A 72,089-nucleotide genomic window follows, 5' to 3' on the forward strand; every position below is an offset into this window, starting at 1 on the left:
GCAGTCTTGAGAATCACTAAGTGTGTGTGAAGTGGGTGGGCGCTTCATATCTTACTGAGGTGAGTCTTAGGATAACCCTTGGTATGGAATATAATTCTTAAATGGGTTCTAAGTAACTATGGTCATATCTTGTTGAAAATAGAATATATCTTATATGTGATCTTTGACTTGTATTATGTCTATTCAACTCTTAGGATGAACGTTTCTATCAAAATAGCATGAAAGCATATGTTAATGTAAATGTCTCTTTTTGCATGGTTTTCTTGCATGTTCACCATACTTAGTACAATTAATGTGCTAATTCAATATGTTTTCTTTATTTCTATAAGTGTAGGTGGCAGGTGAGGATTTTATTAGAAGTTGAAGCTTGGGAAATAGATTCTCTCTAGACGCTTAGTATGTCCTCTTATGTTCGAGGATACAGTTTATGTTTCTAGATATTTCTTATTAAAGACTTTGTAATATACTATAATTTCTTTTCAAATTGATATAAGAGATGTGACTCCATGATATCATATGTGTCTATGATGGCTTGTGACAAGAATTAGTTATTTCTGATGTTTTTATAAATTTTTTTGAATATTATGGTGAAAAGTTTTAATTTTGTACTACTTTTCATATATATGCAATGAAAGGTGTCTTAGGGCTTGTATAAGACCTCCTAGAGGTCGAGTACGCTGCTTGACAACTTGGGGGTTCCTCGGGTCAGTATAAACTTTGTATTAGAGAATAAGGTTATGAAGTAGTCTTTAGGATTCTAAGTCTCATAAAATCCATGTCTAGTATATCCTTGTTCATTGGTGATGAGTCCCGACACATCTATAAGCAAGAGGCTATTAAACAATAGAAGTTTCACTTTCTTCATTACTGTTGTGTTGTGCCATAGAGTTGAGGTTATAAGTGTATTTTCCTAACATATTCTCTTGTGTTTATAGGATATGAATATCAGAAGGACGTCCACAAGAAGAGTTGATGATGAAATGGTGAATGAGGGAGTTTCTCCCCAAGTTTTTCAAGTTCCTCAAGGTGAAAAAGTCCCTATAGATAATCAAGAGAATGAGATTCTGGCGATTCCCCCGGACATGACAAATTAGGAGGTTATAGAAGCTCTTATTACCCTAGCCCGATCCATACGACTCAAGGAAATAGAAAGGTGGGGCCTAGGATGAATTCTCTTTAGAGTACCATCACCTCAATGTTGAGGGACATTATGAGAATGAATTCTTCTACTTTTTTTTTGGATCTAAGGTAGGAGAGGATCCATAAGCATTCTTGGACTAGGTTTATAAGATAGTCAATGATATGGGGGTGACTTCTAGGGAGAAGGCGGAGTTTTCTTTATACCAATCAAAAGAGGTTGCTAAAGTGTGGTTCACACAATTGAAGGACAATAAGACGGTTGAATCGGGTCCCATAGAATAGGAAGAGTTTAAAAAACCATTCTTGGAGAGGTACTTTTCCGTGAGAAAAGAGAAGTTAGGTTGAGCAGTTCATAAACCTTTGGCAAGGTAATATGAGTGTAGAGGAGTATTCTTTGAAGTTTACCTTGTTGTCAAAATATGTTGTATCTATGATGTCTAACCCTAGAGATGATATGAGTATGTTCTTTACGGGTGTATCTGACCTTGTGAAGGAAGAGTGTCATACGACAATTCTCCATGGGACATGACTCTATCTATACTCATTGTGTACGCTCAATCTATTGAGGAGTCTAATCTTGGAGGAGCGGTAAAGATTCTAAGATGGGAAGAACCAATGATCAAGGTACGCCTAGTTTAAGAAGAGGGCTCCAATAAAAATGTTCCTATGCTCCTAAGGCCAACTATGAGAGAGGTGGTGGTTCTCAACTTGATAAAACTATGTGCTAAAATTGTGTGAATAAACACTACGGGCTGTGTCTAGCCGGTACTAGTGGCTGACATGGATGTGAAAAGAATGAACATATGTTGAGAGATTGTCCTACTGACACTTCTAAGGAAAGAGAGGCCAAGAAAGATCTTAGTGAAGGTACCATTCCTATTCCTCCAAATTATGGTCGTTTCTATTGCCTCCAAGCTAGAAAGGATGAAAATCCGGATGAAGGTGCCGGTAAGTTTAGTGCTCTCTTTGAATTGTGAAAGGTTCCTTCTAAGTGGGGAGTGTGGTGAATAATAGTTGGTTTGATGGGTCTGATATCTTCATTTCTATTATATTCAAGGTTGAGAGTCAGAACTTTCTAATAGCATGTTGCATGCGTTTGGAAGTCCTTGTGAAAATGAGTTCATTGATTTTCTTACATTGTACATATTCATGATTTTATGTATATATGGTAAATTTATGTTAAATGATGTTGACTCTCATGTTGATGCACATCTATAATAAATTGCCTAAATGTTGCATGAGTAAACTAGTAAGCATGCTTAACAGTAAAGTTTTTGAAAATGTTGCATACTTGTATTTTATGTGAAATGGGCATAATGTGCTTAGAAAATGTGATGATCATGATGATATGTGGATACAGAAGTTCCTCTTAAATGAAACGAGAAATATGAAGCCTTAATGCATGATAAGTTTAGATTTTATTCCTACCTTCTTGTTGTGTTTAGTCTCTTGTTATGTGGGGTTGAATTTCCTCCTAGATATGTGTATTGTGTATGATGTACTATGGTTATGAAATGATAGACTTGAGTCTTTATCTCAAGAAAGTATAAAAAGTGTTTTGGTGTCATTCGAGGACAAATGTTTCCAAATGGAGGAAAGTGTTACAACCCTCAAAATGAACTAGGTTAAATTAAATCCAATCATGTGTTTTATTAGTTAATAAGGTTTTAAAATGATTAATAATAGATTTAGAAGTTAGTTTGATGAAGTTGGAAGTCAAATGTCAAAGAACGACCAAGACATTTAGAAGCTAGTCTTGTGTGTCTACTAGTGTGCCTTTGTATGTTTTACGTATTATTTGGTGTCCAAAATGATAAGAGTGGGATATAAAATCTAGATGAGCATGTTTAGGGTCGAAACTTCTGTGTGAAACTCCCAAAGGACCGCCCTAGGGGTCCTTAGGAGGACACAAATGTTAGCCATTAAACTGCAAAAAACAGTCCAATCCACAACCCAAACGACGGACAATTAGTCCGTCGATGCCCCATCAAAAGGGTCGTGACTCCACACTTATTTGTGGGAGATTAACCCCCAAATGCGGAGTCTCTATCACAAACCATGGACCAGCAGGACAGTCCGTTGGTCATGTGACGCTCCGTCAATTGACACCTGCAATGTTTGCAGGTGTCTCGGCCAAGTGAGGGGTGATTTAGGAAATTCACCCACGTCCGAATTAACTAGTAGACTGTTATTTTAGGTATTTTTGATTATTTTAAGTTATTTTATACCCCTAAAACCTAAATTAGGCTTCACTTTTCCAAATCAAAACCCCAAGTTCAAAATAAGTTCTCTCTATACTCAATTGAAGCTTCAAGTCAAGGTGAAGCTAAGATTGAAGTTCTTCACTAATTTCTCTATCAATTTCATGGGATTTATTCAATTGAGGTATGTTCTTTTCATCCTTTTCTCTACTTTCATTCAAGAATCCAATTCCAAAGGCTTTTCAAAGATCACCACAAACCTTGAAATCCTAGTTTTTAATTCTAAGCATGGGTTCTTGCATGAAAACGTTTGAATTGATGATTTATGAATTGATCAATGTTAATTGATGGTATTAAGATTAAAAAAACTCCATGAAACCATGTATTCCTTGAATTCCTATTTTTTCGAAAGTGGGTGAATTGATCATGGCTTAGTTATATTGAATTCATGTGTGGATAGTATTGGGCTATTGAATTCTGTATTGATCAATGTTAAAATTGTTTATAGCTTGACTTATAATGCTGATATCTATATTGAGTATTGATTATTGATGTATCATTGATATGGATGAATTGTTGTCCTAGTCTTGTGTACATTGTTATTGGTAAGACCTCTTGTTATGTGAATTTGTTTGAAAGGCTAAAGAATGGTGATTGTGGCTATTGGAAGTTGGTGAATTAACCTAATTGCTTTGTCTAATATAGAATTGATATTGATTTGTTATTTATTTGTATGATCCATTTATGGTGGCAGCGTTTAATTGTTATAATCTCTCTGAACATGACCTTGTCGACATTATTATATGAATTATGGTATAATCATGATATGGTATATATGAAGGTATAAAGTGAAGGTGCTCATGTATTTTCCATATGATCTTATATGGGTGTTATAATGATGTGATATAATTTTCTTCTTCTCTAGTTATTGATATATGATGATGAAGTACTATGAAGAGACTTTATAGAATGATGTGGTATCTTGTGTTGGTAGACTAGTTGTCCTTACTTGGTACTTGAATTGTATTGAAGGAGTGTATGAATGAAAGGCTAGGATAGGTAGACCTAAAGTTGATACCCTTCCTTGAATGATTAGAAAAGGTATTTTAGAACATACTTGAACCGGTTTACCTAAGCATGGTGCCCTTATTGATGAGTCTAGAACCCTAGTGAATGTGAAATCTTCAAAATAAAAAGAAGGTTAATGATAAGTCTTGGATCGGTAGGCCTAAGACACCCTCTCAAGAGGAGTTAATGAGATATAATGAACCTTGATCAGTAGACCCTTGTGGATCCCTTCTTAGTTGGGGTATTATGAGTTGGTAAGGCATAGGGATGGTACCTTCTCAAATACTCTTATAGGAATGAACTTACTCTATGAGAACCATGGCACAACAATGAGTGGATATGCTTCAGGTAGTAGCTTTTCTCTAGTAGAATACTAGAGTTACAAAGAAGCCTTTTGATATCCCCTAAACAATGTACCTATATGGTATGTCTCCTTAGTTCTACCTTTGGCAAGTAGAACACATTCCACGATTTGGGATCCTTAGAACATTGTATTTCATACCTAGATCGTATGGTCTATGTCGATCAATACCTATTCTCATCATATGGGATGTACACTCTAGTAGTGCATAGTAACTATAACGTGTGGGTAGTGGAATGGAATGCTATCTACACATGGCACTAGTAGGTCTTGAATATGGTAGAATGAGTTCCCTAGGTATTCCAACATCATTATGTGAATGTATCTTTATTGGTTGCTTTTCTCTTAAATGACCTTAATAAAAAAATGTTCAATTAGTAAAGGTAAGATGAATAGAAAGATTCTTATCTAGGGTAGCTTTGAGTATCCCTTAGATGGGTTTAGAGAGGTTGTATAGGAAGTGTCTTCATGTCTTACTCAAGTTAGTCATAGAGTAATCTTAGGTGGAGGTTATAAATGATGAAAAGGAAATATTCCTACTTTGGGTAGACTGGAGGATTACCTAGGTGTGTGTGAAGGGGTTGTATGAGCGGCCGCTTCATACCTTACTTAGGTAGGTCTAGGATAACCCTTGGTGGGGAGTCTAAATGCTTAAATGGGTTCTAAGTGACTATGGTCATATATTATTGAAAAGTCAATATGTCTAATATGAGATTGTTGACTAGTATTATGTCTATTTAACTCTTATGATGAAGGTTTCTATCAAAATAGCATGAAAGCGTATCTTAAATGTAACACTAGGGAAATTTCATAACTTAGACTAGAGCTTAATCTATTAAATAAAATTAAAATGATGTTTCCAGACCTATATTAATGTATAAGTTCATTTGGGAAAGTTTAGAGCCAAAACAACAAAGAAAGACGTTGACATCTGTAAACTAGCTAACTTGAAACTAGTTGATGTCCCTATGTTTGGTGAAGGTTTTGGGGTGTCAAATGAAGTCCAAAACTTGTAAAGATACGTTGTATTGGTAGTATTTAGTACAAAGAGTCCAAACGTTTGGTAACGACATTCCAAGGACCACACGAAGGGTCCATGGGGAGGATCCACACATGGGTGAGCAGGCTGCCTGGCAGCCTGTGAACAGGCAGATTAGGGGACAAAGTACGCGAAGCACAGCTCTCAAGAGATGTTCTGCCTAAAGAAGTGAGGGGTATCCTCACGACGTGAGGCTGACATGTACCTCACTTACTCAACCAAAAATTTTAGAAAAATGACGGGATGTGGCCCTGCGACGCGCAGCCACTTCTCGGAATCGTTAAAGTAGTATTTTTGGTAATTTAGCTTCGTAAAAAGACTCATTTAAGTGGAGGGTATTTTGGGTGTTTCATAGGACGACTATATGTGAATATTATGTCAGTTTTAGGCCACTTTTTGCACGTCTAAATCAGATTCAAACCAATTTTCCAACCCTCTTTTACCAAACTCCATTGAAGAACAAGAAGAGCTTAAGGAAGAAGACGAATACTTCAAGGTTTTCATTCAAATTTTCATGGATTCTTCATATATAAGGTATGGGTGTTTCACTCTTGGAATTCCTTTCCCCAAGAGGTCCTTTAAAATACAAGTTTTCAAAAATTCAAACACTAGGGTATTTACTCTACAAAACGGATTTTCTTTCTTACTCTCTATTTATGACTTCCGATGAAAAATGATGGTTATGTATGGTTGATTTCACACAAATTGGTGAGTATTTGATTAATACTGTTTGAATCTCATGTGATACATGATCTATCCGTATATAATTAGTCATGATTGAGTCGTATCTACTACTTGATTTCATGTAAACGTGGAATTTGGAACGAAGACTTAAAAGAACTCTTTAATGAACCTTTCCCTTATCCTACATTACAAATTGATCTTGTATATGAATTAAAGAGTTGGTATTGACTATGCTATTGAGTATTTCATTATTTTATTTTTATAAGTATTGAAAATTGAATGTAAGTCCTTAAATAAGTAGTTGAAAGTAAAAGGTAAGTCTTCTAAAGTTTTGATTTCTTTATGATGTTTATGTTAGCCTATGAATGATGATAATGTGTTAATGAAATATGTATGATGTTGTTATGCATATATTATGGGCTATGAACATGTTAATTGTGAGATCGTGATAAGAATAAGACAATGCAAGTTCTGATATTCTCTTGTATGCTTTACACAAGATGATTATTCTATGTTAATCTCACTCACGAAGGGTTGTGATGAATGGAAATTCTCATATAATCCTAAAGATCTCATGATCATGTTTATACAAAGAGTTAATCTCATATGACCTATGATAAGTTTATAATAAAATACAACTTAAAGGTTATTCAAACAAGGGACTTAAGTTAAGCATCGATGGACTAGATATGAGAGGTGTCCCTTCCCTAGTTGGAAAGTAGGTTCACAATGACTCTCATAAGATAGAGGCTACCATGTAATGTGGAACTATGGATCTCTAATAGATATCCTAGTTCTTAAACTATGTTGACACCATAAGATACTAACTAGTGGATCCACCTAGAAAGCTATCTAATGTTTGGTTTTACTTTGGCCGGCACACCACCTGATTTCGGTGTGATGTTTTATGACATCGGATTCCATGTTTAGCTCACATGGTCTATGTCGGTTAAGGCATATGTTACCTCATGTAAAATTAAAGACAAGTAAATGGACGTTAACTAGGATGACTTGAAGTGTCTACTTAGTATAGGTAGGGGTATGGGACTCTACCTAGACATTGCACAAGTTGATTCTAAGGAAAAATCTATGAGATTGTTCTTATTTAATATGATAACACGAAAGGTATGATGCTTATGATATATGATGTTACCCTTATATGATGTAGGCTATGTTGATGAACATGTTATATTGCTATATGAGATGATGAGTACTATGTTACAAGTTATATGAAGATAAGCTTTACTTATGGTCTCCTATCATAGCTACTTGGTTATGGGAGGTTATGGGGCTTCACATGACCATTGCACTTGTAGGTTGGGAATGGGATCATTGGTACGTGTTTTGTAAGTTATGTTTATATGATTTATTGGATATGAAATGTTAACATGACTCTATGATAATATGTATTTGATTATGATCATGTTTTATGTTGATGAAATCATTGAATGGTGCATGTTCTATGTTATGTGCATTGAATATATTCATATGACTTAGAATGCTTTCCAATGAAATGATAAATGATCATTTTTTATGAATGTCCTTAAATTTTATGTTCATATACTCATACTTAGTATATGTGGCGTATTAACACAATTACTTTATATTAGTACACATGTAGGGTCCGACCATTGAAGATTAAGAAGGTCGACTAAAGAAGCTTCGAAGTCTTTCTCCAAGTGTTTGTAGGTCCACATGTTCGGAGATGCGATCTTTTCATATTCTAGCTTACGAAGACTTCAGTAGATTTTAAGAATACTCGTATTCCCATTATGTTCTTTGGATTCTTTTGTATTAAGGCCTATAGTGTATATTGACTATTTATTGGATAAGTCCATATTCGTACTCTTTAGATGGTTTTATACATGTGAGACAAGTTTTAGTATATCGTATGCGATTATGAATATTAAATAGAAAAATTGTATAAAATAGCAAACTAATAACCTAAAATAAATGGAATAACTAGGGTTTGATTTGATTGTGCTCCATAGCAAACGTTTGCAAAAACGTGTGAGGCGCGTCTCTCCCAAATATTTCGCTCGCCACTCTCCTCTAATCTCTCGCTCGCTTCCTCACTTTTTATACAAACACAAGTATATAAAAATTATTTATAATTGTATAAAGCAAAGAAAATTGTATAAATACTTATATTTTTGTTCCCGTCTTCCAGATCTTGCTAGCCACTCTCCCAAATATTGCTCGCCACCCTCACCTTTCTCACTTATACAAACAGAAGCAAAATGTATAAATTGCATTTTTATTTGTATAAAGCGTGAGAAAATTGTATATACACATGCAAGTACATATATTTTCGTCCTGTAAACTTATAATTATATAATAAAAATACTACCCTGCATAGTTTCTTTTTCCTTTCTCTGTTTCTCGTTTTATTCAATTTTTAAATTGTATCTAATTTCTCTCTTTCTCATTTTATACATTTCGATTCAATTGTATATTCCTTTTCAAGTCTCTTTTATCTTTATTTCTTTCTTCATTTTATACAAATTCAAATTGTATATAATCGTTCTATACACTTATAATAATACAATTCGTTTTATACACTTCTTTTTTATACAGTTCTCTTCCCAAGTGTCTTTCTCTTTATTGTTTTATACACTTCGTTTTATATAATTTTCTTCAATTATATATGTATAGCGAATTATACAGTTTCTGTGTTTGCTATGGAGTGCACTTATGCAAACTTTGTTATAGCATACAAATATGAATTTTTTATTGCTATATGTGAAAGTTTCCCTATTAAATATGAAGTTAAGTATACTTAACATAGCATAAAAACTTTTCAATTTTTCCGCAAATTTTAACCAAAGACATGTTATGATGAAGCAAAGAGGCTTGTTTGAGTCCTCAGAGAGGACGCCGCCGCCGGTCGCATATAGGGTGTACTCTTAGGGCGTGACATTAATTTTAAATGTCCTTTTTGCATGATTTTCTTGCATGTTTACCATACATAGTACTTTCAATGTGCTAATTCTATAAGTTTTCGCCATTTTTTACAAGTGTAGGTGGCAAGTCAGGATTCTCTTAGATGTTGAAGATTGGGAAGTATATTCTCTAAAGAAGTTTGGTATGTCCTCATATGTTCAAAGGCAGTTTATATTTCTAGTTATATCTTATTAAAGACTTTGTAATAGAATATAGTTATTTTTCATATTGATGTAAGTGTTGTGACCCTATGATATTATATGTTTCTAAGATGGCTTTTGATGAGAGTTAGTTCTTTCTTATGTTTCTATAAAAGAGTTTGATTATTATGGTGAAAAGTTTTAATTCCGCAGTAACATTCATATGTATGCGATGAAAGATGTCTAAGGGCTTGTATAGGAACTCCGAGAGGTCGAGTATGTCATGTGACAACTTAGGTTGCTCTAGGGTTGTTTCATTATCCTTGATTACTTCTGAGTTGAGTAAGTTAGTAGTTATGAGTATCCGTGAGAACTCCTTGAGTTGAGTAAGTTTGAAAAGAGGTAAGTATTTTTTTCATTTTTATCAAGTTCTAACTCATGTTATGCTTTAAAATTTCCCCTACATGTTCGTACATTCCACGTACTGAACCATTTGGTCTGCATCTTCTCATGATGCAGACACATGTATTCAGGATCATCAAGAGGAGCTTCATTGATACATATGAGAGTTCGAGTTAGCTATGGTGAGACTCCTTGGTTCCGGAGGAATTCATTTACCTTTCAAATATATAAGTTGTTAGGATGTCGTCGGTCTTATCCCAACTTCCTTCATTGTCATTTAGAGGCTTCATAGATAGTCAGTATAGTTGAGGATTTTACATTAATTATTTTTTTATTAAATGTTTGAAAAGACTTAAGTTGTCTATTTTATGGAGAATGGAACATATTATATTATTCTCAGTTTTATTTTGAGTTAAAGTTTTGTGTTTTGGTTTCATTAATTTTATTTTGTTTTAAGTTTTTGCATGTTTAAGTTAATCCCTTGTAGTCAGTCAGGATAAGGATTCTCTTGGGGACCAACATTAGTTCTTGAGTGTCTTCCACGTGCAGGATCGTGTCAATATGAGTTGAGTTGTCACCTAAATAAGGATAAGACTATCTTACCCAATTCTTTAATAGTATAAGGGGGTTAAGTCATTCGAAGAAACATCATAGAGTCTCTAAAGCGTTTCAGCTCCATTAAGCAAGCATAAAGCAATAACTAGCCTATAGACTAAGGCCAACAACAAGCTTCGAACAACAACAATACAAAAACTGTGAGGTAAGACATTATCACCCCACAATAATAGGAATGCTTGAATGCCCAGAACTACATGAAATACACCTAAAACATGAATTCTAATAAATAAACATGATTAGACAATAAACCCATCCCAGTTTTAGCTATTCAACATTTTCATTTACAAGATCGATCTAAAGATCAGTAAGACGTAGCCTAGATCAATGAAAACTTTCACAATCTAAGTTTTCAATTTTGGACCTTTGCCCTTCCGAATGACTTTTGATTGCTCCATGTGACATGTTTAAAACCACAATATTAAAGTACATTTTGGTATAGTTGACATAACTTTAGTTTAGAACTACAAGATCAAAAGTCTTCTTTCTTTTCCTAAACTCCATTCCTATTCAAACTAGGACATATTTTTTGAAACGGAGGTCTTTCCGCTTATAATATAATATGATATGATATGATGTGTCATTGTTTTACTTGGCAACAATAAATGGAAGACTTCTGAAACTTGTCGGTCTAAATAATTCTTACATATATGTGTGGTTGAAAATCATTTCATTAAGGATACAAGGGGTATTTTGAAGTTTTTAGTAACATAACATTCTTTCTGGGACAAACTAAAAATAAAAAGGTGCATGTAAAGTTGAACGAAGGAAGTATAAAATAATTTGGAATGACACAAAAGAGAAAAAAGTTTCTTCAAGTTGTCTTATTTGTTTCATGATATTGATAATAGATGTCAAGCAACTAAAGCAAAGTAATATTATATCCTTTTCTAAGAGTTTACTCATATGATAATAGATGTCAAGCAACTAAAGCAGAAGTGATTTTATATCCTTTTCCAAGAGTTTACTCAAATGTGTTTTATCTAGGTCGAGGATTTATAATGTTAGTTAACAAATTTGTTTTGGTCCTGAAAATATGCTTTCTGTAGAATCATAAGGCATAATAAAAAAATATTTAGATACATAGATTATAAAAAACTTTGCACTCATTGCTATGACAAATACATTTATTGTATAGGAGATTTAGGAACCTTAAGTGATCTGCACGAACTAAAGAGTAAAAATGTGACTATTCCTACTCCATTCACAGAATGATAAACACACTTAAAAGGACTAAATAGTTTTAGGCAAATTCGGAGGAAACGTTTAAGGGAAGGAAGGGTTCCCATTTTCTGGGACAAACTTTTGCATCCACACCTGCTTTCTGTTGATACTAAATTTAGCTTTGAACTCATTCTGTAGAATAAACACTATAATTCCTCTTATAGAAAATACAATTCAAGCATAAAGAGCTTGTTTATGGGACTTCACCTCCTGCATTAGAATGTATACAATGTATTCTCCAATAGACGGTGCAATGAATTCCTTGATTTCCAATTCAGCAATAGGATAGTCTTTGAATAAAGTAACAATCATATCTGGATAAGGCAAAGTTTGTTCAGAACTTCAATTAAAGGATAAGTCGTTTATTTATTCAAGGTTTCCCTCACAATATCTGGCAATATCTTAAGACAAACCTCAAATACAATTTTTCTTATCCCACTTGTACCATTTCGATTTTGATAGATAAATAAGAGAGATGAATCATTTCTAGTGACTTTTTGGGTTAGCGGAATTTCATTTACATCTATACAAAGATTTAATTCAACCAAAAATCAAGTAATGTTTAGGCTACGAAAGGATAAATGGGCATAAAATGAGGAAGAACAAACCAAATGGTAACGCCAGGGGAAAGTTATTCTCAAGAACTCAACTTGACAACCCAATCCAACACAACCTAACAATTTATAGGTGAAAATTGAGAAATGCTCTAGAAAATTTTCTCTTATCTGTATTCTTCCAAAATAAAGAGAAGTAATTAATACTTTTGAGCATTTACAAAAATGTCCATGATAGAAATTAAATCTTTATGACATTTAAAGATAATACTTGCAGAGTAGGTTGTAATAAATGCTTGTGATCTTTCTAAAAATCATGTGAGGAAACTTCATACACGTCCTAGAAAAATAATTAGAAAATAAAAGTCCATACCACCTAGTAGGATTGTACAAAATCGAACAGGAACCAAATCGCAAATTGAGTCAACCTAAAAAAAGAACCCGACTAGTGGTTTGGTTATTCTTGGTTTGATATGAAAAAAAAAAAAGCACGACTATATTTGGGTTGGTTTGATTTTGACTAAAAAAATAACCCGAGACCAAACCAATCCGACATTATATATGTTATTTTAAAATTTATTTTATACATAAAAATATTTACTTTGATATAATTTTAAAATATTTCTTAATCTATTTTATAGTTTTATATTTTAATATACTATTTCAAGTGTAAAACTTATAATTCGGAATGGTCCAATAAAGATTATAATTCATAGAAGTTGATGATTATAATAAAACATAAATCAAACTCAAATTATTACTAATGCAAAAAGAAAAGAAATTCAACACTAAGAATGACAATAATAGAATATTTGTTCTATAGTTTTTAGATTGGTTTAGAAGATTAAAGTACATAATCTAATTTTAATTTTCCTTAAATATTTAGTAATGTAAGTAATACTCATTTAACTTATTTTATCATGATTTCTTTTAAATTATGATTCCTTAAATATTTAGTAATATAACTAATACTTATTAAACTTTTTTAGCATGATTTCTTTTAAATTATGATCTTTTTCATTATGACTTTACAATATTTATTTTATATGACGATTTCATTATTATTTTTAATTGAATATTTTTGTGTCATCAATACTCATCTCATATTTTATGTTATTTTTTTAAGAAACACCTTATATAATTGTATTTTGGTTGGACTAAAGAAATTTTTGAAGCACAAGTTAATTATATGTTTGTATGTAAACATTACCGAAAAATCAAAAAATCTAAAAAAATTTGAGGTATATTATTTGGTTTGATTTATAAATTATAAATTTGACACAATGATTTGGTTTAGTATTTGTAAACCCCAAACCAACTCGGGGATGAAAAACCCGAAAAACTCAAATTTTTATTAGTTTGGTCTGGTTTATAAATTTAAGAATGTTATACAAATAATTTGGTTGGATATTTGAAAAACCCGAACCCACCTGTTCATGTACAACCATACTACCTAGAATTTCTTACATAATCACAAAATGTAAGAAGGCATAAAATATTCTCTTTTACTTATAAAATGAACTTCATCTCGTTAACATAGGAAGAAATAGTTTTATAGAATACATATATTTATAACAACTTGATATATTTCTAAGTAGATTGATAAAATAATTATACTTCATATTTTAAAAAAGGTACCCCCATAAATCAAGTGTGTTAAAAAGTTTATCTAATAAATATGAAGCTAACTCAAACATGAATTAAAGTAGAACCTCTATGGTCAAGTTGAACATTTCTTCAGACAATTAAGCATACACAACTAGAAAAGAACCTTATGAAAAGACATCTATTAAGAGAACCCTAGCCCGCCTATGTGGTGTCACCATAATCAAGGATTCCCCTTTAATTTTATTTATTACCAAAACTATCATTTTCATTTAATGAAGAGTTATGACTTTTATGAAAAGTTGTGAGTTTTATGAAAAATTGTGACTTTTATGAATAGTGATGACCTTTAGGAATAGTACCACTTTGATGAAGAGCTGTAACCTTTCCGAAGGGTTGTAGCTTTTCCAAAAAAATTGTGACCTACAATTTGTTCAATATGAATAGAGGGATTTTCTGCCACTATTTTGTCTTTTTTCGTTATAGGGTAGATGAATTCAAATACATTAATTATGTTTCTTATGAAGTTTATTTCATTCCTTACAATTTAATTTTCTCCACTTCATGGAGATTCAAATAAGTCATTTGAACTCTGTTAAAATTTTTAGCAAGGATGATTATAATCGATTATCTCTTTCTTTTCTTCCTACAGGTTTCTTCATCTAAACAATGAAAATGGTTTTGTTCGAAATGTGACATTACTACTCTTGCACTTCTCCATCCACAACTCACAAAATTGGTGAAATAATTCAATTCATTATATTTGGTTATTTGATAACAAAGCATTTATTTTTTCCACTATAATTGGTAGGTTTTTTTCTCTATAGGGGAGTTGAATTTATATACATTAGTTAAGTTTCTTATGAATTGTGTTTCAATCCTCAAAATTTTCTTCCTCCTATCTAATGAAGCTTAATATTTTACTATAAGTCATATTAATTCATGTATCCATTGCAATTTCTTTTTTCTATTATCGTGTCTTTTTTTAACTCAGTTTAAACTTCCAGTGAGGATGATTGACTATTTATTTTCTTTTTGCCTCTTTCTATAGTTTTATTCATATCCTTTTTGGGAAAATTTCTTGTGGGCTGTGCTATATTTGATAGCACAGAACAATGAATATGTGAGACTAATACACAACCAATGTTGAAGTTTGTTAAAAGAACCAAACATATTTCTCTCTTCTTTTCCACAATTAGTATTGATTGCTCATTGTTAGGTACAAACATTCTATACGCCATTGCATCCTTCCTAGAATATTAGTATAGAGTCAATTAATTCACTTCTTTTAGTGCAAGTTAACTAATTTTTCATATTTCTTCATCTCTTATTTTTAGGCATAATAAGAGATCAAGTTTTGTTGAAACAAGTAAATTTCCAAAATAAACTAAAATAAAAATATTTTTTATCGGCAATGAATATGCACACTAACAAGAGTGCTAGAGTCTTTACCGACTGTAAATAAATGTCATTACATTCAATGTTGCTATGGACTTTTTCTAGGGACATTTATTATATTAATAGTTTAAGGATCATAAGAACGGAGCCAAAGGTCCTCCATTTGAATTAGTAAATTATGTTCTTGTATGGACATTATGTTTCACTTTACTTAGGAGTGTTGTTGTTCGAGGCTTTCTGATCTCTTCTTTCACGTCTGATGTTGTTCATTATAAGTTCTTGGAATTTAGCAAGTTTCTTTACTTCTTACCAATAATTTCCATTGAGATTTATTAGACCTCTTTCTTATGCTTAAAATAAATCTATGACTCATAATTTTTAAATAAAAAATAAAAAGTAAAAAAATATAGCACTTTAAGATTTTGTATTCCCTTAAGATAAAATGATCTTGACAATGAAATATATATATATATATATATATATATATATATATATATATATATCTGTGTGTGTGTGTGTGTGTGTATAAGATAACCCTAGGCCTACCTATGTTGCACCACCACGAACAAGGATCATCTTTTAATTTATTTTTATTTTCAAAACTATCTTTCCTTTTTTATGAAAAATTGTGACTTTTAGTAAAATTGTGACTTTTATGAAAAATTGCAATTTTTATGAAATGATGTGACTTTTATGAAAAGTTGTGACTTTAATGAATGTTGTTTCTTTTATAAAATTTTTTTATGTATTTTATGAAAAGTTGCGACTTTTTCAAAAAGTTGCAACTTTTATGAAAACTTGTGACTTTTATAAAAGGTTTTGACCTTTCCGAATTGTGTAATTTTTTCAAAGAGTTGTGACATTTCCGATAAGACACAATAAACATTTGTTCACACTACCCTTTGTTGTCAATAAAGAGAGTAATTTTCTCTCATGATAAAACAACAAAAAATTTGAACTTTTTCTTATTCTTTTGGACAGTTAAATATTTGTGTACTTCTTGCTTCTTTTTAGAAGCTCACTGAAACCATTGTTTTTGTATCAATACACTGGTAATGAAATTGTTTAAGCCTAAGATATCTATTCCCTTAAACCTCGGGTACACGTTGCATTCAATAAGCTCTATACTTTTCATTATAATTTCATTCTATTGATACAAATCCTTTATGCTTTTTATAGTAATTTATGAAAAGTTGTGACTTTAATGAAAGTTGTGTTTTTTATATAAAAAAATTGTGTATTTTATGAAAAGTTGCGACTTTTTCAAAAAGTTGCAACTTTTATGAAAACTTGTGACTTTTATAAAAGGTTTTGACCTTTCTGAATGGTGTAATTTTTTCAAAGAGTTGTGACATTTCCGATAAGACCCAATAAACATTTGTTCACACTACCCTTTGTTGTCAATAAAGAGAGTAATTTTCTCTCATTATAAAACTGTTAGGATCAAATTCACGCACACACACTAGATGAATAAAGAACACACGAACTTTCAAGAGAAAGAGATGAGAGATCTAGAGAGAGAAAGAGAAAACCCAATATTTCGTGGTAAAACCCCGTTAGTAAGCTTCCACGGTGGTGAGGTATATTTATATTAATAAATCAGAGTATTTTTGGTTACAGAGAATAAATAGGAAAACCTAAAATAGAGAATAAATAGGAAAGCCTAAAATAGAGAATAAATAGGAAAACCTAAAATTAATCAGGCTCCATTACCTAACAATTCTCCCAATTGGAGACTGACTCAGTCATCCAAAAATACATTCTCAAAAAAAAACTCTTCATCATCAACATCTTAACCGCACCGCTACATTTGTAGCAATAACTACACAAGACCAACCGAGGTTTTACATAACCTCAGTTTCCCAACATCAACACATTTCGTCAACATGTCTGCCGAGTTCTTTGTACCCTCTATCTTCTCCAAGCACATATCGCCATCCTCCACTGCCCTGCGAGTGAAATGGTATCGCCTTCTGATGTGCTTTGTCTTCGAATGATAGACTGGATTTTTCACCAACTGTATGGCACTCTGGCTATCTGAGTAAAGAATCTTCTCACTTTGCTTCTTGCCCAATTCCTCAAGATAATCTGCCAGCCATATCATCTATTTCCCAACATCAGCTATTGCCACATACTCAGCTTCAGTAGATGAAAGAGAAACACACTTTTGAATCCTGGACATCCAACTCACTGCTGTTCCACCTATGGTGTAAATGTACCCGGATGTACTCTTGCTCGAGTCAACATCCCCACCAAGATCAGCATCCACAAAACCTTGTAGAGTCACCTTGCCTTTGCCAAAACAAAGTGAAGTACTGGATGTACCTCTCAGATATCTCAGAAGCCACTTCACAGCTTCCCAATGCTCTTTCCCAAGGTTCGCCATATACCTGCTAACTACTCCCACTGCATGTGCTATATCAGGTCTAGTTCAGACCATAGCATACATCAAACTACGAACTACTGAAGCATATGGAACAAGTGCCATGTGATCACGCTCCTCGGTAGTCTTGGGTGACTGCTCCTTTGACAATTTAAAGTGATTTGCCAATGGAGTAGTCCTGGGTTTAGCATCATTAACCCTGAATCTGCTCAGCACCTTCTCAATGTACAACTCCTGAGATAGATTTAATGTGCCAGCAGATCTATCCCGAGAAATCTTCATCCCCAAAATCTGCTTTGCTAGACCCAAATCTTTCATCTCAAACGCTGCATACAACCTTGTCTTCAGATTGTTAATCTCTCTCATACTAGATCCTGCAATCAACATATCATCCACATACAAGAGTAGAAAGACATATGAATCAGTGTATTTCTTGAAGTAACAACAAGGATCATTTTCAGCTTTGCAGAATCCACTCTTGGTCATGAAGGAGTCAAGCTTCTTGTACCACTGCCTTGGTGCTTGCTTTAGTCCATACAAGCTCCTGGTGAGCTTGCACACCATGTGTTCCTTGCCTTGAACCACAAATCCTTCCGGTTGCTGCATATAGATCTCTTTGTCCAGATCTCCATGTAAAAACGCTGTTTTTACATCCATTTGCTCTAGATGCAAATTTTCTGATGCAACAATACTCAACAGAATTCGAATAGAGGTTTACTTCACAACAGGAGAATATTTCAGCATAATCAATACCTTTCCTTTGTGAATATCCTTTAACCACTAAACGAGCCTTGAACCTTCTTTTGCAATCTGGTTCAGTCTTGATTCTGAACACCCACTTGTTCAGCAAAGCTCTCTTCCCTGCAGGTAACTCAGTTAACACCCATGTGTCATTCTTCTAAAGTGACCTCATCTCATCATCCATGGCTTGCTCCCACTTGATCGAATCCTCCACCTGTAGGGCCTCATAAAAAGACTCTAGTTCCCCCTCATCAGTCAGCAATAGATAGTGTAATGAAGGTGAATACTTATCTGGTTCCCTGATGGATCTGGATGATCTCCTTAACACCTGCTCAGGTGTAACTTTCTCCACTTCAGATTCTTCAGTAGGAGTTGGTTGAGTATCTGCTTCGACATCTCTGGGGTTAGTCTTCTCAAACTCAACCTCAACTTCCACTTGCTTTGTAATCTCTAGAACCTTCTGCTCTCTGTCCTTGTACATGATAGACTCATCAAATGTCACGTAACAATGTCTCATGATCTTTCTGTTCTTGTCATCCCAAAACCTGTAACCAAACAAATCAGAACCATATCCTATGAAGTAACACTTCACAGCCTTGGCATCAAGCTTGTCTCTCTTTTCTGGATCAACATGAACATAAGCAGTGCAACCAAAAGTCCTCAAGTGTGAGTACTTGATCTCTTTTCGTGTCCACACCTCCTCTGGAATCTTGAACCCTAAAGGAACTGATGGTCCCCTGTTGATCAAGTATGCAGCTGTGCTCACATTATCTGCCCAAAGTGTTTTGGGCAGCCCACAGTGTATCCTCATACTCCTTGCACGCTCATTCAATATTCTGTTCATCCTCTCAGCAATTCCATTCTGCCTTGCCTTACCGGGAACTGTTCTCATCAATCTGATTCCCTCAGCGGAACAGAATGCCTTGAACTCTGATTTGTCATACTCTCCTCCATTGTTAGACCTTAGGCATTTTACTTTCAAATCAGTCTAATTCTCAACTTCAGCTTTCCACTTCTTGAAAGTTTCAAACACATCTGACTTATGCTTCAAGAAGTAAACCCATACCTTCCTGCTGACATTATCAATGAAGGTAACATAGAATCTGGATCCTCCAAGTGATGATACTGGAGATGGTCCCCAAACATCTGTATGGACCATTTCCAACTGCACTTTCTTTGGCTCTCTAGGAATCTTTGTGAAGCTTACTCTTTTATGTTTGCCCATAACACAGCTCTCGCAAAGACCCATATCAACAGACTTCAGACCCTCTAATGCTCCTTTTGCAACCAGCATCTTCATTCCTTTAGTACTCATGTGTCCAAGTCTGTTGTGCCACAGACATGAACCGGATGCACCTTCAGCAACAACGGCTATGTTTATACACCCTGCAGTTGTGTACAAGGTTCAAAATTTGGTGCCACGAGCTACTACCATAGCACCGTTCACGATCATCCACGAACCATTCCCAAACTCTGCTGCATATCCCGTGCTATCCAACTGACCAACAGAGATCAGGTTTTTCTTCATCCCAGGAATATATCTGACATCGTCCAATGTCCACTGGTTTCCCGGGGTGGTCTTTATGAAAACATCCCCCTTTCCTTCAATCTCTAAGCCTTTATTGTAAGCAAGATATACTTTTCAAAAATTTCCAGATTTGAAGTTTTGGAATAACTTCTTGCTTGGAGACGAATGGAAAGATGCACCAGAATCCAAAATCCATGATTCAGCCGGGCTATTCACACTAAGGATTATAGCATCCCCAATGTCCTCTGCTGAATTTATAGAATCATTGTCATCTCCAAATTTCTGATTCTGTTTTTTCTTTGGCTTTGTACAGTTCGTCCGAAAGTACCCTTTTTCTCCCCAATTCCAACAAGTGATGTTTGATCTGTTCAGTGATTTTCCTCGATTCTTTGATTTTGATCGACCATTTTGATTTTGGCCTTTCGTCTTACCTCTCTCCCTTCGATCAACGCTGAGAGCACTGCCCGATGAATCTCCCACTTCTCGTTTGCGAATACTTTCGCTAAGAACAACATCACGGATTTCATCAAACTTCAGTTTCTCAGATCCATGGGAACTGCTAATCGCAGCAACAACAGTATCCCAAGACTCGGGCAGAGATGACATCAAAATCAACGCCTTAATTTCATCTTCAAAATTAATATCCACAGAATTGAGTTGACTCACAATCATATTGAACTCGTTTATATGATCAGAAATGGATCCAGTTTCAGACATCTGTAAATTGAACAATCTACGCATCAAATATACCTTATTCATAGCCGATGGTTTTTCATACATATTTGATATAGCCTTCAACAGACCGAACGTAGTCTTCTCCTTCACTATGTTGAACGCCACGCTTCTTGATAAAGTTAACCGGATCAACCCTAGAGCCTGGCGATCCTTGAGTTTCCACTTCTCCTCCGTCATGGATTCCGGCTTCACCCCGGTCAACGGTTCGTGAAGATCTTTCTGGTACAGATAATCTTCTATCTGCATCTTTCAGAAACTGAAATTGGATCCATCAAACTTCTCGATTCCAAGCTTTGAACTATCAATCTTCAGTGATTGTGTTGAATCTCCTTACCTCTGATACCGGTTGTTAGGATCGAATTCACGCACACACACTAGATGAATGAAGAACACAAGAACTTTCAAGAGAAAGAGATGAGAGATCTAGAGAGAAAGAGAAAACCCAATATTTCGTGGTAAAACCCCGTCAGTAAACTTCCACGGCGGTGAGGTATATATATATTAATAAATCAGAGTATTTTTGGTTACAGAGAATAAATAGGAAAACCTAAAATAGAGAATAAATAGGAAAGACTAAAATAGAGAATAAATAGGACAACCTAAAATTAATCAGGCTCCACTACCTAACAAAAACAACAAAAAATCTGAACTTTTTCTTATTCTTTTGGACAGTTAAGTATTTGTGTACTTTTTGCTTTTTTTTAGAAGCTCACTGAAACAATTGTTTTTGTATCAATACACTGGTGATGAAATTGTTTAAGCCTAAGATATCTATTCCCTTAAACCTCGGGTACACTGTGGATTCAATAAGCTCTATACTTTTCATTATAATTTCATTTTATTGATACAAATCTTGTATGCTTTTTATAGTAATTAATTATATTTATATTATTAATTATTATTTTTGAATACATGCTTTAAACTTTATTGCTTATAATTCTGCAAACTTTATTATTAATTATTGTTTAATTTACTATTCATACATGTTCTGTCTATTTGAATTGTTGAAGGTACAATAAAAAATCCTAATAAATCTCTAATTTTTTCATCAACAATGTCATTCCTTCATATAAAAGGATGATTTTTTCATTAAAATTAATTAATATAGTATTCTCATACTTAATAATTCTATGTTGCGGAGAAACAAGCTAATTATTTTCCTATTGATTATCTACATAAAAGGATTATTACTAGAAACAATTAAAGAAGGTATTGCATCCATCATAACATAGTTCTCTACCAAACAATAGTCATCATATTAAGGAGTTGTTCGTTGAATCTAGGGTTGAAAGTGAAGAACTAAATGGAATAGGTTTTCTTGGTCTAGTTTGAGTTTGTAAGTTGAAATTAAAGTAGTTACTTACTTTACTATCCTTATTCTTGATTAAGTAGTAGTTGTGGAGGATGTAATATTTTAAAATTTCTAATATTATAGTTTATATTCTTTGAAGAGGCATACCAACAGTAAACTATTGAGTTGGGGGCATTAGAGTTAGTAATATAGATTTTATAGGTCTAATTTGAAATTGTTCTTTGAAGATTGGTGATGTTTTCCCAAAAATCTTACTCACACTAGGTTGTGATTTTTACTCATTAACCAAGATGTTTTTTTATGTTAAACAAGTAATGATCTTTCGGACCATTTTCTCTTATTGCATTCTTGTTTGAATTTAAAACATTCTTATAGAGACCCTAGGTCATTTATGACTTGTAGGGATTGACGATTCGGTCACCTCATCATTCTTTTTGGTTTTATGAAAGTTTCTGTATGTAGGAGTTTTTTTTAACTTAATGGTTGACTTCAGTTAAAACTTTAGGTAGACGGCCTCAGAATGCAAGTTTGATGTAGCTCTGCAACACCAAGTTTAACCTAGAAGGACCTTCAGTGTGGATCTTTACCACAACACAGTCCATAGATCGAATTATTTCATCAATTGGATTTTACTTGACTATCTATAGTTCCATTGTGTTTGCTCGGGGTAGAGTTCTTGAGGCTTCTAGGCTTGTTTTGAGCAACCTTGTGGCAATAAATTAAAATGGAGTTTTTGTGTGAGGCCCAATTTTTATCGAGAATACCTAGATTAGAAGTTTTGACATTTCACTTAAGTTTGTAAAAAAGTTAATTTTTGTGGGATAACATTTTTTTTGTGTGTACGGGGTTCATAATGAATCTTGAGTACGCCATCACGGATTTTGAACTTTGGGGAATCAACCATGTATGGGATACTTTGGAGGCCTGTCCTTCTACAATATCGAAGGTTATTTGACTAGTCTCTATAATAAAAGAACAACAGTAATTTCAAATTAGTTACACATTTGAATATCCTATTATTGGATTTGTAGAGCTTTGTTTTGGTTAATTTTGTTATGTATTGTCGAGATTTATTATGGATATATACCAGATTATGAGATAGGCATGGAAAGCTTGTTTCACATGTGATTTCCTTTCCGAAGGACTACCCAAGCCCTTTTGATGGTGGTTTTTATATCATTTTCATGATTGATTGTTTGTTTTTTCCGACCTTGAAATGTACCCATTTCAGGGGCACAAGTTTAGTAAGCCAATTAGGACCCATTGAAGGAGTCAATTTTGGGATTTATAGAAGACTCCTGAATTCATTTCTCTTTCTCAATTCCTCTTTAGATATAGATACCCAACACATGTACACTAGAATCTAACTCTAACCATATATAAATCAACACATTGACCACAACAACTCCTGTATCTCAGCCCAATTTAAGAACGAAAGAAAATTCATGAATACACAACAAGATCATCAAAGCTTCATCTTTTAGAACGAATTTAAAGTCGAAATTAACAAGATTGGCGTGTGTGCGAACAAGCCCAAAAATATGGAAGCTTACATACCTGAAAGAACCATCTTCTTGAAGAACTTGAATCAAAATCTGGGATAATAGACATAGTGCTTCTTGAGCGTGGAATCTTTTGAGGAAGTGAGAGACTATGATTTGTGAAAACTGATTTTCTATACGTTTAGGGAAATTTAGATAACCTCCGAAGGGATTTTAGGACCAAAATACCCCTAAAGAAACAAACAGAATTATTTGGGAGTTGGAATTATTTTTCATCGGGAAGTGAGGTCCGTATTGGCTCCGCATCACGAAGCTTATTCCAGATTTGCATGACGTTAATTAATCCATAATAACTGTTCACTTAGAGTTCAGAATTGAGAAAACTCGGCGGCATTGAATAGAGAACTCGAAGGGATTTAATTTAATATTCTATTTATCTCCTAACTCATTATGTACCAAAATTTATGACTAGTTGAAGTTGACCCAAAACATAAAAAAACTTAGGAATAACTTGAATGTTTTTCTCTATGGTTTGTATTGGAACTTAAGGTTCTACATCTAGTGACCTTAACAATCAAGAAATTTTAAATTCCTTGAAATAATATCACTCATTACAAAGACGGTTAGAGTCTTGGTTCAAAAAAATTTATGCGGTGTTACTATATCTTTCCCTTGGGATCATTCGTCCTCGAATGATGACTGAGCTGGGTATAGAGTGGGGATACTCTTACTAAGGTCTGAGTCTAATGGTCTGCTCTTACTATATTCGAGCTTAACTCAAATCCTTAAGTTCGGATTCTATACCTCTCTATGAGGAATCTCATCCCAAGACTATTACTCCTTACAACCACATTCAAGCTTAGCACTCTAACAACTTCGTGGTATCCTACTAACCAACTCCGTAGGAACTAACTAAGGGCTCTCATTTAATTATTTCTCATAGTAAAACCTTGTACTCCTAATCACTTTTGAACTCATTCATTTATTATTCTGAAAACTATTCCACATCTCTAAGTGTTGTACATTCTCTTAATGCTCTTTTTACTCTTATAACTTAACCACACTTCACTGACCTTATATAAAGGTTAGGGTCTCTACTACTCGTATTCATTGAGACAAACATTTTAATTCCTCATCTATTCTATGTCATGTCTACCATATCAAATCTCAAGACTAACATCATCACCCTCATGTTGCCATTCTTTTGATCATGATACTCATCTCAAATTCAAGCTTAATGTTTATTACTAAACGTGAATATCAATATGATTGCTCGGTTACTATACTTATACATCAATATTACTATGAAAATTTAGAAACAGTGGCCCTCTAGGACCTCATGAAAATTAACTTATCCTTACCTCTTGATCTGTAGACTCGAATTACCATCACATTCCACTTAACAACTTATTTACTACTTACTCATTTACCCAAATTATCTCTCGAATGACTCTATCATCCTTTGAATGCCATAAAGTTCTCTTTTAAAAATTCATAAACCTAGATTCAATCTATCAATTCATGAATACTCTTTTCCCCTTCTATATATTCACCACTTACACTTGGTCATTACTAGTGGCGGAAAAATAAGCCAATAATTTGGTGACCCTCCCAAACTGCTCATATTTTAATGGGTCGAGAGAGTGATTTTTCACATGGGCAAAATATTGGTTGACACACATATTTTACCCATAAAAATATGGGTAAAAATATTGATAAACTATGGGTAAAATATGAATTAACAAAAATGAGTTAAACTTCTAACTTTTATTCACTCAAAATTCATGATATCACTAAAAATAATGCAACTTCTCTTCCTTTTTATATTGTTCTATAGAACTAACTATTCTCTCTCTAATTGAAAAGGTGAAATCTTTGACCCTCCAAAAATATATAATTTAATATACATTTCTATTTTTAATTATAATTACAATTTATTTTTAATTAATTTAATATTGGATAATCAATAATAGTGTGAAATACGCAAACCAAGTATTAGTATTGGCATTGCTTAAAGTGAATTAAGCATGTTTCAGTCCTAAAATGCAAATATTCATTTACTTTGAAATTAAAAATATTATCATCTTATTATTACATAAATTTATTTTATATTGAAAAGTTATACGTTTTTTTTTAACTTTTATGATATAATAAAACTAAATGAAGCACGTTTAACATTTTCATCTAAAAAATACTAAAATATCTTCTTCATATTGAATTCTTAAGTAAAGTACTATATATTCATGAAAATATGAGTAAAGTAGTATTTTACCGACCCATTTATTATCCAACCCATCTTTACCTATATTAAATATGGACGGGTTACATGATTACCCATTTTCAGCCATCCCATTTGCCACCTCTAGTCAGTACTAACACAATGACCCATCATCATAACCCCTTTCTAGTCAAGGTATACTCTAACTCATATTGACTTGCAACACTTACTCTACTTCATATCATGTGTTATTCACAACTTTTCACTTCTTAGTCTACCCATAAAGGAAAACTCTTCGTTATTATCTAACTAGGTGCATGAATATATAGCATAGCTTGTCAAAACACTATCTCCCATACTTGGATTACTAAACCTCTACATACTTCCCTCTAACTCTGTCTCTTTCACCAATGTTGCTCATGATATCTTCATCCATACTATCATTTTGGGATGAAATTACTACCCAGGCTCTAGACATACTTCCTCATAAGGATCTCAGCTGAAACGGGGCTTAGACAAGAGAGTACAACTCACTTTTCACTCAAATACTAGATTCATATGAATGAATTACTTTAAAACTGAAAGCTTAACTTGCTTAAACAAGAGAGTACAACTCACTTTTCACTCAAATGCTAGATTCATATGAATGCATTACTTTAAAACTAAACGCTTAACTTACTCTTGGGCTTCTCTCAAGACCTTCTGAAGTCTCATGACTTTCTCAAGACTCTTGCTAAGAAAAGCCCATCCTTAAGGATCTTTACACTTTACTTTTCCACCACCATTAGTATGATGGGTAGTCGAATGAATCTTAGAACACACGAGTTAGGATAGATCTATATGACTTAGCTTTATTGCACAATTAAGAGTATGAAATAATGGAAAATTTTCTTTAATGTATGTCATACCCCGTTTATATAAGTGGGGACCTCACAACCATAAATGAGATCCTACTCGACACTGCTTCATAGAAAGACTAGGACACTTGAACTCTGTGCTCTGATACTAACTTTTTCACAACCCTATTCTATATCCTATATGTAGTCGCACTTCAGAACCATTGTTGGTCCCAAAACGAACACTCATCCTGGCTGGCTACAAGCGGAAGACTACTTAAGCATTCAAAAGCTTAAAACATAATAAAATTCATGAAACTGAAATACAAAACTTAACTCAAAATAAAACTCAGAATAATATAATATGTTAAATTCTCCATAAAATAGGCAACTTAAGTCTTTAAAACATTTACTAAAAAAATGGTTAATACAGACTCCTCAACTATATTGACTATCTATGAAATCTCTAATGACAATGATGTAAATCGAGAAAATACCCACGACACCCTAACAACTAATATAAATGAAAGGTAAATGAAATCCTTCGAAATCAAGGAGTCTTACCGTAGGTAACTCTAACTCTTGGATGTGTCAATGAATTTCTTGTTGATGATCCTGAATACGAGTGTCTGCATCTTGAGAAGATGCATGCAAAATGGCTCAGTATGTACAATGTACGAGCATGTAAGGGGAATTCTAAAGTATAACATAAGCTAAAACTTGATAAAAATGGAAACATACGTACCTCTTTTCAAACTTACTCAACTCAAGGAGTACTCAAGGATACTCAAAACTACGAACATACTCAACTCAGAAGAACTCAAGGATAAGATACTCAAGATAAGGAGTACTTAAGTTTTTGTTGGATAAGTGAAGGGGTATAGTCATTTTGCACACTCTCATGCTTCTTTTTCTATTTGCACCTTCGAAGGAAAAAGTTTGTTTCCATCTCTCTAGCTTGCTCTTCTAATCCCATCATCTATTTGGACAGAACATCTACTAGCGCCACAAGTTTATCCCATTCGTATTTTTTTTGGGCTTCTTTGTTGGTTTTGAACATTTTATCAAGTACTGTAGCAACAACATTATAGGGTTGGTTCAACATTCCCCCTTCACAAAGGTGCTTATCTATTCTTCTATTTTTGGGTTCAAACCTCAATAGAAACAATCTTGTGCCTTATTAGGCATTCCATGAGATGGGCATGTGTGCAAGACTTCTTTTAACCTCAGCAACATTTCCCTTATTATCTCCTCCCCTGTGTTTGAATATAAGTAAAGTATCCCTGAGGTTCAATGTTTCCTGCTTTATACTTCAAATAAGCAAAACTAAACTAAAATTAAAGTCAACAAAACTATAAATAAAATAACAAAAAAAAAACTCTAAAAGAACTATATTTTCACGTGACACCACTCCCTGACAAAGGTGCCATTTTGATGCTTCTTGTATGTGAATCATGATCATTGACAATAGCCTACAGTCTCAGTGTCTATAAATCAAAGTGAGTATAGCAACCCAACCAAAGGTTGTGGTCGTGCCAAAAGGAAGTAGTAGTAAAAATGGTAGCTAAACTAGAATCTCCTTCTAATTAGTAGTAGCTTAAGAAATTATCGAATCAAAACAATGTAAGTTCAATTGGTGACACCGAAGTTTCAAATATCAAAAAGGGGAATTTGTCACAAGTTATAAAGACAACAAAAATAACAAAGGGGACTCAAGTATGAGGAGAAGTTCTTGGGGGTGTTACCGCAACATATGTTGACGTAAATCAATGGGTACATGTTTTTGTTATGAAAATTTGCAAAATAACAGTAACTAGGCTAAGCTTGAAGTGAAAGCAACTCCATCTCGAGCAACTTACCCCATATAAAATGGGTTTCTCTCGGACACCCACTCTTCTAATGTAGACTAACATATGCATTATCCTTAGCCACTCTTTCGATGAAGTGTGCTTGTATGTGGGACTAGGGCTCACCTTCTCGGGCTGAGCCTCATGTCGCCTGACTCCTTAGGACATCAATCTAGCAGTCTTGATTTCACGACCAATACCTCGAGCAAGCCAAAAACACATGGGTGGTTTTGTATTTGCAACATCAAATTCATTATATTAAACTACAACCACTAGGTGAAATCACCATTAAAATGCATTTAATCCTATCAGCAAGCAAGTTCCAGCATTTAATCCTATCAGAAAGCAAGTTCCAACAATATTATCAAATACACATAAAATTATAAAGAAATCAAATAGGTATAAGATATTAAACCATACAATGAGAAAAGAAAGAAGAATGGAGAAGACCCGCTTTTGATTTGAGGAAGAATAACTTCTTTCTTCAAGTCTCCCATAAAAACCCCTCCAAACTTGAGAGAAAAATATCAAAAACCTAAATTCTAAAAGTGAAAATTTATAATAATGTTCGGACCTTTTAAAAGAATAACTAAGGCTAGTATTTACAGTTTTAACATTTAATGCTGGAAAATTCGTTTGACGAATTTTGTCGTAAATCGCCTAGAAGTTTGGCAATTAGTCCTTCTTCTTGTTCATCACTGGTTGTGCTTTGCCTTCAGCGTCTATGCATTCAAGATCATTGGGTGGAATAATTATGATTTGTGGAACTATTTGGTGACGCACCGATCGCTCTTTTTCATCGCCTTCTGAATCCACTTCTTTCATGGTTTCAATAGTAGGAACAAAGGGAAAAGTCACCAAGTGCTCTAGACGATGCTCAAGTTTCAACTTCAGTTATTTTTACCCTTTTTGTTCCAATTTTGTTCCTAAGTGTCCATTCATACACTAAAACTCCAAATACCCAAAACTTAAGAGTTATCATCAATTATTGATATATAATGAGAAATTAAGGACACTATTTACAATAAAATAACCCTAAATGAGTCCAATTTTTGAACTCATCACCATCAGATCAATAAAACTTCCCGGCAATAAAATTTCATTTCAATATATTTGGATGTGAAGGGTTATTTGATAGATAAAAGAGCATTGTAAGTGTAAGAATTTAATAGACAAAAATGTTCTCTTCTTTGATGTCTAGAGCCACTAGTCGCCGGAGTTCACTGAATTTGGCTCAGTATAGTATTGATAAAGAGATTTATGTAGCATTTACAGGTACAAGAGTCAGAAGACACCGATCACCATGAAGGTTTCATTATTTACTGTATTGACAACAAATTGCAAATTGCAAATTAGAGATTCAAATAGAGATCATAATAGAAATCACTAAAATTTTCAAGATTAGGTTTCAAATAATACATTAATCTATCAACACCATATTATTTTAAAGCTTGTTAAAGGGCATCCCCATCCAAATGATATGAAATAAGGTGGGACCATTCCGATAAAACAAGTAAATGTCACTACACACAGATTTTTAAACATGGATAAGAAGTGCCAATGACATAATAAGCATAATTGAATCTATTTGACCAACCTTAACGTGTCTTTGTGGTTTGCCGGTGTTTTTTCCCTTTGTGCTTTCTTGTCTCTTTTCTTGTTCTCAAAATTTTTGAGTACATTGAGTTACCATCTCCACCATGGTGCTTGTGTCTTCTTCTTTCTATATCATGGCATCAACAAAACCATTATTTAAATGACCAGTTCTTCTTTGGTTTTTAGGTCGATATTGGGAGCATAACTTTGTTACACTTTGACTGAAATCAACTCATATCCTTTGATCATCAATTTTAGTATTATCCATCTTAAAATATACTTGCCCACAGGACTCCTTGTCCTCACGTGAATATTCTCATTCTTGTGATCTCTGATAATTTTAGCATACATCACGGTTCCAAATCGTGAGAATGTTATATACAGTGCTTTATCTTCATTTGATGGATTTAATTGACAAACAAAGATCATATTGTCAGGGGTGTCATCTTAGCATCACGAATTTCTCCTACAGTATCAAGTAATACTGCTCGGGAGTGTGCTTCCTTCACTTTACAAACACCTAATTCCTCATCCTTTGCCCTCCAATAATCCTCTTGTCGAACATCATCAATCTAATCTTTAGACTTACTTTCAGGTGAAGCATCATGAATCAAGTCGGCTAGTCATGTATTATTTTCTTTCAAAAATAGTCGAAGTCTATTTTTCCAATACCAAATAAAGTCAAATCAAATCATTAGTCGGGTTTTATTTTCTTCCTATGTAACTCGATTTACGATTTGATTCATGACTCTAAACTAGTACAAAATCATATCAGACCACCCCAACCATAACTTAAGTATTAATATTCAAACAAATTTAGGTCTTCTTTCTAGCAAAACTTGCCCATTTCCCCCCTTCCCCCCCCCCAAACATCCCCAACAATAATTCCTCTTCCCTTATGTATGCTTTGTAGTGAGCATATTAATATCCTTTTTAGTTTAGGACATCAAGCATTGCTACAAATTGATATCTTAATAGGACTTAAAATACATAGTTCGATCATATTATGTGGATACATCATTGATAATACATAACAATTTATGAATATCTAAAGCCCAAAGATTGTTCTCATCCATTTCCGAAAAGATCCCAACCAACTCTCCATTCTAATCAAACACTACATGTTCTGTGAGTAAATCTAGTTTGCTATATCCTTGTATGTAGAAGTTATGAATTTGTTCCTTTCTTTAATGACCATATTCATGGTTGCGAGCAAACACAGATTGGAAGATCAATACTAATTTATTTCTCTATGTGTATGATTATCATTTATAACTCGTAATAGAGATTCCGTAGCATGCTTCATTTTAAAAAGTTCTTCAGGACATGGAGGTGGGGCTTGTCACCTTGCCAGTCCCTTAGTCAATACCCATACATTAAGAAATAATCAAATACACATAAAATTATAAAGAAATCAAATATGAATAAGGAATTAAACCTTAGTATGAGCAAAGGAAGAAGAATGGGGAACACCCACTTTTGATTTGAGGATGAATAACATCTTTCTTCAAGTCTCCAACAAAAAACTCCAAACATGAGAGAAAATATCAAAAACCTAAATTCTAAAAGTGATAATTGATAATAATGTTCAGACCTTTAAAAATAATATCTAAGGTTAGTATTTATAGTTTTTAGACTTAGTATTGGTGAATTCGTTGATGAATTAAGTCATGAATCACCTAGATGTTTGGCAATTAGTGATTGTTGTTTTTCATCACTGGTTGTGCTTTATCTTCAGCTGAATCATTGGGTGGAATAATTCTGCTTCGTGGAACTATTCGGTGAAGCACCGATCGCTCTTTTTCATCGCCTTTTTAATCTACTTCTTTCAGAGTTCTAATAGTTGGAACAAAGGGCGAAGTCACCAAGTATGCTTGGCAATTCTCAAGCTTCAACTTCAACTGTTTTCACCCTTTTTGTTCCCGTTTTGTGACTAAGTGTCCATTCTTACACTAAAACTCCAAATACCTGAAACTTACGAGTTCTCATTAGTTATTTAGATAAAATGATAAGTTGAGAACACTATTTACAATAAAATAAAGACCTCAATGAGTCAAATTTGTGAAATCATCACCATCAAATATATAAAACTTCCCGACAATAAAATTTCATTTTATATATTTTGATGTAATGGGTTATTTGATAGATAAAAGAGCATTATAAGTTTAAGAATTTTACAGACGAAAATGTTTTCTTCTTTTGATGTCTAGAGCCACTAGTCGCCGAAGTTCACTGTACATGGATCAGTACAGTATAGATAAAGAGATTTATGTAGCTTTTACAGGTACAAGAGTAAGAATACACCAATCACCATGAACGTTTCATTATTTATATCATTACTACTCTCAAAACCAATTAAAAGTATCACCAAATTCACATCTCTATAGGCAAAACCATTTGTCATTTATAAACCAGTAAAGAACGATGAAATCAAGCAAGATAAAATAGAACACACATCAAATTGAAATACATAAAACATTGATGAAATTAATAACGATACAAAAGAAAATTGCAAATTGCAAATTAGAGATTCAAATCAAGATCACAATAGAATCACTAAAATTTTGAAGATTTAGGTTCAAATAGTACATTAATCTAACAACACTATATTATTTTTAAGCTAGTTTAAGGGCATCCCCATCCAAATCATATGCAATAAGGCGGGACCATTCCGATAAAACAAGTAAATGTCACTACACACATTGTTAAACAAGGATAAAAAGTGTGAATGACATAATAAAAATAATTGAATCTATTTGACCATCCTTAACGTGGCTTCGTTATTTTCTGGTGTTTTATCCCTTTGTGATTTCTTTTCTCTTTTCTTGTTCTCAAAAATTTTGAGTACATTGAGTTACCATCTCCACCATGCTGCTTGTGTCCTCTTCCTGCTGTTTCATGGCATCAACAGAACCATTATTGAAACAGCCACTTCTTCATTGGTTTCTAGGTTGATATTGGGTCCATAACTTTGCTATACTTTGATTGAAATCAACTCGTATCCTTTGATTAATAGTTTTAGTATTATCCATCTTAAAATATATTTGCTCATAGGATTCCTTGTCCTCAAGTGACTATTCCTTTTCTTGTGATCTCTGATAATTTTAGCAGATGTCACGGTTCCAAATAGTGAGAAAGTTATATACAGTGCTTTCTCTTCAGTCGTCGGATTTAATTTACAAGCAAAGAGCACATTTTCAGGGGTTTCATCTCAGCATCAGGAATGACTCCTACACTTTCAAGTAATACTGCTCGGGTGTGTGCTTCCTTCTCTTCATAAACACCTAATTCCTCATCCTTTGGCATACAATAATCCTCTAGTCGAACATCATCAATCTCATCTTTAGACTTTATTTTAGGTGAAGCATCTGGAATAAAATCTGCTAATTTGAAAGGATCATAGAAAGGATCATACAATATGTAAGTATTTTTGATTCGGCTATTTTGATAAGGCTTTCCCTTGTCATCCACATAAATTTCATTTAACCTATTCAATGTGTCAAATCCTAATGTAATCTCTACAAAATAAGTACGCTCCCCATCAAGAGAGTTTAGATTATCAAGTAACGCGATATAAAACTAAGAAGCATTTAGATTCTTCTCTCCAGTACCAGCGCTAGCCATCACTACAGTTCCCCTCTTTGAATGCTTCAAGCCAGAACGAATCCCATCACCATTAAAACAAGCCGGATCAACAAATAAAAATTTGTATATTGAATCCTCTCCCAATCCTGTTCCTTTTGGATCTCCCGACTACATTGTGAAATCCTTTCAAACAGTGTGAAAGATGCAGTTATGTAATACTTTATCTTGCATAACTTCAGAAAGTTTTTGCATGTTAAAGCGCATTGATCGGTGAACAAATCCAATACGATATCCCCCAAACATGTCCACAATCATCACCAACATAGCGGAGGACAACAGAGGACAATTTTTTTTGAAAGAAATAACTAAAGGAAGAGAGAGAGTGTATATATATAAAGAGATGGATATTTCTAGTTTGTTTTGTGGAATCTTAAGGAAAAAATAATGTAAAGTTTCCTATTTTATTTATTTGTCCTACTTTCATTAGAATTATATAAATTTAGGATTTAATTTTCTTGTTGGAGAAGGATTGGGAAATAGTATACAAAAAAGAGGGGACAGAACTCCTTTTTGTTTTTTGATGAATCACGTAACATTCCCGCCTTTGTTGTGGTTGGGATGAATTTTTTTTCTTTGATGTTTTCATATTGAGTGTGGTAAATATTTTGAATTTTTTTTCAAGAAAATAAGCTCCTTGGAAATAAAAATAGTTGTGTTCCTTGAAAAGCTATCATTGCCACAACTGATAGAGTTTTCATCCCTTAATAAGAGGTCTTTGACATGAATCTTCATTATAGAAAAAACTTTGGTAGGAAGCATTTCCCCCCGAATGAAGCCCTATAGTAGAGGTGTATATGACGGGGTTGGTTCAAAATTTTCAAATATCAAATCAAATCATTTGTGTCAAATATTAAAATTTATAAATCAGTTTAAACTAAAAAATTGTGTTTTTTTAAGTTTTCAACATAGGATTTTTTTGGATTACGTTCGGGTTTTTCAATACCAAACCATTAAATCATTTGTTTCAATTTTTTAAATTTTTCAATCAAACCAAACTAATAATTTTTTGACTTTGCGGTTTCTTGAATCATTCTAATAAAGTATTCATACAAACATATAATTAACTTGTACACCAAATATTTCTTTAGTGCAACTTAACTAGAGTTGCTTAAGGTATTTTTTAAAGAAAATAACACAAACTATGAGATGCGTGTTCACAATAAAATATTCAATAATATAATAATGAAATTGTATAAAATAAATATTACAAATTGATAAGTCATAATGGAAGTGATCATATTTTAAAAGTACTAATTATGCTAAACAAAGTCTAATAAGTATTCAGTTACATGATTAAACATTGAAGAAAAATTATTATTATGTTATGCATTTTAGATGTCTAAACAAGTGTACAACAAAAGAACAAATTCAACGTTATTGTCATTCTTAATGTTGAATTAATTTATTTTTATAGCATTATTAGTCTAAAATTTTTTTAAAAATATGTTAAATGATATAAATTATGAAAATGCATAAGCAATATTTAGAAACTACATCAAAGTAAATACTTTTATGCATAAAATAAAATCTAAAAATTATATATATCATATCCGCTTGGTTTGGTCTCATGTTGACTCTTTTAATTTTAAAGTTAAAACCACACCAACAAAGATATAGTCGAAGTCTCTTTTTTCAATACCAAATTAAGTCAAATCAAAATACTATGGGTTTTATTTTCTTCTGAAGTAACTCGATTTACGATTTGATTCATGACTCTAACTTAGTACGAAATCCTATCAGACCACCCCAACCATAACTCAAAATTAATATTCAAACAAATTTACGTCTTCTTTCTAGCAAAACTTGCCTACTCCCCCCCCCCCCCCCAAACATCCCCAACAATAATTCCTCTTCCCTTATGTATGTTTTGTAGTGAGCATATTGATATCTTTTTTAGTTTAGGACATGAAAAGGTGCTACATATTGATATCTAAATAGGGCTTAAAATGCATAGGTCGATCATATTATGTGGATACATCATCTATAATACATAAAAATTTATGAATAGGTAAAGCCCAAAGATTGTTCTCATCCATTTTCAAAAAGATCCCAACAAACTCTTCATTCTAACCCAGCACTACATGTCCGGTGAGTACATCTGGGCTGCTATATCGTTGTATATAGACGTTATGAATTTGATCCTTTCTCTAATGACCATATTCATGGGTGCAAGCAATCAAAGATTGGAAGATCAATACTAATTTCTTTCTCTATATGTATACTTATCCATTAGAGCTCGTAATAGAGTTGCCCTAGCATGCTTCATATGAAAATGTTCTTCAGCACATAAAGGTGGGGGTTGTCACCTTGCAAGTCCCTTGATTAGGTGAAAGAAAACCTTCTCCCTTCGTATGTCCTCCATCAAATAAATAATATTATACTTATATCACATATTATATGGAGAATAACTTGTGTCTTTCTATTAATCAAGACAAAATACTTTAACAAATACATATGCTTATACTAATAAAGACAAGATACTTTTACAAATACATATGCTTATATGAAAGGAAACTAACCGAAGTAAATCAAGGAAATCAACTAAGAATCTGCTCCAATAGTTAAGTTAACTATATATAGAAGATATAATATTTACACCGATTATATTCTATAACACTCCCCCTCAAGCTGGAGCATAGATGTTGATCATGCCTAGCTTGTCACAAAGGTAATTAACCCGAGCTCTATTAAATTCCTTTGTGCACATATCAGGTAGTTGCTCTCCTGTCATTACATTATCGGTGGAAATCAAGTTATCTTTGATATTTTCACAAATGAAGTGATAATCTACCTCGATTTTTTTTGTTCTTTAGTGATACACAGGATTTGAGGCAATATGAAGAGCAACTTGATTATCACACCAGAGTTTTGCTAGTGTAGAATGTCTAATTCCAATTTATGTCAATATCTGATGTATCCACATGATCTCACCTGTGGACAGCGTCTTAGCTCTATATTCAGATTCTGCACTAAATCCCAATACAACTCCTTGTTTCTTTATTCTCCACGACACCAAATTACCCCCAACAAATACACGATAACCAGTAGTAAATCGTCTATTGGTTTTACATCCAGCCTAATCAGCATTAGCAAAGCACTCAATGTGAGTATGTGTATGGTTACCATATAATGTTTCAAGTCTGGGGGTTCTTTTCCAGTATCATAAGATTTGTTCAAAGGCTTCCCAATGTTTGACTATAGGTGCAAACATGAATTGATTAACAAGACTTGCTGCAAAAGCAATATATGGACGCGTTATAGTGAGATAGTTTTGTTTCCCTACTAACCTCTATATATCTCTTGATCACAAAGGATCTTCCATCATCTCGGGTCAGATGCACATTAGGGACCATTGGAGTACTATATGGTTTGGCTGCGGACTTTCTAGTTTCCACAAGTAGGCCAAGGATATACTCTCTGAGATAGAAAGATTCTCGTCTTGCTTCTAGTTACTTCTACTCCAAAAATGTACTTTAGTTGTCCCAAATCTTTTATGTGGAATTTAGTATGCAAGTATGAGTTGAGTGAAGAGATCACCGAATAATCTTTTCGCGTAATAACAATTTTATCAACATATACCATAAGAAAAATAATACCAATTATTTATTATTTATAAAAGAGTGAGTGATCACACACATGCTTTTTTCAGCCAAAATTCCTAAACTACATCACTTAATTTGTCAAAAAAAAACATAAGGGCTTTGTTTCAAACTATACAACTATTTCTTTAGGTGCAAGACTTTCCTATACTCCCCTTGAGCAATAAATCCAAGTGATTGATACATATACGCTTTTCATGGAGATCACGATGAAGAAACACATTCTTGATATCTAGCTAGTGCAATGGTCAATTCTAAGATGCAACTAATGAAATAAATAAGCGAATATAAGTCAGTTTAGCCACAGGAGAAAATGTGTCTGAGTAATCGACCCCATAAGTCCGAGCATATCCTTTATCCACTAGTCTATTCTTAAGTCTAGCCACAGTACCATTTGGATTAACTTTGACCGCAAAGACCCATTTGCATCCCACTGTCGTCTTTTCTTTTGGTAAATCCACCAAGTCCCAAGAGTGATACTCAACTACTGCATGTCTCTCCTTAAGCATTGCATTATGCCACTCAGTGTGACTCAAGGCTTCCTTAACTATCTTAGGAACAATGATAGATTCTAGAGAAACAATCAAAGATGTATACATAAAAGATAAATGACCATAGGAAACAAAATTAGAATTGGAGTATGAAGATTCGCAACTACGTGTACTTTTACGAATAACAATAGGGAGATTAAGATCTTCAAGAAGATCAGATGAATGAGGATTTGATGACAAAGGGACCTGTCCAAGACATGTATCATTTGCTTCTCGCCTCCTCGAGTAAACTGGTACAAAGAGACCGGTGCAGGACATGTATCATTGGTTTCTCGCATCCTCGAGTAAACTTGTACAGTTGAAGGTCTTACTATAGTAGATGGTGCAAAAGCTGAACGCACAGTAATCGATTAATCCTCAATAGATGATCCAAAAGATGGAGGGACAATATTTGATTTTTTTGTCAAAACATGGGTCATCTTATAGACCAACTATTCATCTTACTCCCCTGACTAATAGAAAAGGAGGTTCATAAAACAAAGATGTAGTCTTTCAAAATATCACATCAGTTGATACCAAATATTTTTTGAGTCATGATAACATTGATACCCTTTATGAAGACGAGAATAATCCAAAAACGCATTTCAATGCCTTTGGATCCAACTTAGTGACAGTTGGTCGAACATCTCAAACATAACAAGTGTTTCCAAACACCTTAGGTTCTACTAGAAATAGTGACTTGTTTGGGAACAACACACTATAAAGAACATTACCATCAAGAACCGTGGATGACATACGATTAATTAGAAAACAAGCCGTAGAGACTACATCTGCCCAAAATTGTTTAGGAACCTTCATTTGGAACAAAAGTGCTCGAGTTGTATCATGTAGATGCTTGTTCTTCCTCTCAGCAACTCCATTTGAGATGGTGTATCAAAACATGAAGACTGGTGGATAATATTGTGTTGTCTCATGCATGATTGAAATGGTTTTGACAGATATTCTTTAGCATTGTCACTCTTTATAATATGTACCGAAGCATTGAATTGTGTTTTGACTTCTACATAAAACACAAAAAAGTGAGTAAACACTTTTAAGCCACTATCCATGAAATCAATCCACGTCATACTAGAAAAATCATCCACAAAGTAATAAGAACTTATTTCCATTTTTGGAAATGACAGGGCATGGTCCCCAAACATCAGAATGAACCAATTCAAAAGCGGACTCAACCTTCTTATTAACCTTTGGACTTATTGAGCTGTGATAATGTTTTGAAGTTTATGATGACTCACATTCTAATGAAGAAATATTCTAGAATTGCAGACAAGGCTTTTTTTGAAAATGTAGAGAAAGATGTCTCAATAGAAAATGTGCTTCAAGTGGAGACACAATACTAGAACAGGCAACAACTTGAGGCCTTCATTCATCCAAAATATAGAGATAGTTATATACATGTCCTTTACCAATAACCTAATTCGTCATAATATCATGAAACAAACAATGATCCGAAAATAATGAAATATAACAATTAAGGTCTCTGGTAACTTTGCTAACAGAAATCAGATTGAAGGCCAACTTTGGTAGACTTCATATTGGTTACAAGTTAATAGTGGAGGTTGGTGTAAATGTCTCATATCCAACATTGTTACAAGTTGATCCATCAGCTTCAGTAACCGGAGAGGGAGCGTTCTATGACTGAAGACTAGTAAAAATGTTAGGATTATCAGTCATGTTATTTGAAGCACTTGAATCTATCACCCATTTATTTGGAGAGGTGATTATATATGTTTTACCTGATTTAGTAAAGGCATTAACTGAAGTTGATTCCTTTAATAATTTTTTCTATCGAGAGAATTCAACAAACTCCTTTGCGAAAATCAAAATTATTTATCAGACCTTTGAGTTCCTTGATTACAGTTAGTACTATTCCCAACAAAATACTTATGCTACCAAAATGAATTGGTAGAGAAACAAACTAGTCCCAAAAGACTATGATCTTCAAAAAAGAGAGAATCACCAGAATAAAATGACTAATCAAATTTGAGAGCTCCAAGACCAATCTAGCTAAAAAAATTAGAAATGAAGGGGATTTTAACAAAAAAAAAACAATGTCTGAGAAGCTAATAGATTTTCTGGACAACAACCCAATAAATAGAAGGATGGACAGATTGTCTTCTTTGACATTGTTTTTGAAATTTTAAGTTTCAACAAAATAACCTTATCGAGACACTTCCAGAATGACTCAAACTTTAGATTTGAGTTCAGAAACAAATCTCCAACAAATATTCTTAGCACCGTTTTTTGAATTCCAAAATTTTGAAGCACCAGCTTCACTTGAGAAACGTAGACAATCCGCTTCAGATTTCAGAGTTTCAATCCGTACCCAGATGCCACAAAATGGATTCTACACACTTATGCAATCAATTTATCGAACAAAGAAATGGTGTACAGATTCAAAGGTGAATGATAGGGCTCTCAAATACTTCCTTGAAGCCACAATAGCTTCTTGAAAAGTCACAGTGACTTCCGACAAAGCCAAAATCCTAGCTTAGACAGTTGCTTTGATACCTTGTAACACATATTATATGGATAATAACTTGTGTCTTTCTATTCATCAAGACAAGATACTTATACAAATGCATATGCTTCTTTGAAATGAAACTAATCAAAGTAAATCAACTAAGAATCTGCACGTATAATTGAGTTAGCTATATATGGAAAATATAATATTTACACGGATTATATTCTAAAACAACATACATTAAATCAAGTTACATTTCTATTCTTTTTATGTATAATTTGATAATTATTAATAATTCTAGCTATTTTGGTGATCCCCTCATAAATGCAGAGACATGTTCCTCTACAGAGCAAGAATACTCATCCAATGGCAAAATGTTGTACAACTGTTAAAGTTGTCTGCGACAAAAAGTTGATGAAGTTGTAGAGTACTTCACCAATAAGAAGAGACAAGGTTGTTTGTACGTTGTGTAATAATTCTTCATGGTATATATCAAGTAACAAACAACATACTCATCTTTTATTCAAAGAGAGAAACTTTCAAGCTTCAAAATAGTAAGTGACCTGATAAAGTGCTTTTATGTCATTCTGTACCAACTGTAATTTTGTTTGCTTGTAATAGTGCTTACATTGTAGGAATTGTTTCACTTGTGAAAGAAATGTTTCAAGGTTGTTTAAATCAGCGTAAGATAAGGTTATGGGAACTTTGGGTCTTACATTTGAAGTCCATATTAGTTACTTAGAATTAGTATAGTGAGCAGTATTGTATCTGCTCTGGATCATTTAAGTAATAGGTGGTATTTCTTAGTGTGGAGGTTAGAAGGCTGGTCTCATTTTGTAAACTGATTTTACTTTTGCTTGTAGAAGATTAGGGAACGTATCTTGAAAAGTCCTATTGAGACAGGTCATGGTTTTACTCCCCTGAGAGAGGAGGTTTCCACATAAGTTATGTGTGCAATCTTTTCTTTAACACTTACTTTATTCTGTGTCAATGTAATTATGTTAAGGACCTTGTCCCAGAGATATTTACTAGACGCATACATTCCAAAAAGTGGTATCAGAATTTGACTTTTCACATTGGCTAACACCAAGAAAAGACAAGATCATAAATGAATAGATGCCGTACCAGACATGGAGGAAGGACAATTTCTACTCGACCTCCTCGTCTCAATGGGTAATATTTAGGGTGGTGGAAAAATCGCCTGCATGACTACATCAATGTAGAGGACTCTAAGTTAGGGGAAAATATTCTTTATGGAACTTACATTCCTTTAAAGGGAGTGAAGGATAGAGAGCTCATCACTATTTCCATTAAAACGAGAAAAGTCTATGATAAGGCTGATAGAAAGAAGAATAAAAAGAACTATTAAGCAAAAACGATTCTGGTATGTGGAATTGGAGCAGATGAATAAAACATAATCTTTGTGTGTGAGACTACCAAGGAGATATGGGAATGGCTCCAAACAGTCTATGAAGGAACCCATCGAGTGAAAGAGTCCAAGGTTGATATGCTCACTACTCAGTACAAAACTTTTGTTATGATGGAAGAATAACCATATTTGCGATGAACTCAAGGTACACCCTTTATCACCAATCAGCTGAGATGCCTGGGCGAGCCTATCCCTATTAGCAAGCAAGTTTTCAAAATTCTCAAAGTACTTCCCAAATCCTGGGAAACATAAGTGGATGACATAACATAAGCCAAGAATACAATGAATCTACCCATGGATGAACTGATTGGGAATCTTCAGACCTATGACCTGAACAAGAAATAGGGTACAACTGTGAACGAAGGAAAAAAGGAGAAATCCATAGCGTTGAAAACATCTCCAAATGAAGTGACTGAGGAGGAGATTGAAATGACTTATGTAATCAAAAGGTTTTCAAAGATCATAAAGAAGTGCGGGGTTTCACAAAGAAAGCTTCAACCAGCAGAACAACTACTGCAAATAATCTTTTGTCATAAAAAAAACAAGCCTGGTCACTTAAGAAGGGATTGCCCCAGTCAAAAGCTAAAAACTCATTACACCAGATCCCGCAAGAAGGTTCTAGTCCCAGACCATGCTCAGAGAAAGGCTCATGCTAATCAGATGGTGAGAAAAGCATTTGATGTCTAGGGAGATGATCCTAGTGATTAGGAAGAAGATGTTGAAATCCATGAGAGTTTTTCAATGATGGCCATTGAAGATGATGAAAGTATCTTTAACTCCATCTTTTCTCTGATGGAAAAATGTGATGATGAGGAGGATACAAATGAGGTAACTGTCTTTCACATTAAAAATGATCTGGATACTCTTCATGTTGTAAATTTGGGAAAACTTTCTACCTTGCTTATTGACTTCGTTGATGAAAGAACCACTGAAACCATAATTTTAAATGAAATTGAGTTTTTGTGAGAATGAGAACTCAGCTCTTGCTTCTCATGTTTCTGAAATGAGTGTTAGGATAGGTATTCTAAAGACAAGCAACATGACGTTTCAGGAGGACACTCGTACCTCATAAGGTGGAAAGCAAAATCTTAGTATTTTTGAGGAAGGATTGGAAGAAAAACGTAAGATCTTTAAATCTAAGCGAGTTGCCTCCCTTGAAACTAACTCTCAACTGAGGAACAATCTGAGTAGGGTCAAGGAAGAGTTAAGTCATTCTGTAAAGTGTACTTACTTCTCCAAGATACTCTTTAACATGTCTCATCAAAGTATCAACGGAAAGAAGGGGTTGGGATGCAGACCTAAAGAACCCCCTTATAACCCTCATAGACAATATGTGTTTGTAGCTGATAATCTTTTATGCACTCACTGTGGTCGTAACAGTCATCTAAAAGAAAGGTTTCACACACTGAGAAGAGTAAAATAAAAACACGTAAAATTTGTCAGATCTTAAAGTAATGACAAAAGGGAACACAAGCCACCGGGCCCTCTCTATTATTTCAGCAAGAAAACTTTGCTCCCTTGGACAGGAAGGTTTCTTTTTAAGCCTTTTGATAGTTACTGGGAACTCCGTCTTAAGTGGGTTTCTAAGACTAATAAGTGATTCTTGTGCAGATGACAGGAAGAAGTCAATATTGGTGTGTGGACAGTGGATGCTCAAGGAACATGACTAGAGATGCTTCAAAATTTGTCTCGATGAATGCACACCAAGGCGGTGGCGTGTCATTTGGTGGTAAAAAGAAGGTTTCTATTCTTGGTATTGGAAGGATAGGTAGATCTGCTGATAATTCGATAAACAATGTACACTATGTATATGGCCTCAAATACAATCTCTTGAGCATATCTCAAATATGTGACAAGGGGCAAGTTCATGGCTAACAAATGTATGGTTACGAATTATATAACCAAGAGGGTTGTTATCTCTACTACAAGAGTAAAAACATGTATGTTGTTGATCTTGACTCTATTGGAGGAGATGATCTTTCAAGTTTAAGTGCTTAAACTAATGATGCATATTTGTTACACCGACGTCTAGGTCATGTAAGTTCCTCTTTGCTGAAACTACTTGTCACATGGACGTGGTCCATGGACTACCAAAGATGATGTTTTCAAAATGATAAAGTTTGTGATACCTGTACAAAAGGCAAACAAACTAAGTCATCTTTTGAACGCCAAGAAGGGAGTCAGCATATCCAGACCTGTAGAGCTTCCTCACATGGAGCTGCTAGTAAAATTTTCCGGCAATAAAATTTCATTTCAATATATTTGGATGTGAATTGTTTTTTGACAGATAAAAGAGTATTATAAGTTTAAGTATTTATTTAGAGAAAAGTGTTATCTTCTTTTGATGTCTCGAGCCATTGGTCACCGGAGTTCACTGAATTTTGCTCAGTATATTGATAAAGAGTAAAGTAAAATTTTGTTGAAAGTATTTGAAATTTTTTTGAAGTCTCAAAACTTCTTTCAACTTTTGATGAAAATATCACAGAGTCTCGACTTAACTTTTGAAGGAAAATCAAGAAAGAAATTCAAAAAGATCTAAATAGAAAATCTTCTGAAATCCAAAGAACGGGTATATTGTTCCTATTTCCATATAAAGAAGGAATTAACACTTTAAATGTGTGCTAACAATATGGGGTTATCAGGTGAGTCGTTCATTTGGATAAAGTTTGGACTTATTTTTTATTTACTTAATATATGTGATAAGAGAAAATTGAATTGATTATTTAAAGAAACATTGAGTTCGTTTAAAATAAATTAAACAATTGATGAAAAATAATCGATAACCACTCAAAATTTATAAGTATACTAATTTGACAGAGTAAAGAGAATTGAAATCCAAAGTGACAACATTACTAGATGATTAATTGAAGTGACAACTAATAGAATTCAAATCAAATAATTACAATTGTAAGCTAAAACTTACAGTAGAATAAAGTTAACTAAAATATACAATGGGAAATAAATAACTACAATAAGCTATAGAGGAGTTAAAAAGAACCCTGATTGGAAAATCAATTTTTTGGGCCCTTGCCCATTTAATTTTTAAGTTGCAAATTTTCCTACCTTAGGCCTGCAATATTCACTTTTCCGATCCTTTCATATTAAATTCCTTTCAAATTTCTAGCCGGGGAAGAATCAATCAGAACAGTTTAGGCCTCCGTGGCCAAACATCAAAATGCAAAGGGAGAATAGGGAGTCTACTGGATTCCAAAGAAAAGGAATTTATGCACAATAAATGGTAAAGATAATCACCCACTAATGATATGAAATTAAAATTATTTAAAAATACACAAGCAAACATGAATATGAGACTAACAAGCAAAAATAAGCCCACAACTCACCAATAGTTGATCACACTGAACTAGATGGGAATAACACCATAACATACAATATCCAATTAAGATGAAATAGAGAAAGAAACCAAAATAATCATGAACTAAAGATATACTATTATTTGTAATCTAAACCAATCTAGAACAGGATTATACTGTATTTAAGGAGATAATAACAAAGTTAAGATTGAAACAACCAACAAAAAAGAAGAAAATATTAAACATGAATCAAGATGCATGACATTCTTCAAAACAACAAGAGCAACATAAATAACTCATAAGTTTTACCAGAAAAAAACAATGACAGAATGGAAATCACTAAAGGAAATAAATAGGACTAAATCTAATCTATAACAAAGCAAATCTTAACTTTCCATAGCTCTAGCTAACCATTTTCCAGCAGAAGTTTTGAATATGTACCAAATAAAAGTGTACAAAAGGAATTGTTACATAGTCATGAATAATGAGACTGTGGATGTAGTACTATTTTTCTGAAGAATGAAAAAAGAACGACCCCATATCAAGATGTCAACTAAGAAAAAATCGGCTAACATATCCATGAAAAAACTAGATCTACCCGTCATGTTGGACCCGTTACAATCACCACCTTATCTTTTAATAAAAATAACCATATATAGTAAGATTTCCAAGAAACTTAAAGTTAAGAGAATAATAGTATTTACAAGAAAGGAATGAAACAATATTAATTGTGTAAAAATGCAACTAAATTTGTAAATAAGAAGGAATACTTCAAGTTTTCAATGATCTAATTCTCTCTTGTTTTTTAGAAGCAATATTGTTTTATGATGTATGTATCTCTCTGTACATTGTAAAAAAAGTTCTTCTAATTGCCCGAGACACACTTTTTTTAACACTTCACAATTTATAATTTGTTTTTGTTTCGACTAAGAGCTGCCACACCATTTAAACCTGTGGCATCATGTTGTTGGCCTTGAATTTTCTTCAAATGTCGTGTCATTAGATATGCAACATAATTTTCTGCCTTAAACTGAACCAAACATTGGGTTAAAATAATAAAAATAGACATATATTTATAATAGATTTAAGACATAAGACCCAATAAATAATAAAGTAGACATCTTTATTTAATTTAGATGGTTGTTGCCTTGTAATGTATTGTGTTGTTTAAATATCACGTCTATATTGATTGTTAATTATGATTGTATCGTATATCGATTAAATTTATCGTTAGATAATGACCAAATATCCAATTTTATGTAATTTATGAATTTGGAATGATCATGTTATTATCTTAATATTTTCGTCTTATTCGTTTACATGTCATTTAATAATATTATTTTATTCTTTGTCCTATATTTTTATAGTAGCTAATACCTCGCACCGTACTTTTCTGGTAGGTTAATCATTCAATTTTTTTTATGTATTACACAAGGGTGACTCAACGTAATAGGGGACCTAAAGAGAAATATCAATTCAAGGCCTAAAATATAAATAAACTTCACATATGTATTTATTAAAAATTTATTTTTCTCACACTATTAAGATGAAAAATATTATTATTTAATATTGTTTTTCGAGTTACTATTTTTAGGTAAGATTTTAACCACTCAACATTGAAAAACATCCTTTAAGTGAGAAAATTCTCATATGTATTGTTAGCATAATGATATAATTAATAAGTTCATAAATATTAAATGAAGATAAGAGTTAGAACCATAGAGTCTGACTCACGAAATTTATGACTTGGTATATCTAATTTAAATATGCTTGTAGTAAAGCTTGAAACTAAAATACAAAAACAAATAAAAAAGAATTTGTATTTCACTTTGTTCAACACTTTTCACTATAAATTCTTATATTTAACAAAGTACAAAAGATGCTAAAGTGAATAAAATAATTATTTTTAAAAATACTTTTTATCATAAATTAGTTAATTTGTCTATTAAAATTTTGACACATAATATATTCTTGTTAAAAATTTGTGGCCCCCGAAAATTGAGAACCTAAGGCAAAGGCCTTATGTTCCAAAGCATGGAGTCGGCACTGGTATCACATAATGTAATAACATAGAAATGTGGTATGTAACGAAATACAATAATATACAATACAATACATCCCTCTTATTTAACTGTTTTTAGTCAGACATATTTTTTGCATAAAGATCATACTTTTAGAGTACAGTTGAAGTCTAAATTGATTAGAGGTAGTAAATATATTGGGTAATGGATATGTTACTTAGGTTCAGCAAGTAATAGGTGTTAAAATTACAGAAATAAGGAGAATAATTTTAGGTTAATTTTCTGTGTATTACTCTTGTGAAAATACTGTTACATTTATACAGGCAAGATGGAAAGGAATAAGGAAATGGATAAGGAAACAGCTATACAGGATATATTACTAACATAATTAGTATATTCTGTTCCTATAATTACTCTGCTAAATATGGATATTTTTTACACTCCCCCTCAAGTTGGGCACTCAGATTTCCAATGCTCAACTTGCGCAAAATATTGCTGAAGGCTTCAGTACTGACAGCCTTGGTTAGGATGTCTGCCAATTGATCTTTTGATCGAACAAATGGGAGTTTGATAACCTTGTCTTCTAACTTGTCCTTGATGAAGTGTCGATCAACCTCAACATGTTTTGTTCTGTCATGTTGGACAGGGTTTCCAGAAATACTTATTGCTGCTTTGTTGTCGCAGAATAACTTGCAGGCTATTTTCTGAGGAAAACCGAGCTCATTTAGCAGTTTTCTAATCCATAGGATTTCAGTTATTCCTTTCACAATTCCTCTAAACTCAGCTTCCGCACTTGACAAGGCTACTACCTTTTGCTTCTTGCTTCTCCAAGTGACAAGATTCCCTCTTGAAGTATCCATAAGTGGATTTCCTTCCATCTCGGTCTCCGGCCCAATCTGCATCGGTGTAAGCAATTATATCGAGGCTATCATTTCTTCCAAAATAGATCCTGGTGCTGCTTGTACCCTTTAGATACCTCAGAATCCTCATTACGGCTGTCATGTGATGTATTTGAGGTAGATGCATGAATCTACTCACTACCGCTACTGCATATGCAATATCTGGTCTTGTGTGGGCTAGATAGATGAGTTTCCCTGCAATCTTCTGATATTGTTCTCTGTCGGTTGCCTTTGCCCCTTCTATGACCTGAAGACCATGATTTGCTACAATTGGAGTGTCAGCCGGTTTTCCACCTAACATTCCAGTTTCAGTTAAAAGGTCGAGAATATACTTTCGTTGATGAATAAAAATCTCTTGCGTAGATCTTAGGACTTCTATACCAAGAAAGTATTTTAAGTTTCCTAGATCTTTCATCTCAAATTCTTGAAACAATTTCCCCTTTAAGGTAACAATTTCTTCCTCATCATCTCCGGTGATGATCATATCATCTACATATATGATTAGACAGGTGATTTTCTGATTTGCCCTTTTTATGAATAAAGTATGATCAGAATTACTCTGTCTGTACCCAAATTTCTTCATAGCCTTAGTGAACCTTCCAAACCAAGCTCTTGGAGACTGCTTTAAACCATACAAGGCCTTCTTCAACTTACATCCTTCTCCATCTTTAAAGTCATGAGAATATCCTGGAGGGGGTTCCATATAGACTTCCTCTTCAATGCTTCTATAGAGGAAGGCATTTTTAACATCAAACTGATACAAGGACCAATCTTTGTTTGCTGCTACGGAGAACAATACTCGTATTGTGTCTATCTTGGCTACTAGTAAAAAAGTCTCTAATAATCGATCCCAAAAGTCTGAGTGTAACTCTTGGCCACCAATCTTGCCTTGTACCTTTCAATAGTTCCATCTGCCCGGTTCTTAATTGAGAATACCCATCTACATCCCACCTTCTTCTTCCCTTTGGGTAGAACACGCTTTTCCCATGTTTGATTCTTTTCCAAGGCAACATATTCATTTTCCATGGCTTGTCTCCACTTCTCATCTTCAAAAGCTTCTTCCACGGTTCTGGGAATGTTTGTTGAGTACAGGGAGGTAGTGAAGGCAACAACTGTGTTGGACAAGTTTTCATTGCTGATTCTTTCTATGGGGTATCTGGACCGTTGGTCTTCATATTCTGGGTCATACCTTTTTGGAGGAACGCCTCTCGTGCTTCTGGGAGGAAGCTCATATCTGTTTTGAGAATTATCACTAGGAATAGACATAGAGTCAATAGGAACAGTACATGATTCAGAGTTTACCTCAACTGATGTTGACTCAGGGTGCTCAGTGGTTATCATTGGAGTGGATTGAAGAGATGGAGCTGACACAGATGTTTCAGAGTTAACGTCGGTGGTATTGCTTACTTGTGTTGGAGGATCATGGTCCATCATTTCTGGATATATTAACCAGCTAAGCTCATCATTCTAGTCTCCCCTTGAGGACCAGGATGGGTATAGTAATAGGAGTGTTCAAAAAACTCACAGTCAAGACTGGTGTAGATTTTGTTTTGAATGGGATCATAGCGTCGGTACCCTTTTTGAGTAACCCCATACCCAATAAAAACATATTTAATGGCTCGTGGTTCAAGTTTATTTCTGATCCTTTTTGGGAGATGAACATAGACAACACATCCGAACACCTGTGGAGGTAAAGAATGATAGGAAGGAATGGAAACATGGGAAGAAAGAGTGTCAAGAGGAGTTTGGTGTGCAAGAGGTTTGGTAGATAGTCGGTTGGTTAGATATGTGGCTGTGGCAATAGCTTCTGGTCAAAAATGGACTGGGAGATGGGATTCTAACATAATGGTTGTAGTAATCTCAAGAAGGGTTCGGTTTTTCCGTTCAGCTACCCCATTTTGTTGGGGAGTATCCGGGCAGGTAGTCTGGTGAATAAGGCCATGATCAGAAATGAACTGTTTCATGTCAAAGTTTATGTATTCTCCTCTGTTATCAGATCTAAGAATTTGAGGTTGGGCGGCAAATTGGGTACAGATCATGTTGTAGAAATTTATAAACACATCATACACTTCAGATTTATTTTTTAGAAAATAAACCCAGCTCATACGGGTGCAATCATCCACAAACAAAACAAAATAGGAATATTTATAAAAGGCAAATTCAGGTGCAGGACCCTAGACATCAGAATGAATTAAGGTAAATGGCTTAGAAACGTGAGTCGAACTGGGAGAATAAGAGTGTTTATGACTTTTTGCAAGTACACATGCTTCAAAATCCAAAACAAAATCAATGTCCTTAAAAGAGGGAAATAATCGTTTAAGGTAACCTAAAGACGGATGACCTAGCAATCGGTGCCACATCCAGATCTGATATTCTGGTGACCCTTGAGCAAGCAAAGCGTTACCCTGTTGTGTCACCTCGTTCACATAGTATAGACCTCCTCGTTCAATACCACGACCAATGATCCGCCCCGTCTGAGCATCCTGTACAATACAATCAGAAGAAGTCATTAGAATTGTACAATTTAGTTCCTTGGTTAATTGACTAACAGATAAAAGTTTGTGGGTAAGACTTGGAATTAAAAGACAATTTTTTAAATGAATTTCTGATGTAATATCTACATCTCCGGCCTGAGTAATTGGAATGAACTCCCTATTTGCAGTTTGAATCTTAGTGCGGGTAGTTGATGTGGAGGAAAGAAAGTCGGATGAGTCGTATGACATAGTGTCCGTGGCCCCACAGTCAAAAATCCAATTGGACTTGTTGCACACGAGACCCACACTTTGATTTTCCGTGGGTTTATTGTATAATTGGGCTTCTGATTTGTGGGGCTTTTGATTTTTAAAAAGGACTAAAGGTTCTGATTTTTTAGGGCTTTTTGTTTTTATCTTTTTTCCTCACCCTCATTTCTAAAGGACGACTCCTCTAGAACTTTCTCTCTTCCTCTTCCCATCGATTCCTCTGTTTTCATCCATGGTTCACCAGAAACTTTGGTGAACCCATCCTTGCCGCTCGTACCTGTTCGCCTGTCAGTGACAATGGTTGACGAGTCCTCGCTGGTCGGTTCTCCTTCTCTGATGGCGGCGTTAGCCTTGCCACCGGTCTTTGTTACCTTGGTGGCGGCTTTGCGCTGTCTTAGGTCCTCCCACCATTCCGGGTAGCCGATGAGCTTAAAACACCTTTCCTTGGTGTGTTTGGTTCCTCCGCAATGACTGCATTTAAGGTGAGTTTTGTCCTCTTGCCGGAATGAAGAATATGACTTGCTGAATGAAGAATCTGACCGGCGATGAGTGACAAGACCACTTCCGATCTCTGAGGGACCTCGTCCCAGTGATGAGTTGCCGGTCATTATACCACGACGAGCAATTTCTCGTCTGATAGTGGCATATGCGGCATCAATGGTTGGAAGGGGATCTAAATTCAGAATGTCCCATTTTTCTTTGTCAAGTGAATCATTCACACCGGCTAGAAACTGATACAACCTTTGCCGTTGTATAAACGAGTTAAACAGTGTGCTATCTTCTGCACATTTCATTGGGTTAGGCATTCGTCTATCGATTTCTTTCCAGAGGGTATTTAATTTGCTAAAATACGCCTCTATCGTGTCTATCCCTTGTTTCATAGAGGTTGCCTTTGTGTTCAGATCATAGATCTGCAATTCTTCTCTGCCGCTACTGGGTAGAGTTTCGATGCCTTTCCATGGATCTCAGGCAGTTTTGTAGTCCAAGAACTGATTTACGAGATCTCCGTCAATATTCTCGATGATCCATGAAAGGACCATCGAATCTTTTTGAGCCCATTGCTAGTATTCATGATCGTCTGGTGAAACGAGGTTGACAATGATGTGATTGAGCCTTCCCCGACCACCAATTGCTATCTGCATCAGTTTACACCATTTGGTGTAATTGGTAAAGTTCAATTTTTCAGTGACTCGCACTGTTTGTGAAGTCTCTGGTTCGATGTTGGTTGAATTTTTGTTGAGTGTTTGAAACATTTGAAACAATTGTTGCATATGTTCCATAGAAATAAGCTGGTTTGGATTTTCTGGTGGGTTTTCCGATGGGTCTTCCATTTCGGTAGGTCCCGGTAGATGATGAGTACTAAAAACCGTCGAAGATCGACCTTATGGCTTTGATACCATGTTAAAATTACAGAAATAAGGAGAATAATTTTAGGTTAACTTTCTGTGTATTACTCTTGTGAAAATACTGTTACATTTATACAGGCAAGATGGAAAGGAATAAGGAAATGGATAAGGAAACAGCTATACAGGATATATTACTAACATAATTAGTATATTCTATTCCTATAATTACTCTGCTAAATATGGATATTTTCTACAATAGGGTTATTAATTAGTGTGAGATTAAGCGTTTAATCTCATTGTTGTTGTGGAGTCTGTTTCACTATTTGCTTGTGTTTTGTGGGAGGAATTGAAAATCCTGTGTGACAAATGTGGTTTTATTCCCTTGAGCAAGAAGGTTTCTACGTAAAAACTCATGCACCCATTATTGCATGTTTTTTTACTCCTTGCTATCTTTTGTACGTTTGACCTGGTACTACAGCATATTGGTGGACACAGTTTTTTCAACACAAGTTATTTAATTCATGAAGCTTATGTTGCTTGGATTCTTCAAAACTATCATCTTGGTGCATGTCGGATCCTCAAAACCCAGTGCATTTTTGAAGCATCCGACACAGTGCGACTGAGTTTTTTGGAGATGTAATTTTTGTCCATGAGAACGGTGGCGTGCCTGATGGTATTGTCATTAGTCATCTGCCTTTTGGTCCAACTGCCTTGGATTGCTCAATGTGGTAGGTTGTCTTGGCTTTATCCTGTTAAGGGCACCATGTGAGTTGTAAGTCGATGTCTTCATCTACTATTTTCATGTAGGTGACTAGACATGATATTAAGGACAATGAATCCATGGGATTGCTGTCTGAGGTGTATCCACATTTGATTTTCGACAAATTTTTAAACTAAGGTAATTCCTGACATCCCTTTTCCGATGAAGGGTGAAATACATGCAATTAAGTAGACTTACTACTGACGTTAAGATTTTTGAAACTGGTTGATGGTGTTGCCAAAATCAGTTACCGGATGTTTAGATAATTGTTGAATATGTAGAGTCTTTGTATTCTTAGTGTATCATCTTATATACTCTTCGGGGATATTTTGATCATGCCTCTTGGTTAGGATAGTAAAGATCCAAAACATTTGTTTCCTGATACAAAATGTAGCCTAACATTTGCGCGCCAACTATTAGATATATCTTTGCTGATTGTGCCAGACTATGTTCTAGACTTTTTTTGTAACATTTTTCTGAAGTTCATCAAATGAGGGATGTCTCTTTTAGTTGTTTCAGTCATTAGCTTTTATACATTAATTTGTTCCAGACAATGTTGTTCGGACTCTTCAAAAATACTCTAGTAGAGGGTCCTTACTACTAGGATATCCCTTGGTTGTCTTCTAAACTGATAGAGGATCGATAGTTAAAAATAGGTATAAATTTGATGATTTACTGGATATGCAGCTCCCCCTCTTCCCATTCCCTTTTCTTTATACTAAATTTGATTGAAACATCCAGATATCATATCTATGAAAAAGATGGAGGTCTGAAAGATGTTGGTTCTCGATTTGACCTACAGCTTTACTAGTTAACAGTAATTAAATTTATCATATTTGTTTGCATCCCTGTTAAAGATAATCTTAAAAACTGTGTAATCTTGACTTTTCTTAGTTTAGTTGCCAGACCTATGTTTTCCACACCTACATATTCTTACTCCCGCCGTCCCATTTTATGTGACAGCGGTTTACTTGGCAAGAAAAAAAAGAAAGACTTCTGAAACTTGTGGGTCTAAAACAATTCTTAGATACGTGTCGTTGAAAATCATTTCATCAAGGATACAAGGGGTATTTTAAAGTTAATAGTAAGCTGGTGACATTCTTTTGGGACGGACCAAAAATGGAAGGGTGCATATAATATGGAACGGAGGAAGTATAAAATTATTTGGAATGAGTCAATGTAAGTACAGATTTGTTTTGGACCTGAAAATGTGCTTTCTTAAGTGCTCTGTCTCTATTTCTTATGAATTCCGTGCTACATTGTTAGGAACATGTAATTTACCTTTGGGTTTTCTGGAAGTCTTAATCCATTTTCCATCTAATGTTGACTGCTCATTCCTGATCAAGTTAACCACCCGACATCCGCTCCCAGCTCCCATATGCAACTAGCCACTCTTAGTGGTAGCCCCGTCTAGCAGAGGCGTGTCCATAAAGGGGTTCTGTGGGTTCACGTGAACCCATAGGTATTAGATCTTTTTACCAAAGTACTGAATGATGGCAAAGGGACGCTTCGCACCCAACACATATTTTAAACAATGTTTGGTACGACAGAGTTAGGGCCCTTGGAGGGTGCCAGACACAGCTCCCTAGATTAGGTCATGACATACTTATGAAGGCAAAAGGTCGAATTCAATATCACATTTTGTTATCTTACTTGCACTTTAAGTAGATGGTAGGGATGACTTAAAGTGCTCGATGAGATAGCTGAGCAGCACAAATACGACTTGCAATGCTTGAAACTCTTTCCCTTGCAAAAGAGTCATCAAGAACAAAATATCCTCCCACTGCACGAACTGCAGCTGCCATTGCTGATGCCTCTCTATTACCAGCATTAGGAATAGATGATATAAGAGACGTCTCTATTTCCTTCCATTTTTGTTCCTCCTAATCAAGGGGAGCTTTCCATTAGCAAAGTTGACATTAAGTGAGAAAATTAAAAGTAAAGCAAAAGGTTTATCTAGAATTTACATCATGACTACTCTCAAATCACCATGAAGATTTAATTATTTATATCATTACTACTCTCAAAAACAATTAAACCATTAATTTTAAACGTATCACCAAAGCAATCAACCTTTTGTTAATGCTTATATTAAGCAGAATGTAGACGATATTCACATCTCTATAGGCAGACCTCTATGGATGCATTGTGAACCTTTACATTTATAAATGGTACAAACCAGATAAACACAATTTTAATGACAAATAATTTATAACTAAAATACCACATCAATGAAATGTAAAACCAGAAAAGAACAGATGCAGTCAAGCAAGATAAAATAGAACCATCCCAGAACACACATCAAACTAAAATACATAACACATTGATGATATCATTAATGGTACCAAAGCAAATTGCAAATTTGAGATTCAAATCGCGAGCAAAATGGAAATCACCAAAATTTTAAAGATTTAGGTTCAAATAGAACATTAATCTAACACAACCAAATTGTTTTTAAGCCAGTTTAGGGGCATCCCCATCAAAATCTTATTCAATAAGGTGGGACCATTCCGATAAAACAAGTCAATGTCAGTACACACACACTGTTATCTGTGGAATGACATGGATAAAAAGTGTGAATGACACAACAAGCATAATTGAATCTATTTTACCAGCCTTAATGTGGATTTGCAGGTGTTCTCTCCATTTGTGATTTCTTGTCGCTTTTCTTGTTCTCAGAAATTTTGAGTACTTTGAGTTACCATCTCCGCCATGTTGCTTATTTTCTTCTTTTTGCTGTTTAACAGCATCAACAGAACCATTATTGAAATGGACACTGCTTTTGTGGTTTCTATGTCGATATTGGGCCATAACTTTGCTACACTCTGACTGAAATCAACTCGTATCCTTCGATCATAAATTTTAGTATTATCCATCATAAAATAAGCTTGGTCACAAGACTCCTTGTCCTCAAACTCGATGAAAGCATAACAGTGACTATCCCTAGTCTTGTGATATCTGATTATTTCAGCATATGTCACGGTTCCAAAGTGTGAGAAGATTATGTACATTTCTTCCTCTTTAGTTGAAAGATTTAATTTACAAATAAAGAGCACATTGTCTGGGGGTTAAATCTCAGCATCAGGAATGTCTCTTAAAATTTCAAGCATTACTGCTCGGGAGTGTGCTTCCTTTTCTTCATGAACACCTAATTCCTCATCTTTTGGCATCCAATCATCCTTTAGTCAAATATCGTCATCAATCTCATCTTTCAGCTTTCTTTCAGGTGAAGCATCTGGAATTAAGTTGGATAACTGGAAAGGATCATCGAAAAAATCATAAAATATGTACGTATGTTTTATTCGGATATTTTGGTAAGGCTTCCCTTGTCATCCACATAAGCTATGTTTATCCTATTCAATGTTGGGAAAGACAAGGCACTAACAATGAATGTCTGACAGGATAACAGCGGAAGAATACCCAAGTCTATACTTTCCCTTCTCCCTTTGAACCAAGACAAGACAAACAACCACAAACAATATGATAGGTAGGCAGCAAGTAATTCAACCAAACAAATATAACAAGGCAATATAAACCAATCACACAAAACACCAAGATTTACGTGGAAAATCCTTAGATGTGAAGAGTAAAAAACCACGGGACCAAAAGCTCCACTATAATCACCAAGAGTTACAATATTTTTCTCCAAAATTGGCCACAAAACAAGTGCCAAACAATGAGCAACAACAAAATAAGATTGCACCAAATCTAGAGAATTAAAGGAGCAAAATCACCAATTTCGCAGCTACTGTTCACGACAACAAAACTGAAACTGCAGGCCACCAAATCCAACTCTGTCAGTTCCTAATCAAATATTGAGATGAATAGAATATGCTGTCCAAAAATCAGCTCAATCGAACAAGAAACGAAGCGGGAATCGCAATTTGAAGTTGGCCGTTAGGGCTGAATTTTGACTGCGAAAACTACTCTCTTTCTCTCTTTTTGGCTGCTGAAAAAACTCTCTGTGTATTTGAAAATAAGACATAAATAGGCTTATATTTGCCTCATAAGAATGGGCCTATGGGCAAAAATGGGTTGGTCCAAATTGGGCTTTTATTTATCCACATAGGAAGGGCGAAAGACCCATAACCCAACATTCAATGTATCAAATCCTTGTGTAATCTATCCAAAAATAGCGTGCTCCCCATCAAGGGAGTTGAGATCATCACGTAACGTTATATAGAATTGAGAAGCATTTAGATTCTTCTCACCAGTACCAGCTACAGCCATTGCTGCCGTTCCCCTCTTTGAATCTTCGAATCAGAATGAATTTTATCACTTAAAAAATGAGTCTGATCACTGTATAGAAATTTGAATATCGAATCCCCTCAGAATCCTGTTCCGGTTGGATCTCCCGTCTGCTTGTGATATTCTTCCGAACTGTGTGAAAGAGACAATTATTGTAATACTTTATCTTGCATAACTTCAGAAAGTTTTTGTACGCTAAAGGGCATCGATCGGTGAACAAATCCACTATGATGTCCCACAAACTTGTCACAATCCTCACTGACATAGTGGAGCACAATTTTTTCTAAAGAAATAACAGAGGACTAGCTTTAAATTATGGTTCTTAAAGCAGTTTATTGAAGAAGAAAGTGTTGATTTATTAATAATGAATAAAGTATTTATACAAGAGGGTGGATCCATAAGGATCAGGAAGGAAATCAATACAATCAATCTATGATATAAGTAAAGATCTTTAATTCTATGAATAAGCTAAAACTATGGAAACCAAATATATAAATAAGGACTATAAATAATATAAAATAACTCTAAGATATATCTCTATTACGGCTCCGCAAGATGGTAGGTTAACCAGAGATGTCAATATTCGAACGTAACAGATCAAAAGATCCACTTGGAAGAGGTTTTGTTAGCATATCAGCTAGTTGGTCCTTTGAGGAAACATGAGAAACTCGAAGAATACCTTGCTGGACTAATTTACGGATGAAATGATAATCAAGTTCAATGTGCTTCATGCGAGAGTGAAACACAGGGTTAGAACAAACGTACGTAGCACCAAGATTATCGTAATAGATTATCGGTATTTTGGCGGGAGTAACAGCCAGCTCATTGAGAATATTACGCACCCAACAAAGTTCAGTAGTGGTGGAGGCGATGGCCCTGTATTCTGCCTCCGTCGAAGAACGAGCCACAATTCGTTGTTTCATAGAACTCCATGAAACGGGATTACAGCAATGGAACACGACATAGGCTGCAGTATATGAGCGATCATCGGGATCCCCAGCCCAATCAGAGTCGGAGTAGGCATGAAATAAAAGAGGAGATTCTTTCCGAAGAAATAGACCACGGTCTGATGTCCCAGCTAGATAGCGCAAGACACATTATTTCATGTTTCAATGGGTTGTGGTGGGACAGCTTGTATGCTGAGACAACTTATTGACTATAAAAGCAATATGTGGACGAGTAAACATCAAATACTGTAACCTGCCACCTACATTCCTTTACTGGTTTTGCATCTGCCATGTTGTTTCTGTCATGTATATCACACAAATATTTCTGTTGGGTAAGAAATTGACCAAGAGGTGAAAGAATGACTTCAACTCTCAAAAAGAAATTCGAATTGCCAATATTTTTTTATGTAAAACCGAGTACCAAGTATTTATGAGATCGTCAACATAAACAACTAGATTGATGATAACACCAGATTTTGCATAGTTGAAAAGACAATGATCACACTGAGAGTGATGAAAACCAAGAGACAGAAGATAGGCTTTTAGTTCATCATACCAGGAGCGTGGAGCCTGCTTCAAGCCATAAATAGCCTTGTGTAATTGACAAATATTATTAGGAAACTTCTCGTCAACAAATCCAGGTGGCTGAGACATGCAAACTTCTTCAGATAAAAGTCCATTTAGGAATGCATTATTGACATCTAATTTCCTAAGCCGCCAATCTTTAGAGACTGCGAGAGAAAAAACAACTCTTACTGTAGTTTGTTTAGAACAGGTGAGTAGGTCTCAAAATAATCCACACCAGGTCGTTGAAGATAACTTTAGCAACCAACCGAGCTTTATAGAGTCCAATGCTACCATCTGAATTATGTTTAACACGGAATACACATTTGGAGCCCACCAGTTTGGCATAAGGGACAGATGGCTCAAGAGGCCAAGTGCCCTGACTTTGCAATGCTCAAATCTCTGCAGTCATAGCAGCATACCAGTTTGGATCTTTTAATGCTTGGCGAACAGTAAGAGGTTCTATTGGCTTGGGTAGGGAAGAAGATTGTTTTGTCTTGGTGGAGGTTTTGGTTGTTGGAGTTAATTGCGATGGTTTGGTTAATGGTGAGACATGTGATCCAGTGAGATTGGAAAAATTATGAAAAATAGCACTTAGACACAACTTCTGAACGGGTTTAAGAATGTTATTCTTTGATCGAGTAGTCATGGGATGAGAGGGTTGAATACTTGAATTTTGATCTGATTCATTTATGTTATCAAGTAAGGAGGGCTCAGAAGAGGTAGAGCTCACAAGATGATGAATGAGAAAGAGACATACCTGAGTGTTGATTGGATGAATTCCTAGTTGCGTTTGGTAAAGAAGCATTGTCAGGTGCTCCGCTGGAAGATGTGGGACCAAGAAGCTATGTAGTAGAGCCCATAGGAGAGGTTATAGATGAATGTTGGTCACGAGTAAGAGGAATAACAAAGTGGTTGGAATACAAGAGTCAGCAGTGTCGTTTTGGGGTCTGCTTTCTGTTAGTTCAAGAGACATATAAGGAAAGAGTGTTCCACAAAATCAACATGACGAGATAAATAAAGGAAAGAATTTATAGGATCATAACACTTATAAGCACTCTAATTTTGTGAATAGCCTAGGAATATGCAAGGAGTAGAGCGAGGTTGCAATTTATTCTGATTGTAAGGACGCAACCATGGATAACATAAACAACCAAAAACACGAAGTTTGTTGTAGTTTTCTAGAGTACCGTATAATCTGGAATAAGGTGAATTTCCATCTAAAGTTGGGGTGGGCAACCTATTGATAAAGTAGGCAGCAGTCTTAAAGGCATAAGACCGGAATTTCAGAGGAAGATTGACATTGTATAATAATGTGATACCGGTCTCCACAACATGGCGATGACGACGCTCGGCAGTGGCATTATGTACTGGTGTGTAGGGAGGGGTGAGGAAATGGGATATTCCATGTTCTTCAAAGAATGAACAGAAATGAAGGAACTCCTCACCACTGTCAGAATAAAAACATATGATGGGCGTTTGAAATAATTTCTCCACAATTAGTTTGAATTTTGGAAACAATTGTAACGTTTGATTTTCTCTTTAGAGGAAATATCCAGATATATTTCGTATAATTATCCACAAATATTAAATAATATTGAAAACCTTCAATAGATACTTCTGGTGCAACGCCCCAAAAATTTCAATAAATATATTCTAAAGGAGCGAAACTTTGTATTGAGGAGGTATAAAAGGGAGATTGTGCATTTTATTGCATTTACAAGAATTGCAAAAGAAATTCTTCTCTAAAGATGAAGAAATATTTAAAAGCTTCAAAATATGAAAAAGAGTGGGAGTGGAGGGATGACCAAGACTTCGATGCCAGTTGGGAGCAGTGGTGGTGTAAGTGTTTTTGGCTTAAGCATTAGATATAGCTTGGAGAGTGGACTTGGAAGGCCATGGATAGACACTGCCCTTAGGCTTTCCTGCTACCAGTGATACACTAATCCTTCACAACAAACTATTAAGGTGAGAAATCAATCGAAACATGATTGTCGTTACACAATTTATAAACATAGATGGGATTCTTCCTCATGTGAGGCACACATAAAACATTACATAAATTCAGAGGGGCAGAGGAAGAGAGTAGAAGAGTAGATCCTGTATGGGTAATATTGTAAGATTTATCGTCACCAAGCATGATATCTTCACTGCCATCATATTCAGAGGTACCGGAATCGACAAGCCAATTTGGGTCTGCATTAGTGGATTATGCAGCAAAGTAAGTTTTGGGCTGCTAATCGTTAGATCGGTTGAATTTACTTGAAAAATCAATGGGTTTAGTACTTGTGACAGCAGATAAATTGGGGAGTAATTTTCTACACTGCTTCACGTGATGGCTAGGTTTCACACAGTTTACAAGTGACCTTGGGTCAATTATTTTGACCACCAGAATGACCTCCTTGATAACCTCCATTTCCATTCTGATTGGAAGGAGAGAAATTCCTTTTATTGGAGCCTGAGTTATTGGCACCTCGATTGGAATTTCGATTGGTAGAGGCAGGAGGTTTAGCAGCAAAGTTCACCGTGATTGGCGCCACAATATGGGATGACCGACGAGTCAAGTGAGCTTCAAAGTCAGTCAACTTGTCATGAAGCTCTTGAAAGGTTATGGTTGTTTCACGAGCACGAAGTGCAGAGGCAATGCTATAATACTCCGAAGGAAGGCCATGTACGAGACGAAGAAAAACTTCATCAGGGGAGATGTGAACACCAACTGAAGCAGGCTTGGTGAAAATCTCTTTGATTTCCTGCAAATACACAGTAATAGAGAGATTTCCCTTTTGAATAGTATTAAAGTCTTCTCTCAAACTCATTATGCGAGAACACGAGGGCTTCGCATAAGTCGTGGCAATATTGTGCCAAAGCGCAAGGGAAGTTTTATCATCAGTAACAAAGGGTATATTTCTGGTGAGAGGGATGCAACCATGACATTTCTAATGAGATGGTCTTGTCGTTTATAGACTAAGATAGCTCTGGTGGATGGGCGTTCATTAATAAACTGAAGAAAATCAGAGGCAGTAAGCAGTGTTTCCCATTTATATTGCCATGATTGGTAGTGGTGGTGGTGAGTTTGAGTGGGGCTTGGGAAGCGGCGTTGATGGAGATAGGCTGGTCATTATTGTTCAAGGAGATGATGTTGTTGGAGGGAGCCAAAAAGTTTGAAGTGGCTTCATTTGTTGGGTTTGGGAGGGAATCAGAGGTGTTCTTTGAAGGAGCCATGGCTGCAGGAAAAATTTTTTTAGTGCCAAGAAAATGTTTTGGTTGTTAAGCGGAATAGCTCTGATAGCATAAAGAAGTTTACTGAAGAGGGAAGTGTTGATTTATTAATAATAAATAGAGTATTTATACAAGAGGGTGGTCCCATAAGGATCAGGAAGGAAATTAATACAATCAATCTAAGATATAAATAAAGATCTTTACTGCTATGAATAAGCTAAAATTATGGAAACTAATCCGTAAATAAGAAATATAAATAATATACCATAACTCTAAGATATATCTCTAATAGTTTTATTGAATATGGAGCATAATAACATATGACTATAAAATAGTATAATCAGAAAGAAGAGAGTTGTGTATATATAGAGAGAGGGATATTTGTAGTTTATTGAATGGAAACTTAAGACGGAAATAATGTAAAGTTTCCTATGTTATTTATGTCTTCTACTTTCTTTAGGAATAGAACTTAGGATTTAATTTCCTTTTTGAAGAAGGATTGGGAAATAATTTTTGACTAAATTTAAAAATAATTATAAAACAAAGTCAAAAAAGAGGGGACAAAACTCCTTTTATTATTTTTTGATGATGGATCAATCATGTAGCATTCCGGTGTTTGTTTGTGGTTGGGACGAATTTTTTGTCTCTGACTATTGTAGATTGACAAAAGACATATGTTTGGACTAATTCCTATGTTACAAATTTTAGTTTTTTTGGAGTGTATAACTTTATAAACACAATATTAGTTGTACTACCAAAGACCCGTATTTGAGTTTAATCTAATTAAAGGCGCAATTCATATAAAAAAACAACAAAATCTTCAATGTATAATTTTCATTCTTTAGAAATCAATGTATAACTCGAGTTGCATCAATTTCATTGTAGAACCAATGCAACAAAAATAGTGAATTTAAATTACATCTATATATTCTTTCTAGATATCAACGTTAGAAATATTAGAAAAGCTATCATTGCCACAACAGATAGAATTTTCTTTCCTTAACAAGAGGTCTCGGGTTTGGAACTTAATCATAGAAATTCATTAATACGAAGAATCCCCCCTCCCAATGGAGCACTATAAAAGGGGTGTACATGACAAATTGGTTCGAGTTTTTTCAAATATCATACAAAATCATTTGTGTCAAATTTTTAAATTTATAAATCACTCTAAACTAATAATAAAATTCGTGTTTTTTCAGGTTTTTCAACCTCGATTTTTTTTTGGTTTGGTTCGGATTTTTCAAACACTAAACCAAACCATTAGTGTCAACTTTTTAAATTTTAAATCAAACCAAACTAATAAATTTCAAATTTTGTGGGTTCTTGGATTATTCCGGTAAAATATTCATACAAACATATAATTAACTTGTTCACCAAATAATTCTTTAGTCCAACTTTAATACAACTACCTAAGGTGTTTTTTTAGAAAATTAAACAAAATATGAGATGAGTGATGACACTAAAATATTCAATAAAAATAATAATGAAATTGTATAAAACAAATATTGCAAATTGATAAGTCATAATGAAAATGATCATATTTTAATAGTACTAAATCGTGCTAAACAAAGTCTAATAAGTATTTAGCTACCTGATTAAGCATTCAAGAAAAATTAAAATTATGTAATATATTTTAGATGTCTAAACAAATGTAAAACTAAAGAACATATTCAACATTATTGTCATTCTTAGAATTGAATTATTTTACCTTTTCAGCATTAGTCATATATTATTATAAAAGGGAACAAAAAAAGTTAAAAGTTGAATTACCATTTTACCCTTATTATAAATTAAAATATTTAAATATTTAATTTAAATGTTAAGTTACATTATTTTAATGAAAATGTTAATGACTTTTGCACTTCTTTAGAATAATTCTTAATTAAATATCTGATTTAATTTATTTTCTTGAATTATTTACCCTTTAAATAGATACATGTATATGATTTATCTTCTAAATTAATTTATGTTCTTAATTAATATTTGTCTTAAATTTTTGTAACACTTGACCTTTCAACTTTGTAAGTGAATCTTCATATTCCAAAGATATATTTTTTCCTATAAATACAATCTTTTAACAATATTTTTATAGGAAGATTTATATGTGATACAATTTTTGTGTGTGGAAGACTAGAGAAGCTTTAATAAAGTGAAGAAAATTTCAAGGCAAGAAAATTAAGTCAAGATTACAAGGAATAGTGTGATTCTACTAAAGTATCGAAGCTTGATGTATTTTTTTTTTACTTATTTGTCGAGATTGGAACTATGGTAAGACCCCGCCATTTATGTAGTTAAATATCACTTCCATTAACTTGTCTTCCAACTATTTTAATTTTTTATGGTTAAAAGTTGAATGTTTATTACTAAAACTTTGTTTCAATTTGCATTATCAAGAAAAAATAGGAAAAAGATTGTCTTAGAATTTTTCTATTTTTCGTTGGTTGCGTTATGCTAAACTTGATCCTATATATGATACTTTATCTTAGTATTTGTAATTTTATTTTAAGAATATATTTGATTGAAGGGTGTGTTTTTTGCTTTAGAAAATGAGACAAACAAAATCATAAAAATAGTGTATAAGACATGCAAAACAATTAATGCCTACAAGATTTTCTAATTTCAAATTATTAATAATTACGTTTATGCATTTTAAATTTTAAATATTTGTAAAGAATCATTCTTACATGTGCATGTGGATAAAATCTATAGCTTTTCGACAATTTTCATTAAAATTATCATGAAATTCAAATCCCAAAGTCAAAAAAATGATACACCAAAATGCTTAAGAAGTTAGAAGATCTTCTATCCTTTGACCAAATATTGCTCCAATTAATTTTTTAACAAAAAAGTTTAAAATATATTTTAACAATCTTTTAATTGTAAGAATACTAATATTGTAATTTTGACTCTCCATTAAATTAAAATCTGATTTATTTAATTAAGTATTAATATTTATTTGTATAATTACATAATTTAAATATCAATCATTGCACTTTAAATCTTAGTTATTTCCTTCTAATAAGTTTTTTATTTATAAATTTGAATTACTTAATTGCCTTCTACTTAATGAGAAGGAGAATTTCATCTTTTACTAATTAATGTCAAACATTTTATCTTCTTGAAATGTATAAATATTAATTTAATTTCAACATTTTTATGAGACAAAAAAGACATTTTAAGAAAGTTAATCATAAGATAGTGTGCCTCCATTTTTGTTTTTGCTACTTTACTTTATCTTTTAAAACAAAAATTATTTATCATTTTATTCATCCTTATGAAGTAAACGTGCAACGCACGTTTAGGAAACTAGTAGTCAAAAAAACGTGAAAAAAATATGTTAAAAGATATAAATTATGAAAATGCATAAACAATATTTAGAAACTACATCAAAGTAAATATTTTTTATCTGTAAAATAAATTTTAAAAATTACATATATAATGTCCGATTGGTTTGGTCTCATGTTGACTTTTTTTAAAAAGTTAAAATCACACCAACCCAATATAGTATAGTCTTTTTTTTTCAAATACCAAATCAAGTCAAATCAAATAATTAGTTTGATTTTTTCTTCCGATTTTATTTGATTTACAATTTGATTCACGACTCAAACCTAGTACAAAATCATATCACACCACTAACCATCACTCAAATATTAATATTCATACAAATTTAGGTATTGTTTCCAGCAAAACTTGCCAACTCCCCCTCCCACCCCAACAATAATTCCTCTTGACATATGTTTTGCAGTGAGCATATTTATATCCTATTTAGTTTAGGACATCAAGCAGTGTGATACATTGATATCTAAATAGGACTTAAAATACATAGTTAGATCATATTACGTGGATACATCATCTATAATACATAACAAATTATGAATAGGTAAAGCCCAAAGATTATTCTGATGAATTTTCAAAAAGATCCCAACCATTTTGCCATTCTAATCTAGCACTGCGCAACCGATGCAAACATCTGGGCTGCTATATCCTTATGTAGACATTATGAATTTGTTCCTTTATCTAATGACTATATTCAAGGTTGCAAGCAATCAAAGATAGGAAGAATAATACTAATTTCTTTCTGTATGTGCATACTTATCTTTTACAGCTCGTAATCGAGATGCCCTACCATGCTTCATATTAAAAAGTTCTTCAGGACATGGAGGTGGGAGTTATCACCTTGCCAGTCCCTTAACCAATATTTATAGCTGGTTTAGGTGAAAGAAAACCTTTTCCCTTCTCATATCCTCCATCACATTAATAATAATTACCTATATTATGCACATAAGATTAAGTCACTTTTCTATTCTTTTAATGTTTGATTGTGTCCTCGCAGTGCATGGACCTGGTCCTCTGCAGAGTATCAATACTCTTCCAGTGGCAAAATGTTTTACAACTATTAAAGTTGCTCCGTGAGGAAATTGGTGAAGTTGCAGAGTACTTAAGCAATCAGAAGCGATGAGGTTGTTTGTACGTTGAGTAATAATTCTTAATGGTATATATCAAACAACAAACAACAATTCATCATTCTTTCAAATAGAGAAACTTTCAATCTTCAAAACAATAAGGGACCTGATTGAGTGCCTTCAATTCTTTCTGTACCAGCAGTAATTTGTTTTGCTAGTAATAGTGCTTACATCGTAGGAATCATTTTGGTCGTGAAAGAAACGTTTCAGGGCTGTTTGAATCACTGTAAGATCTAGGTTAAGGATAACTTAGGATCTTACTTTTGATGTCTATATTAATCAGTTAGGATTAGTATCGTGAGCAGTGTTGTATCTTCTCTGGCTCATCTAAGTAATAGGTGATATTGCTTTGTGCGGAGGTTAGTAGGCTAATCTCATCTTGTAAACTTGTTTTACTTTTTCTAGGAGAATTTCACATCCGGGTTTACCCCATAGATTTAACCGGTGTCGTCCTCCTCTTTGAGGACTAAGACTATCCTCTTAGTTTACATCACCACATTCATAAGACTAATTTAGTGGAAAATTAAAAACCTTTATCACTTCTACATTGGAGGTATACATAGACCTCTACACACACACACACACCAACACACACACACACACACAAAAACACACACACACACACACACACACATATATATATATATATATATATATGTATATATATATATGTATGTATGTATGTATCAAGTATACGTAGACCCTTCGAATAGGAAAGTTACATAGCCTTCTATTTTTATTGCACATACATATATAACATAGAGAATTAGTCTCAAAGATTGTCTCATCTCATAACCATCTAGCTAGATTAGCAATTTTGGGACATAGACTATACATCAATGTAAAGAGAGACACATATAGGCTTTCTACAATCCGTACTCAAATGAAAGGAGATAGAATATAATAGTATTAGAACTAAAATGACAACATAAGATCGATATTGGTATCTCCCTTGGAAAAATGAGGACCTACCCTGCGTGGATGATCAAAGGATCCAAGTTTTTCTTCAAGTCGCCTTCCGAAACACTTCAACGACCAGAACCTAAAAATGTTGGGAGGGGGGTGGGGGGAGGAAGAAAATGGCGTTAGGGTGACACTTGTACTTAGTATGAGACCACAAGCACATATAAGATCAAATCATGCTACTTTTTTTTTATATAAAATATGCATTTTTTTAAAACCAATGTACACATCCAACAAAACCATACCAGTCAACATTTCATAATAATTAAGTCATAGGCATGCTCCTCACAATACCACAAGTTAAAGTCTAGTGAAGTCAACCCTTCATATCATGTAGATGGATACATACTTAATTAACACCATCACCAAGTCATATTTAAACAATAATCATGAATAAGAATACACTTCATTATAGCAAAACAAGATAACTACTCATGAACCCTTATCAACCAACATGTGCAATGACCAAGCAAAGCCCCATAACCTCACTCAATCAAGCAACCCAACAATAAATCATGACTAACAGCCTACTTCATGTAACAAGACATTAAGATATACATTTCAAATTACTTTAACAATATAACCCAACACATACTTATAAGTGAACTAATGAACATATAGTATCAACAAGGTGAAATATTATCATATATATGCCATATATCATCATAAACATAAACATATATATGAACAACCTCCCAAGATACCCCTCAAGGCTAACTAGTGCAATTCTTAGAAAGAGTCCCCTACCCCTACCTAGATCCCTTTGGTTATCCTTGTTAGAGTTCGATCCTTGAATTCATTTTACCTTTTGGGAACATCTCGCTCTAACAGACATAGACCACATGAGCTAGTGTGGAATCTGGTGTCATAAAACCCTTCACCAAAAGAAGGCGAACTACTTGCCAAGGTAGTACAAAACATAATGTATAGTAATTACGTGTATCCACTAGCTAGTATTTCTATGGAGACGACATCGTTCAAGAACTAGGAGATATAGTTGAGACCATTTTTATGCTTTATGCATTGTTGTCTTCAATATCAAGAGTATTTTAGTGCTCCTACCTTCCTTATGTGGGAAGGAACACTCCTCAATCTATTTCCCTCGGTGCTAAGATAAAGTCCCTTAATAAACCTCAAAACATAGTCAAGACTTTTAAATTCAACATCATACAATCCTATCAATCCTAATACAAGGCTTACTCCAACGTAACATAGTAACTTAACCACAATTAATTCTATTGGAAGTAAATATAAAAATTATAAGACTTACCAAGTCTCCTTCATAGTTCTTCATTTAGGCCTTACCGTAAACGCGAAATTGAATCCAATTTAGATGTATCACATCATAATCCAATAATCAACATTATAACAAGACTAGAAGAATCACTATACCATAATTCAATACTAATCAAAGCTTAAGAGAAGATACTTACGTCAATTCTCATAACCTAGATCACTTCTTAAGAACTAGTATGGAAGAATATAAATAATCCTAATTTATTTAAAATTATTGTAGCAAAATCATCTAATAGTGATTTAACCAATAATCAAGTCAATTGAATCAATGCCAACCTAATTCACATCAAGATCAAACCTAGGGCTAAGGGTTAAGGATCATGTTCTTATATTTAGATCAAAACATCACAAATTATCCTAATCATGTTAAAATACATGTTAACCTATTCACATTAAATAATAGAAAACATAAAAAATTCAATTCATAACCCTAATATCGAGATTGAGAAGAACCCAAATGAAAACCCAACTTTTGAAAACATTTTGAAGGAACCCTTTGAGGAAAGAGGTATCAAAGGTAAATTGGACTCCATACCTTAACCTTTGATGAAAATTTGTTGGTGAAATAGTCCCTTTACATCCCCAAAAACCTCCCCCTAGCTTTTCTTTAGTAGTGTCTTCAAATAGAGAGACAAAGAAGAGAGTTTATTTTGTGAATTATGTTTAGATCAATGAGGGTTGGGGTCTTTATATGGGGGGTTAAATTAGTTAATTAATGTTCGTTTAATCCCTAAATAACCCCTAAAACCCTTAATTATTTTAATTGGACTTAACTTAAATTGTTCAGAAAAATGGACCCTCACAGACAAAACCCCGTTGATAGGCCGTCTATGTGTCTACGGTTGGTCCCCCGTTCATCCTGCAAAACCATCGACTATGTCTGAGACTTGTGCAGGAGAGGGATTCTCCATTTTTTATAAGTGTGGGATGGCAATTTTAATAGATTCCCCATCGATCCACACACGAGCCATTCCCTATCTTTCGTTGTTTGCAACACTGCATAAGCAGTGTTGCCTCCTACGTGGTAGGGTCCTCCTCAAGGGCCCTTGGTATGTCCTTGGGGAGTCGTACCTGTAGGTTTCTACCATGAATCACCTTAAACATTTTTTATACAGAGTTCCACCTAATTCCATGAATTTTTTACTCCTAAAAGCTAGTCAAATGGGCTAACGCACACTAGTGCCCCTTAGAACTAGTTTCCGAAAATCATGGACGTTCTTGGATGTTTTGGTTCATAAACTTCCTAAATGACTTATATTCATTATAATAGGTCTTAAAATAGTGTTTAGACCCCATGTCACCTATGTTAGGTTTTATCAATCGTCTTGGATTTTTGAAGTGTTAAATTAGAGCCCCCCCCCCTAGGAACATTCGTCCTTGAATGACAATAAAATTCTTTTAAAGGAAGGAATAAACTCAAGACTACCAGCCCAACCAATCAAAAATATAAAATCAACATAAATCATATCATTTGAACATGGAAATTTCAGAATTTCAATTACCACCCATAAGGCTCAAACACTTCATCATGAGGCATTTCATTCTCACTACACACATGAGCTCAACATACATTACATGAGTCAATTAGCACAGGGTTCGACTTATCAATAGGTTACACAAATTTTCACTAAAACCCACCATGTCAAAATACACAACATAACTCAAACAAACCAAAAAGGCAAAATTTCAAGTTTTAGCATCAACTTACTGTAATTCATTGTAATACAATCCAAAAATGCCCATTTTGCAATACTTCACCAAAAATCATGCAAACTTCAATTTGTAGTCATATTTATATTATTGAAAAGAATGACTAACCTTAATTATAAAAAAGATGATGGTAATGGGACTTCTGTCTTTCTCGGTCTTTCATGTCGCACCCTTAATTAGGTGATTCTTCCATAACACTTTTACGGAAACCATCTCTTTATTCCTTAACTTCTTGACTTGCCTATCAAGAATTTGAACTTGAACTTTCTCATAAGAGAGGTTATCCTTGACACTAAGACCCTCAATAGGAAGAATAGACTAGGGATGAACCGAAGCCAATTCACTAGGAAGTTTCAATTCATAGGAAACCTTGCCAACACATTATAATATTTCATAAGGACCCACATAACGAGGACTTAACTACCCTTTCATGCAAAATCTAAACACCCCTTTCATTGGTGAAATTCTCAAGTACACATTATCACCTTCTTCAAAGTACAAATCCCTTCTCTTATGATCGGCAGAATACTTTGCCGTCTATAGGCCATTTGTAACCGTTTCCTTATGATATGAACCTTTTCCAAAGTCTTATAAACCAAATTGGGACGAAGAAGAGAAGTCTCTCCTACTTCAACCATCCAATAGGGTACCTACATCTCCTTCCATGCAAAGCTTCATAGGGAGCCATGGAAATGGATGAACGTAAACTATTATTATAAGCAAACTCCATCAAAGGCAAATGCTTATCCCAATTCCTTTTAGAATTATTAATTCAAGCCCTAACTATATCCTCAAGGTTTTAATAGTGCATTCCTCTTGACCATCCATTTGGGGATGAAAAATGGTACTCAATTTCACCTTAGTACCCAACTCTTTTTGGAATGACCTCCAAAACCTAGATGTGAATTGCGGAGCCTGATCCGATATTATGGATAATGGAATAGCATGGAGACGCACAATCTAATCTATGAAGTTCATAGAATAATATTCCACCGAATAAGTAGACTTGATGGGAATAAAGTGAGCGGATTTAGTCAACCTATCCACAACCACCCATATTGAATCATATGACGTTTTAGTCCGAGGTAAACCCACTATAAAGTCTATAATGATGTCTTCCCACTTGCAAGTAGGAATTCTGATCTCTTGTATTAAGCCACCCATCTTTTAATGTTCGACTTTTACTTTTTGGCAATTTGGACACTTAGCAACAAACTCCTCTCTGTCCTACTTCATACCTTTCCACCAAAATACTTCCCTAAGGTCATGATACATTATTTCGAACCCTGATGAATTGAGCAGTGGGATCCATGGGCTTCTTCAAGGATTCGGTCCCTTAACCCATCTACATTAGGATCACATAGTCTCCCTTGGCACCTTAAAATACCATCACCTAAGGGAGAATGAATTGATGAGCTTGCCAAGGACCGATTCTTTGAATTCCATGAATGATTTGTTGTTCCTTGGACTTCACCTCAACCGCTAATTATGATTCCAAATTATTACAAACCATGAAACCACCATCTGAAGAATCTTCCAACCTCACCCCCAACCTAGCCAACCTGCGTACATCCTTCACTAGGTCTTTCTTGGCTTCGTCGATCTAGGATACAATACCCATAGTCATACAACTGAGGGCATCCGCAACCATATTAGCCTTACCGAGGTGATAGAGGACACTCATATCTTAATATTTCAACAACTCTAACCACCTTCTTTTCCAGAGAATCAACTCCTTTTGGGTGAACATATATTGGAGACTCTTATGATAGGTAAATACGTCAACATCAACCCCATACAAGTAATACCTTCATATTTTTAAGGAAAACACCACGACCGCT

The 72,089-nt window shown here is 34.2% G+C and overlaps 1 protein-coding gene and 2 pseudogenes across 1 annotated transcript; all 3 read right to left on the minus strand.

Moving 5' to 3' along the window:
- Nucleotides 1–19,903: 19,903 nt before the first annotated feature.
- On the minus strand, nucleotides 19,904–33,953 carry LOC101264189 (uncharacterized; annotated as a pseudogene).
- A 15,849-nt stretch (nucleotides 33,954–49,802) lies between these two features.
- Nucleotides 49,803–51,538, minus strand: LOC138340408 (uncharacterized). The gene is made up of 3 exons (XM_069292131.1): nucleotides 50,924–51,538; nucleotides 50,253–50,474; nucleotides 49,803–50,165 (listed from the first exon to the last, which is right to left on the minus strand). Exons 1-3 carry the CDS (start codon nucleotides 51,536–51,538, stop codon nucleotides 49,803–49,805), a joined length of 1,200 nt encoding a protein of 399 aa, XP_069148232.1.
- Nucleotides 51,539–54,520: 2,982 nt separating this feature from the next.
- Nucleotides 54,521–57,351, minus strand: LOC101264802 (peptidyl-prolyl cis-trans isomerase CYP59-like; annotated as a pseudogene).
- Nucleotides 57,352–72,089: the final 14,738 nt, after the last annotated feature.

Source organism: Solanum lycopersicum, chromosome 12 (assembly GCF_036512215.1).
Source record: "Solanum lycopersicum chromosome 12, SLM_r2.1".
Classification (NCBI taxonomy): domain Eukaryota; kingdom Viridiplantae; phylum Streptophyta; class Magnoliopsida; order Solanales; family Solanaceae; genus Solanum; species Solanum lycopersicum.

Excerpts from the sequence above, each read along its gene's own strand:
- LOC138340408 (XM_069292131.1), bottom strand. The coding sequence starts at position 51,538 with ATGCCTAACCCAATGAAATGTGCAGAAGATAGCACACTGTTTAACTCG. Across the intron at positions 50,475-50,923 it reads TGGGAAGAGGAAGAGAGAAA|GATGCTCAGACGGGGCGGAT; the intron begins GTTCTAGAGGAG and ends TGTATTGTACAG. Across the intron at positions 50,166-50,252 it reads TTTTGGATTTTGAAGCATGT|GGTCCTGCACCTGAATTTGC; the intron begins GTACTTGCAAAA and ends TCTGATGTCTAG.